This window comes from Dromiciops gliroides, chromosome 4 (assembly GCF_019393635.1).
Source record: "Dromiciops gliroides isolate mDroGli1 chromosome 4, mDroGli1.pri, whole genome shotgun sequence".
In the NCBI taxonomy this organism is placed as follows: domain Eukaryota; kingdom Metazoa; phylum Chordata; class Mammalia; order Microbiotheria; family Microbiotheriidae; genus Dromiciops; species Dromiciops gliroides.
The window spans coordinates 189432722-189504368 of NC_057864.1; the positions used below are offsets into that span (position 1 = coordinate 189432722).

A 71647-nucleotide genomic window follows, 5' to 3' on the forward strand; every position below is an offset into this window, starting at 1 on the left:
GAAGGAAGAAATCTACTTCTCTTGTCTTTCCAGAGCTTTAGGGAGGGATAATCAGTAGTCTGAGCCCCCAGACATTCTGCCCAAGCATTTATTAAGTGCCCATTTGGGGAGGTAAATCTACTCTAAGAGAGGGCAGTGCTCCTCATTGAACAGTAATCCCCACTTCACCCTCACAGACCCCCTAAGCCCTCTCAGATATACTTGAGAATAGGAAAGAAACCCAGTGTTATTGACTCCAAACCCAGCTTCTTTTTTTTTTTTTGCTTGTTTGTTTGTGGGTTTTTTTTGGTGAGGCAACTGGGGTTAAGTGACTTGCCCAGGTTCACACAGCTAGTAAGTGTTAAATGTCGGAGGCTAGATTTGAACTCAGGTCCTCCTGACTCCAGGGCCAGCGCTTTACCCACTGTGCCACCTAGCTGCCCCATAACCGTGGGACATGGGGGCTATTGTTAGCTCCATTTCACAGTTAAGAAAACTGAAGCAGACAGAGGTTAAAAGACCCACAATCACACAGCCAGGAAGCATCTGAAGTCAGATTTGAACTCAGTTCTTCCTAACTCCAGGCCAAGCACTGTATCCACTTGTGCCATCTAGCAGCCCAAGCTAACTTCAATCTGTGTGAGTGGAGAGAAGATGTGAAAGGTGTCAGTCATTTAAAGACTGAAACCCAACCTGGACTAAAGTCCATACTTAGCACCAAGCTGTCACTGCAGCTGACTCCACTACCAGTACACCTGTTCCCTGGAGTTCTCCTGGGCTGGATATGATCTAATCCCTTCCACCAGTAACTCAAAGGAGCTGAAATCTGGCTTTTCAAAAGGGAGCTTACTGGGAGACAAAGGGAAAAATCAAAACCCTGCAAAATACAAAGACAGAACATTGAGGAAATCACCGATGTAGAAATCTTATCCTGGGAGAATCTGAACCCAGCCACAGGCAGCTCTGGGTCCAGTTACCAGCCCTGGTGCACAGCAAGAGAAACATCATACCTCACCTAGGAAATTTCTTAATCCCTCTCCCCAGATGCTTTCCCCGAATGACTGAGGAGACCAGCTCTATAGGAGGCTTGCTGCCCTCACCCTACTCAGCATGCTGGTACCACCTCCATCAGAGGAAGGGAAAGATGCCACCCTTCCCTTAGTACCCATAGGGCAATGCCCACTCTGAGGCCTTACAGAAACATGAAGAAAATCTACAGGGATGCATTTACTAGCTCTCCAATCCCATTTCTGTGCCATTCAGTAGAAAGAATGCTAGATTTAAGGGTCAGAGGAAGTGAGCTAAAATCCTAAATTTGTGCAGCTATTTGATACCCACTAAGTGACATGGTGGGGCCACTAGATGACTCAGTGGACAGAGTTCTGGACCTGGACTCCTCTTCCCAAATTTAAATCCCCACTTCAGACACTGACTAGGTGTGTGACCCTGGGCAAGTCACTTAAACTTGTTTGACTCAGTTTCCTAATCTGTAAAATGAGCTGGAGAAGGGAATGGCAGACTACTCTAGCATCTTTACCAAGAAAACCCCAACTTGAGTCATGAAGAGTCAGACACGGCTGAAACCATTGAACAACAACAACAAAGTGAAGCAGTGGATAAAAGGCTGGGTGTGGAATCTGAAACTCCTAGGAGTTCAAATCCTGCCTCAGACACTAGCAGTATGACTTTGCACAAGCCATTTAACCTTAGTTCCCCTCTCTGTAAAATTATGGTGGGGGGTGGGGAAGGTGTGGGGGGAGATGTTGAACTAAGCCAAAATCTGTGAACCTAAACAATTTCTCAGGGTTTCAATTTCCTTATCTGTAAAATGGGAAGATTGGATTGGACAATGACACCTGAGGTTCCTTTTCTCCCTAAATGTAGGGTTCTATACTCTAACAATGGATCCTCCAGTACAAGTGAGCTAGTGGTGGCCAGGGCCCCCAAAGTTACCTGGCTGGCTAGCCTGCTGTTGTTCAACCTTCATTTTCTTTTTTCTTTCTTTTTTTTTTTTTTTAAGTGAGGCAATTGGGGTTAAGTGACTTGCCCAGGGTCACACAGCTAGTAAGTGTTAAGTGTCTGAGGCCGGATTTGAACTCAGGTACTCCTGACTCCAGGGCCAGTGCTCTATCCACTGTGCCACCTAGCTGCCCCCTAAACCTTCATTTTCAAAGAGGTCCAATGGCTTCACCTGAGTGTGAATTGAATTTCACTGAGGCAGAGTTGCACAAGGTCATCAGCTTCACTCTCTCTTCCAGAGTCATCAGAGTCCAAGTGACAAGACAAAAGTCAAGACAATGGAAGATGGCCCCAAGATACAGTTGGTGACCTTAGCGTCTTCCATGCCTGACCAAGCTCTAAGTGCTCCACACCACCTGCTTCAGTAGCCTTCCTGGTCGTTGGAACAAATTGTTCTCATCTGCCTATTCAGGCCCCAGGGGAATATTACCAAAGATATTGGCTACTGAGCTAAAAAAGGGAAGAGGTAGTGCCAGGAATGGGGGAGGAAGGGAGGTCCAGAAAGCAGAGATTACAGAGAGAAAGGAGTAGCAAATTGAAAAAGAAATAGAAGGAAAAGAACTAAATAAGTTTGGAAATTTTCAGGCTGGGGGTGGGGGTGGAGGTGGAGACAATCAGTGATTCAAGGGGATAGCCAAGTGGATCTAAAAAGATGTTAGGTTAGAATGTTGTTTATGTATCCAGCTCTACATTTTTTGTTTGTTTGTTTTGTTCTCCCTGGGCTATTCTGCTCCTCGGAAAGCCCATGACTTCACTGAAATTTTCTGTCTCCTTTCCATGTTCCAGTGGAAATTCTCTTGACTTGACACATAATGTGTCGGGCCAGCTAGGTGTCACAGTGGATAAAGTACCAGCCCTGGATTCAGGAGGACCTGAGTTCAAATCCAACCTCAGACATTTTGCACTTACTAGCTGTGTGACCCTAGGCAAGTCACTTAACCCCAATCGCCTCACACAGAAAAAAAAAGAAAGAAAGAAAGAAAGATCAGGTGAACCCTGGCAAGAATCTTGCTGACAATGACTAAAAGAGAGACACCCCTATGATTGCCACAGAACAAGGTATTCCCCTTTCCTTTATAGAGATGATCAATGGATGCATCCTTGAATTCCTGAAGGACAATTTCCTCCTACAAAATAATCCAGAAAAAGGGCAGCTAGGTGTCACAGTGGATAAAATACCGGCCCTGGATTCAGGAGGACCTGAGTTCAAAATCCGATCTCAGACACTTGACACTTACTAGCTGTGTGACTTTGGGCAAGTCATTTAACCCTCATTACCTTGCCCCCCTCCCAAAAAAAAGAGAGAGACATAGTGTGTCTTCTGAAATAACGTTTCTTCAGTGATTTTTTTCCCTAATCTTATAAATGTCAGACCTTCCTTATATACCTATATACATATATATATAAAGGTCAGTCATTTTCAGTCATGTCTGACTCTTCATGACCCTCTTTGGGATTTTCTTGGCAAAGATGCTGGAGTGGTTTGCTATTTCCTTCTCTAGCTCATTTTATAGATGAGGAACTGAAGTACACAGGGTAAAGTGACTTGCCCAGGGTCACACAGCTAGTAAATGTCTGAAGTCAGATTTGAAGTCATGAAGATGAATCTTCCTGACTTCAGGTCCTGCACTCTATCTACTGCATCACCACCTAGCTGCCCCCATACATCCCTAAGTGTCAGTCTATAAGCATTTAGTAAGCACCTACCTACTATATGGCAGGCTACACAGATACAAAGAGAGGCAAATAGTACCTGCTCTCAAGGATCTCACAGTCCAATGGGGAGACAACACACAAACAACTAGGTGTTCAAAAAAAAAAAAAAAGATATGGACAAGCTAAATTGAAAATAATCAACTGGGGGTAGCTAGGTGGAGCAGTGGATAGAGCACCGGCCCTGGATTCAGGAGGACCTGAGTTCAAATCCAGCCTCAGACACTTAATACCTACTAGCTGTATGACCCTGGGCAAGTCACTTAACCCCAATTGCCTCACCAAAAAAAGAAAGAAAGAAAAAGAAAATAATCAACTGAGGGAAGCATTACAGGCATCAGGGAAAGGTCTTTTTATAAAAGGTAGGATTTTAACTGGGACTTGAAGGAAGCCAAGGAAACCAGGAGGGCTTGTTGAAAAGGGAAAACATTTCAGTCATGGAGGACAGCCAGTGAAAAGCTCAGTCAGGAGATGGAGCCAAGAGGCCAGTGTCACTGGATCACAGAGCATGTGGGGTAGGGGGGAGAAAGGGATAAGAAGACTGGAAAGCTAGGTTGAGGCAGGCTATGAAAGATTTCAACAGCTCAACAGAGGATCTAATAGTTGATCCTAGAGGAGATAGGGAGTTACTGGAGTTTTTTTCCAGGGGTGTGTGTGTGTATGAGAGAGTGATATGGAAAGACCTCCACCTTAGGAAGATCAGTTGACAGCCTGGTGGAGGATGGAATGGAGTAGGGAGAAATGAGGTAGAAAGAGACAGATCAGTTGGCTATTGCAATATTCCAAGCTTGAAATAGGGCCTGCACCAAGGTAGTGGTAGTGTCAGAGAGGGGGAAAGGGAAGTATACGAGAGATATTGCAAAGGTAGAATTGACGAGAGAGCAGCTAGGTGGCACAGTAGAGTGCCAGGCCTAGAATCAGGAAGACCTGAGTTCAAATCTAACCTCAGATATTTACTAGCTGTGTGACCCTGGGCAAGTCACTTAATTCTGTTTGTCTCAGTTTCCTCCTTTGTAAAATAAGCTGGAGAAGAAAATGGCAAACCACCCCAGCAGCCTTTGCCAAGAAAACCCCTAATAGGGTCACCAAGAGCCAGAAACGATTGAACAACAGAATTGACAGGACTTGTCAACAGATTGGATATGGGAAGATGAGAGAGTTAGGAATCAGAGATGACACCTAGATTATAAGCCTGGTTGTCTGAGAGGATGGTAGTACCCTTGATAGTAATAGGAAATTTGGGAAGAGGGGAGGGAATGAGGGAAAGATCATGAATTCAGCTTTGAACATGTAGAGTTTAAGCTATCTAAAAGATATGCAGATGGAGATGTCCAATAGGCAGGTGGGGCTGGGAGATCAGAGGTCAGAAGAGAGGCTAGGACTTCACTAATACAAGTAGGAATCATCAGCATAGAGACAGCGAGATTCCAAATCATGCTGCAGGTTGTTGTGGAATGTCTGTTCTCTCTTATAGAGAATGTAATTCTTATTATTGCAGTCTTATTCTTTCTAAGTTAGGGCTTTCTCCTCACTTTCATTCATCCATATTTATTCATTACACTGGGATCTCTTTTTTCATTCCTTTTTTTCCATTTTTGAAATTAGTTTTCCTCTAAAAGTTTCTTTCCTACCCCTTTCTCTTTTTTGTTGTTGCTTTGTTTTTCTTTTTTTAGGTACATTTGTCTGTTTTGAGGGGGTTCAGGGAAGCAGGGTTTTCTCACTTGTCTGAACCCATCAAGAGGCACAAAGTTCAACAAAGACACTAGAGCAGCTCTGGTGGAATTTCAAGTCCATGCTGTTCCCAGAGCAGGGATCCTATAGCAAGATTAGATGATATATAAATAAGGTGATCCAAAATACAGAGACAAGAAGCAGAGCTCACTGGGGCCCAGCTTTGGCACTCTTACTGGTTCCTTCTCTGTCTGCATACCTGTATCCTGCCTCCAAGGTCCAAGGTTCCTCAGGATGCCTGAGGAGTAGGGCCTTGGTCTGGATTGGCTTGATGAACTTGGGTAGTAAGCCTAGGTTTGGGACCTTCTTTTGGAGAGTATGGGCATGCCCTGGAGGAGGGGCATGTCACTTATTATGATTGAATTCCTTGGCTCAGATTCCTGTGGAGCTGATTGTGGAAAGAGCTGCCCCTCTGGGTTGGTCTATAAAAAAGAATCTTTAATCATTGATTTCATCTTTTCCCCTGTGGGACTTTTTTTTTTAATCCCTTTTTTGTACAATTGACCACAACCCATCAGAGTGAAGAGACAAGCATGTATGGGCCAAGAGTCACTTGGAACAGGGGCACATGGGAGTTAAATTACATGGGTTCTCACATGGCCAAAGAGGAGAATTCTTAGACCCCAAGTTCTTGACCCTAGAGTTAAAGAGGCAGCGATAACCTCCCAGCCTGAGATGGCAGTGGAGGAGAAGGAGACCATGTGGGCCAAGGGGTCTGGAAGTGTGGAGATTTCCCAAGGCCCAGCTTCAGCAAGAATCTCAAGTGGTTCCCAATCCAGCAACCACAAGTTCAAAGATTTAGAGATCCACCAGTGTCAGGCCCTTGGATTATAGTGAATTATGTACAACAGGAAGAAGGTTACTTCTCTAGCAACCCCAAGTTTCCCTTTCAAGGGGAAGCCAAGCCCTTCACATGGCAGCATAACACGGGAGGTTCCAGGTTGGAAACTAGGATTTACCAGAACTCCCTAAGCAATCCCAAGTTCATTTTCCTCTTATAGAGGGAGGAAAGGAAGGGAACATGCATTTTTTTTTTTAGTGAGGCAATTGGGGTTAAGTGACTTGCCTAGGGTCACACAGCTAGTAAGTGTTAAGTGTCTGAGGCTGGATTTGAACTCAGGTACTCCTGAGTCCAGGGCCGGTGCTCTATCCACTGTGCCACCTAGCTGCCCCCAGAACATGCATTTATTAAGCAATGTATGCCCAGCACTTGGCTAAGTGCTTTACAAATATTATTTCATTTGATTCTGGAGAAACTGAGATTTTGAGAAGTGAGTGACTTTCCTAGAGTCACAGAGATAATAAAAGTGTTTGATATGGGATCTGAACTCAGGCCTCCAAGTACCACACTCTGTCCATGGCACTACCACACTGTCTTGAAAGAGGAATGAGTCTAAACCACAGAGTGGTGATATGAGTCAAAGGTCCTTAGGACCCTGTAGAAAGGCAGACCTCGCTGGAGAAGAGAGAGAATTGCATTTTGGGGGGGCTATTCTGAGTCTTTCATATATAGATATAGTTATAGTTATAGGTATAGGTATAGGTATAGGTATAGGTATAGGTATAGACATAGATATAGATATAGATACAGATATAGGTGTTTTTTGCATTTTTTTGTGTGTTACAATAAAGACTTCCCTATACTGGATATGTACCTTGTTAACCTTGAGTGCTTATACAGGAACAGAAGTTCCTTTTACTCACATCTGTAGAGATCTAGACATGTGCTATATTGGAGCTATAGGCTGAGATTTTCCCATGACAATCTGAATTAGGAGGTAATATGAACCAGAGATAATGATCTAGGGTGTAGCCCCAGAGTTTGAGGTGCTTGAGCATGGGTTATATTTCTTTGTCCTTCTTTCATTCTCTGTACAAGTTGAGATTTTCCCAAATTGCTGCTTTTGCAAGGCCAAACCCTTCCTCTTCTGAACTAAAATTCTTTTCTCTTTATCTCAATGTCCCAGACATGGTTTTTCTTTGATCTTACTGCTCTCAAGCTCTAGGGTCATTTAGTCTCTCCAGGAAGACAGAAAACATCCCAGAATCACTCATCCACAGAGAATTAATGAAGTAATTAACAAAAAAACACAAGCAATAACACCACCACCACCCTTCCTGCACCCCTGCAGAAACGTACAGAGGGAGATCTGGGAGTAGGGAGAAGCCCTTCATCCCAGCAAGAGACACCTTGGGGTGGACAGAGGGTTCTCTCTGTCCCTATTGCTCACAGCTACCTTGGTGTGAGTGGGAGGGGAAGGGAGGAAGGACAGGTAGAGGTGGAATATATCAGTCAAGATAGACCCATTGATCTGCCTACCAGAGTCATTCCCAACCCCACCACATCTCCCGGCCTTCCATAAAGATAAACCCTAGGTTAATCCAGGCCAGGAAGGAAAGCCTAGGAGGCAGACACCTGAATCCTCAGAGCTAAAATTCCTCTTACTCTTCTTGGCAGTGCATAGACTGCTGCTGGAATTAGACATGCTCCGGGCCTTAGTTTCTTCCTAGGAGAGGTATCAGTATCTCTTTCCCATCTCCTATACCAGGTGTTCTTGTTGTTCATCCTTCATTTTCTTTTTTTCTTTCTCCCCCCTCCCCCTTCATTTTCAGACTGGCTTTTTTTTTTAAGTGAGGCAATTGGGGTTAAGTGACTTGCCCAGGGTCACACAGCTAGTAAGTGTTAAGTGTCTGAGGCCGGATTTGAACTCAGGTACTCCTGACTCCGGGGCTGGTGCTCTATCCACTGTGCTGCCTAGCTGCCCCCCCCTTCATTTTCAAAGAGGACCAATGATAACACAGGTGATGTCATGAGCTGGGCATGAATTGCATTTAAGTGAGGCAGAGCTGTGCTAAGTCATCAGCCTCACTCTCTCTTCCAGAGTCATCTAGTCTGGTGGAAGGACAAAAGCCAGGACAACTGGCATTGGCCCAGGATGCATTGGATAACGTTGGTGTCTTTGATGTCTGACCAAGCTCTAAGTGTTCTGCTGTGCCTACTTTGGCTGCCTTCAATGGTCATGGGAACAAATTGTTCTCATCTACCCATTCCACCCAGAATAACGCCAAGGGTATTGGGGAGGGGGACCTCAGTTTCCCACCTTTTTCTGGCTCCTTAGGACATGCACAGTACTCACAGAGCCAGAAATGATCCCTCTCCAATCCTCCCACACTCCCCTAACCCCACTGCCCCCTTACTAGGGCTGCAGACTTGCTGCTGGTGCCAAGGACAGACCTAAGAAATGTCCATCCAGGGAACATTCCTGTAATTTGTCTCAGGACCTGACACAGGCCCATTTCAATAGATCCACCCACATCTGCACACACACCTACATGGAAGAAGAACCCCTAAACCACTCTGCTTTCAAGAATAATAACAGGGGAAGGGAGAAATGGAGGTGATTCAGGACCCAGAGGGTTCTAGGGTTAGGCTGGTGATGGGGAGTCTGGAAAGAGAAGTTAACATATCCAATCAGGACTATCTTACCCTCTCCCAATCCCAGGCTGGAAGACCCTACCACCTCCCCAACACCTCTCATGTTCTACCTGCTTGAAACAGCCCTTGTCCCTCTCCCCTTCCCAATAACTGCTTGGTCATAGAATCACAGATGCTAGTTAGCATTTATATAGCTTTAAAGCGAAGGTTTCAAAGTGCTTTACATAGAGTACCATGTGAGGTAGGTACCATCATTGTCACCATTTAACAAATGAGGGAATTGAAGCTGAGAGGTAAGTGACTTGCCCAGGGTCACACAACTAAGTGTATCATCCATTTAGAGCCAGAAGGGACCCTAAGGGTCATCTTGTCCAACCCCCTCATTTTATAAACTCTTCCCTAGGTTCCATCCGAGTAGTAAGAGACAAAGCTAGGATTCAGTTCAAACCCAAGTCTCCTGATCCCCAATCCAGCATTCTTGATACCACACCCTGTCCCCTAAGTGACGATCCTAGGACAGTCTCAGCCAATTCGTAACTGCCCTGTGTGGTTACCAGCTCCCACTCCAGTGATAGGGGTGGGTAGTATGGACCAACAAGGGCACCCCCACAAACTGTCTAGACTCAGAGGGGTAAGTGCCCAGAAAGAATGTGCTCTGAGGGAAGCTAGCACCTGGCCCTCTCCCCTATCCCTGCCCCCAAGCACACACAGGGTGAAGAAGTTAAAGCCAGGGTCAGTATGGGAATCACAGTGGCACACACCGATTTTAAAACACTCACCTTCAGGAAAGTTGTAGGATCCAGTGAGGATTGGACTGGGGAACCTCTGGAGTCTCTTCCAGCTCTCAGATCCTATGACTGTAATTCTATAAGTTAGAAGGGGCTGCTAACATTAAGATGAATAAGGGAGCAGCTAGGTGGCGCAGTGGATAGAGCACTGGCCCTGGATTCAGAAGGAGCTGAGTTCAAATCCAGCCTCACACACTTGACACTTACTAGCTGTGTGACCCTGGGCAAGTCATTTAACCCCAATTGCCTCACCAAAAAAAAAAAAAAAAAAAGATGAATAAGATACCACCCCCTTCTATAGCGAGCATTCAGGCTTTGCCTAAAGCCTGGGGTGGAGAAGGGGAGGATAAGGAATAGGTAGCCTGGCACCTGAGGCAGCTTTGGGACATGATTAGGTAGCTATGGTTAGCTCTGCTGGCCGGGGAGCCCATCATCCTTAGAGCAAGCTGAAATTCGCATCTTCTGCAATATCCACCAACAGTCCCAAGTAAGGATGAGGATGACCTTGAGTTTAGGGGACAGAAGAAGGGGAGAGGGGATGCCAGAGGATCCCACAAGCTGCTGGGTGGGAGGGAGTCTGGTTGAGGGGCAGGGACTAGAACTCTGAGGATATCTGAGATATTAACATAATGTCAGTAGGGTGATAGAAGGACATCTCCTTCCTATACCTACCCTGTACCCAAGAACACTAGCTCTGCTTGAAGCACTCTCTCAAGCCCATATGAGCCACTCTGGACAGATATTCTCCAGGCCCAGACCCCATGGCTGACACTAGTATTCTCCTAGGGCCCCCTCCCCCACATCCCTAATTAATCTTGACCTCCCTGGAGTCCCCTCCCCCATACCCCGCCCCAACCCACACCTTGATTCAGGAATTGTCATAGAGCATCAGAGCCAGCAGGTGCCCCAGAGGTTGTATTAAGATACAATCTCCTCAGTGTCAGCAAGGGAACCAGAATCCAAGAATTCTAATTCCCAAACCAGTGCTCCTTCCCTTACATTGAACTCTGTAAAGGGTCAGAGGGTAAAGATCAACCTCTCAGCTTCCTTCCCCAGGCTCCCCTAGTCCCTGTGACTCTCTCCCCCTAGGGAAACAGGTTCCTTCCCCTCCAACCAGCACCTGAGGCCAGCAGCCCACTGAGAAACCCAACAACTCTACCAGAGATTCCATTTTATTGTCTCAGGTGCCGGACAAAGAATCTGGCCGTTCCCATCCTCTCTGGCCAGAGGGAAGTTGTGCCGGCATGGGGAGAGCGGCAGACGGCCGTGTCTAGTGCCATTCATGAAACTCAGACGGCCACTTGCCTCTGTGATTGAACTTCTTATCAGAGGAAAGAATGGACGTCAGGGGTTTGCTGGGGTGAGGTCTTTCTGGAATCCATAAATTGGGGAAGAGAGATGAGGCCAGCTCCTTGGAGTGCTCCATCACTGATCTGTTTGGCCTGTTCTTTCTGTACTTTTAAGATGGGTAGAGAGAGGAAGAGGAAGGGGAGGCACGAGTTAGGGACTGGTGGTTCCAAAGAAACCCAGAAACAAACAGGGATATATACAGAGACACCCAGACACGCAAACTCACCCTAGTTTCTTTTGGTAATCCAAATAGCGCCTCATTTCCTTCCAGTACTCCTTGAGAGCCGCACTGGGGGCTTTATTGCCTGGCCACTTGGGTCTGACAGGTCTGTCTTCATTAAAGCCAGCTGACCCCAGCTGGACCTGAAGGCAGGCCAGGAGGAGAAAGAAAGTCCAGCAGAGCCAGGGATCAGGGGTAGTCATCTGGAAAGAGTAGATTTGGAGTAGAGAACCAACCTCATCTCCTCTGTCTGTCTGTCTGTCTGTCTGTCTGTCTGTCTTTCTCACTCCCTCTATCTTTCTCTCTGTCTCTCTCTGTCTCCCTCCCTTTCTCTCTGTCTTTTTCTCTCCCTCCCTCTCTGTCTCTGTCTCTCTCTGTGCCTCTGTCTCTGTCTCTCTCTGTCTCTCTCTCTCTCTCTCTCTCACACACACACACACACACACACACACACAGAATCATCCACCACGAAGCTCACCATTCATCCTGAAATCCCCTCTTACCCCAAACAAGAAACAAGAAGGGATGCTCTAAGCAGACTGGTTGACTTGTATTGCCTTTCCTTCAACCCAAGCCACGTAAAGACTTACCTTCTCCTCCCCTTCTGACTTGACCAATGAGAACCCTGTCCTACTTGAGAGCCCTTCTAATATTTAAAGGTAACTAGTATCTAGCCCAGAGGTTTCTTAGCCTTTTTTGTATCATGGACCCCTCTGGAAATCTGGTGAAACTTATAGACCCCTTCTCGGAAGAATTTTTTTCAATGCATGAAATAAAATACATAGGAATACAAGGGAAACCTATTATATTGAAACATAGCTATCAAAAATATTACAATACAAACAACTTCATGGACCCCAGAGTTATGCTCCTGGACTAGCCTATAAGATCATAGAATATCAGAGCCAGCTAGCACTAGACCTCCTGTCAGAAAGTTCAAATCTGGCCTCGGATTCTTGTCAATGGTGTGACCCTGAACAAATCACTTAAGTTTTTCCAGCTTCAGTTTCCACATTATTATGATAATAGCATCTATCTTCCAAGATTGTTGTGAGAATAAAATGAAATATTTGTCAAGCACTTTGCAAATTGTAAGAGCAGCTAGGGATAGAGAGCCAGGTCTGGAGTCAGGGAGATTCTTCTTAAGTTCAAATCTGGCTTCAGATATTTATTAGCTGTGTGATCCCGGGCAAGTCACTTCACCCTGTTTGCCTCAGTTTCCTTATCTGTAAAATGAGCTGCAGAAGAAAATGGCAAACAACTCTGGTATCTTTGCTAAGAATGCAGTCATAAAGAGTTGGATACTAGGGGCAACTAGGTGGGGCAGTGGATAAAGCACCAGCCCTAGATTCAGGAGGACCTGAGTTCAAATTCAGCCTCAGACACTTGATACTTACTAGCTATGTGATCCTGAGCAAGTCACTTAACCCTCATTGCCCCACAAAAAAAAAAAAAAAAAAAAGAGTTGGATGCTGACTGAATAACAACTTGCAAACTGTGGAAGAGTAATAACAGCTAAGATTTCAAAAGCACTTGGGGGGCAGCTAGGTGGCACCAGCCCTAGATTCAGGAGGACCTGAGTTCAAATTCAGCCTCAGACACTTGACACTTACTAGCGGTATGACCCTGGGCAAGTCACTTAACCCCAATTGCCTCACCAAAAAAAAAAAAAAAAGTAAGAGAAAGGTGATAAGGGCAGTCAGTCCCTGTGGCACAGTAGAAAGAGGGCTGGATTTTGTGATTCAAACTGACTCTGCTGGGGCAGCTAGGTGGTGCAGTGGATAAAGCACCGGCCCTGGATTCAGGAGTACCTGAGTTCAAATCCGGCCTCAGACACTTGACACTTACTAGCTGTGTGACCCTGGGCAAGTCACTTAACCCCCATTGCCCCTCAAAAACAAAAACAAAAACAAACTGACTCTGCTTTGTACTACTTGTATAGCCATGGGTCATTCACAACCTTCTGAGCCTCAGCTTCCTCATTTGTAAAAAGAAGGACTTGGACTAATTTTAATTCTATGTTCCTGTTGAATTTGAGGAGTCCATCAATCTGATAAGATTACTGGACATGGACTTTTGTTTGGTGATATCTGAAGGACATTTCTTTTTCACTTTTTTTTTGGCAGGGCAATGAGAGTTAAGTGACTTGCCCAGGGTCACATAGCTAGTGAGTGTCAAGTGTCTGAGGTCAGACTTGAACTCAGGTTCTCCTGAATCCAGGGCAGGTGCTTTATCCACTGTGCTACCTAACTGCCCCTGAAAGACATCTTTTACTCTTCCCCCTCCCCCTGTCACTCTCTCCTCCTTCCTCTTTCTCTCCTGCCTTCTTCCTGCCTTCTCTCTCATTCATTCTTCCTCTCCCTCCCTCCCTCCCTCTCTCTTATTCTCTCTCTCCCCCCCTTTCTCCCCCTCTCTCATTCTCTTTTTCTCTCCCTCCTTCTTTCTTTCAGAAGAAAAACCAGGGCGGAGCCAAGATGGCGGAGAGGAAGCAGCAAGCTGCCTGAGCTCTCCTTCTGTTCCCTCAAAACGAACATTAAATCAAGCCTCTGGACGGATTCTGAAACTACAGAACCTGCAAAGAGACAGAGAGACACAGTCCTCCAACCAGAGATAATTTAGAAGACTTCAGGAAAAGGTCGGTCTGACTCGGGCAAAAGGGAGGCCCAGCGCAGGGCAGCAACCCAGCGCCGAGGGGGTCGGGGCAAGTCAGCAGGAGCTGCGGGCCACAGCCGGACAACTGAGGCTACCGGAACCTGGTTCAAAAATCTGGTGGCCAAGGACAGTGGAAAAACCTACCTGCACCGGCCGGGAGGGAGACAAACGGGTCAGGCGAGATCAGACGCCCAGGTCTGGTGCCTGGCTGGCCTGAGCGCAATCAGACAGGAAGTACAGGGCGGGGGATCTCCACACACCATAAAGGCCTCAGAGTAAAAGCCCGGTCACACAGCACCTATACCCCTGCACAAGAAGCCCAAAACAGGGACCCTGGTGCCCCCAGAGCAGACCTCAACTTAAAGAATAAATAAATAAGCTGCAATAATGAGTAAGAAGCAAAAAAGAGCCCTCTCCATTGAGAGCTTCTGTATCAATAGGGAAGAAGCCAACACAAACTCAGATGAGGACAATAGCCTCAAATTGTCTACATCTGAAGCCTCACAAGGGAAGGTGAATTGGTCACAAGAACAAAAAGCCTTCCTGGAAGAGCTCAAAAAGGATTTTAAAAATCAATTGCAAGAGGTAGAAGAAAAAATGGGGAGAGAAATGAAAGCAAAACTATGAAAAAAGAATCAGCAGCTTGGAAAAGGAAGCTGAAGAAAACAAAGCCTTAAAAAATTCATTTGGCCAAATGGAAAAAAAACTGCATAATCTCACTGAAGAAAACAATACCTTAAAAAATTCACTTAGCCAAATGGAAAAAAAGGTGCATAATCTCACTGAAGAAAATAATGCCTTAAAAATTAAAGTGGGACAGTTGGAAGATAAGGAATCCATGAGACACCAAGAATCAGTCAAGCAGAATAAAAAAAAATGAAAAAATAGAAGAAAATGTGAAATACCTCATTGGAAAGACAACTGATCTGGAAAACAGATCGAGGAGAGACAATTTGAGAATCATTGGACTGCCTGAAAGCCATGACCAGAAAAAGAATCTAGACACCATATTCCAGGAAATTATTAAGGAGAACTGCCCTGATATCATAGAATCAGAGGATAAAATCATCATTGAAAGAATCCACTGATCACCCCCTGAAAGAGACCCCAAAAGGAAAACTCCAAGGAATATTGTAGCCAAATTCCAGAATTATCAGGTGAAGGAGAAAATACTCCAAGCAGCCAGAAAGAAGCAATTTAAATATCATGGAGCCACAGTCAAGATTGCTCAGGACCTGGCAGCTTCAACATTAAAGGACCGCAAGGCTTGGAATATGATATTCCGGAAGGCAAAGGAGCTTGGATTGCAGCCGAGAATCTATTACCCAGCAAAAATGTGCATTTTCTTTCAGGGGAAAAGATGGACATTTAATGACATTGGGGACTTTCAATCTTTCCTGGTGAAAAGACCAGAACTGAATAGAAAATTTGATCTCAACATACAAGACTCAAGAGAAGTTTAAAAAGGTAAACAGAGGGGAAAAAAAAAAGTTACCCTATTAGGTTAAACTGTTTATATCCCTACACAGGAAGATAATACTCATAACTCTTAAGAATTGTAAATGTATTTGGGCAGAGAGAAGGACTTTATATAGAGGGTATAAATATAAATTGTCTTTGATGTGATGATACAAAAGAATTAAGGGGTTAAAAAGGGAGTCTCTGGGGAGGAGAGGAAAGGGGAGGTGGAATGGGATGAATTATATCATATGAAGAGGTGGAAAAAAACCTATTACAATAGAGGGAAAGAAAGGAGAGGGGAACATTGTTTCAACCCTATTCTCAGTAGATTTGACTCAAAGAGGGAATAACATACATTCATTGGGATAAAGAAACTTAACTCATTCTTTAGGGAAACAAAAGGGGAAGGGAAAGGGGGGGACTGATAGAAGGGAGGACAAAAGCAAGGGAGAAAAGGGTAAAGAAAAGAGAGGGGGGTGATAAAAAGGGAGGGCAGATCGGGGGAGGCAGGGGTAAGAAGTAAAATGGTGAGGAGGAATAGGGTGAAAGAAGGGGGGAAAAGTACAAAGGGGGTAAATAGAATGGAGGGGAATAGACAGTCAGTAATAATAACTGTGAATGTGAATGGGATGAACTCTGCTATAAAACGGAAGCGAATTGCAGAGTGGATTAAAAACCAGAACCCTACAATATGCCGTTTACAAGAAACACATTTGAAGCAGAGAGATACACACAGAGTAAAGGTAAAAGGCTGGAGCAGAATATATTATGCCTCAGCTAAAGTAAAAAAGGCAGGGGTAGCAATCCTTATCTCAGACAAAGTGCAGGCAAAAATAGATCTCATTAAAAGAGATAAGGAAGGAAATTACATCTTACTTAAAGGTACTATAGATAATGAAGTAATATCAATATTAAATATGTATGCGCCAAGTGGTATAGCATCCAAGTTCTTAGAGGAGAAGTTAAATGAGTTACAAGAGGAATTAGACAGTAATACTATACTAGTGGGGGATCTGAATCTCCCCCTCTCAGAATTAGATAAATCTAGCCAAAAAATAAATAAGAAAGAAGTGAAAGAGGTGAATAGATTACTACTAGAAAAGTTAGACATGATAGATGTCTGGAGAAAATTGAATGGGGATAGAAAGGAATATACCTTTTTCTCAGAAGTACATGGCACATTTTCAAAAATTGACCATGTATTAGGGCACAAAAACATCATAGTCAAATGTAGAAAGGCAGAAATAATAAATGCATCCTTTTCAGATCATGATGCAATAAAAATTACATGTAAGAAAGAGCCAGGGAAAAGTATAATGAAAATCAATTGGAAACTAAATAATTTCATTCTAAAGAATGAATGGGCCAAACAAGAAATCATAGAAGCAATCAATAACTTTATCCAAGAGAATGACAATAATGAGACAACATACCAAAATCTATGGGATGCAGCCAAAGCAGTGCTTAGGGGAAAATTTATAGCTCTAAATGCTTACATGAATAAGAAAGAGAAAGAGGAGATTAATGAATTGGGCATGCAACTTAAAAAGCTAGAAAAAGAACAAATTAGAAATCCCCAATTAGACACTAAATTAGAGATCCTGAAAATTAAAGGAGAAATTAATAAGATTGAAAGCAAAAAAACTATAGAATTAATCAATAAAACTAAGAACTGGTTTTATGAAAAAACCAATAAAATAGATAAAATATTGGTTAATTTGATTAAAAAAAAGAAAGAAGAAAACCAAATTACCAGTATCAAAAATGAAAAGGGTGATGTTACCACCAATGAAGTGGAAATTAAAGCAATAATTAGGAAATATTTTGCCCAACTGTATGCCAATAAATTTGACAATCTAAATGAAATGGATGAATATTTACAAAAATACAAACTGCCCAGGTTAACTGAAGAGGAAATAAAATCCTTAAATAAACCCATATTAGAAAAAGAAATTGAACAAGCTATTAATGAACTCCCTAAGAAAAAATCCCCAGGGCCAGATGGGTTTACGGGTGAATTTTACCAAACATTTAAAGAACAATTAATTCCAATATTATACAAATTATTTGGAAAAATAGGTGAAGAAGGAGTTCTACCAAATTCGTTTTATGACACAAATATGGTGGTGATACCAAAACCAGGCAAAGCAAAAACGGAGAAAGAAAATTATAGACCAATTTCCCTAATGAATATTGATGCTAAAATCTTAAATAAGATATTAGCAAGGAGATTACAGCAAGTGATCACCAGGATAATACACTATGACCAGGTGGGATTTATACCAGGAATGCAGGGCTGGTTCAACATTAGGAAAACTATTAACATAATCAACCACATCAATAAGAAAACCAACCAAAATCATATGATTATCTCAATAGATGCAGAGAAAGCTTTTGACAAAATACAGCACCCATTCCTAATAAAAACACTAGAGAGTTTAGGAATAGGGGGAGCTTTCCTTAGAATAATAAACAGTATCTACCTAAAGCCGTCAGCAAGTATTATATGCAATGGAGATAAATTAGAGGCCTTCCCAATAAGATCAGGGGTGAAACAGGGATGTCCATTATCACCCCTATTATTTAATATTGTCCTAGAAATGTTAGCTTTAGCAATCAGAGAAGAGAAAGGAATTAAAGGAATTAGAATAGGCAAGGAGGAAACAAAACTATCACTCTTTGCAGATGATATGATGGTATACTTAAGGAATCCTCGAGAATCAAGTCAAAAATTACTTGAAACAATTAACAACTTTAGCAAAGTAGCAGGATATAAAATAAATCCACATAAATCATCAGCATTTCTATACATGACCAACAAAGTCCAGCAGCAAGAGATAGAGAAATTCCATTTAAAGTAACGGTAGATAATATAAAATACTTGGGAGTCTACTTGCCAAGACAAACCCAGGAACTCTATGAACACAACTACCAAACACTCTTCACACAAATAAAATCAGATCTAAATAATTGGAAAGATATCAATTGCTCATGGATAGGCAGAGCTAATATAGTAAAAATGACAATACTGCCTAAATTAATTTACTTATTCAGTGCCATACCAATCAGATTACCTAAAAATTATTTTATACAGCTAGAAAAAATAATAACAAAATTCATCTGGAAAAACAAAAAATCAAGAATATCCAGGGAAATAATGAAAAAAAATTCACAGGAAGGTGGGTTAGCGGTACCAAACCTGGAGCTTTACTATAAAGCGGCAGTCATCAAAACTATCTGGTACTGGCTAAAAAATAGAGTGGTAGATCAATGGAATAGGCTAGGCTCAGGAAATGCAGTAGTAAATGACACTAGTAATGTAGTGTTTGATAAACCCAAAGACTCCAGCTTCTGGGATAGGAACTCAGTATTTGACAAAAACTGCTGGGAAAACTGGAAGATAGTATGGCAGAAATTAGGCATAGACCAACATCTGACACCTTATACTAAAATAAGGTCAAAATGGATACATGATTTAGACATAAGAGGTGATACCATAGGTAAATTAGGAGAGAAAGGAATAGTGTACCTATCAGATCTTTGGAAAGGAGAACAGTTTTTGACCAAACAGAAGAAAAACCAGTATGTAGCAGAATAAACCTTTATCTGGTGATAGGGAAGAGGAAGAACCTGCTCCATACACAGTTGAATGTATAAATAACACATTTATTAAGTACTTACTGTGTAAATCACTGTGCTAAACTCCAGGGATGCAAAAAGAAAAGTAAGGTAATCCCTGCTTTCAAGAAGTTCACTCTCTGACAGGGGAGACAATACACAGAGAAAGTTTTGCTGTAAGTCAAATGGAAAAGTCCCATGTTCCTTAGGCTTCAGAGGCAAAGCAGATGGCAATGCCTCTTCTTTAATGTCATTGGCACTGATAAAATGGTATCAGTTGGGGCAGTTAGGTGGCATAGTGGATAAAGCACCGGCCCTGGAGTCAGGAGGACCTGAGTTCAAATCCAGCCTCAGACACTTGACACTTACTAGCTGTGTGACCTTGGGTAAGTCACTTAACACCTCATTGTCCCACCAAAAAAAAAGTCTGATAAAATGTTATCAGTTCCTGATGTAGGACCATTTGACAGTGGGAAGGACTTTGGTGGTGAGAATTTTCTTTTAGGGGGAGGGGGTTGCATTTCCAGAGGTTGCCTCCCAGAATGATGGCTGAGAGGACACTGGGCTGGAAGCCATGCTTTTCCCAGAGCTCTAGGATTCTCCATCCTGGATTGTCTCCATTAGGACCTGAGGGGAGATGGTGGTCAGGGTGGCAGAGGTGGTCAGATTTGCCTGGCACATGCTGCCTCCACAGTTTCCTGTGCCAGGAGTAGTTGATGATGAACTATCGCAGAAGTCAACAAGGGTTTGCACCTGGCTTGAGAGGTCACAGTCAACTATTATTGCTGTTACTGTTGTTGTTGTTGTTGTTCGGTTATTTTCCATTATTTCCATCTCTTTGTTACCTCATTTGGGATTTTCTTGGAAAAGATACTGGAGTAATTTGCCATTTCCTTCTCCAGCTCATTTTACAAATAAGGAAACTGAGGCAAACAAGGTGAAGTGACTTGCCTAGGGTCACATGGCTAGGAAATGTCTCAGGACAGATTTGATTTCCAGAAGAGGATTTTTCCTGACTTCAGGCCCATTGTTCTGTCCACTGCGCCACCTAGCTTCCCCAACTATTATTACCTCTGTTAATTTAACTGATGAATTTTTTTTTTTAATTCAACTGATGAAGTTCAAAGAGACATGCCTATAGTACAATGCCCAGCACATAGTAAGTGCTTAACAAATACTTGTTTTCCTGGGACCCTAATCCACTGTTGGTGGAGTTGTGAACTGCTCCAACCAATCTGGAGGGCAATATGGAACTATGCCCAAAGACCTATCAAATTGTGCATACCCTTTGATCCTTTGATCCAGCAACACCACTGCTAGGTTTATATCCCAAAGACATGTATTTTTTTAATAGTTCCATTTATTTATTCATTCATTCATTCATATTATATATATATATGTATGTATATATATATATATATATATATATATTTTTTTTTTTTTAGTGAGGCAATTGGGGTTAAGTGACTTCCCCAAGGTCACACAGCTAGTAAGTGTTAAGTGTCTGAGGCCGGATTTGAATTCGTGTGCTCCTGAATCCAGGGCTGGTACTCTATCCACTGCGCCATCTAGCTGCCCTGATAATTTTTCTTTTTTGGTGAAGCAATTGGGGTTAAGTGACTTGCCCAGGGTCACACAGCTGGTGTCAAGTGTCTGAGGCAGGATTTGAACTCAAGTCCTCCTGAATCCAGGGCCAGTGCTCTATCCACTGTGCCACCTAGCTGCCCCAACGTGTATTTTTTTTATTTGAATTTGACAAAATTCTTTTTTCACCTAGATTTCAGGGACCAGAGGTAGCCCATTCTCTCACTTCCTCCTTGCCGGAAATGGTCCTGAAGGAGGGCAGAACTGCAGAACCCCACCACCCTTTTCCACCGGCCAGACTCTACACCCCTGAGCTCCTTCCCCCTTGCCACTGAGACCTACCTGAGGGGGTGTCCATGCCTGCAGACTTGGCTCCAGACCATGCGTGCTGGAATCCACAGCGTTTAAGGTGTGCTAAATGGGGTCACAAAGAGTCAGACATGACTGAAAATGACAATGATAAAATGACATCCCTTTACTCCTTTAGTAATTATGAAGAAATTCCTTGATTCAATTTGATGGAATTAATTACAAGACAGTCATTGGCTCAGCTGAATTAAGCTCTTCCTTGGTGGCCTTTTTTTTTTTTAAATAAATTTTTATTAATGCACTCTTACATGCTCACAGTTTAACTCTCACTGGCATGTTTTGCTGTTATATTACATTTACAGATTACCCCCACTGTGAGAGGGCTCGTGTAATAAAGTAAAAAAAATTAGGTAAAACTAATAATACAGCGGCCTCATCTGAAAGTGCATGCAACATTCCATATCAGTAGTACCTCCTACCCCTCTATCTTTTAAATTTATTTTTTCTCTTATCCATCACCCCACACACATTCCTTGAGGAGTGGGAAGGAAGTCGAAAAGAAAAACAAATTCCTTCTGACAAATATGCATAGTTAAGCAAAACATTTCCTCTTTGGTTCTATACAAAAATCTATGTTTCATTTTACACCCAAAATCTATCACTTCTCTGTCAAGAGGTGGATTGTAAGTTTCATTGTTGGTCCCCTGGGATCATCTGTGGTCACTGAGTTCTTACTGTTTTCAAAGTTGTTTGTCTTTACAGTAGTGATGTTATTGTACACATTTTCCTCCTGGTTCTGCTCATTTTCTTCTTCATCAGTTTATACAATTCTTCAGAATGGTTCATTTTGTGATATTGATGTTGTAGTATAAATTGTTCTGGTCCTACTCATTGCACTCTGCATCCATTCATATGATTCTTTCCATGTCTCTTCAAAATGATTCATTTCCTCATTTCTTACAGCATAATAGTATACCACCACATTCATCTACCACAACTTTTTCATCTATTCCTTGATTGATGGGCATCTTTTTAGTTTCTGTTTTTTAGAAGGTTTTGCCATCACCCTCCCCCTCACAAAAAAAAAATGCTGCTCTAAATATTTTTGTACAAATAGGACCTTTCCCTACTGCTTTGATCTCTTTTGGTCATAGGCCTACCTAAAGTTGTTGTTTGTCCTTCCTTCTTGAAGAGGACCATAACATCAGGATGATGTCATGACTTGCACTAAATTTGATTTAAGTGAGGGAGGGCTGTGCAAGGTCACCAACCTCACTTTCTCCTCCAGAGCCATCCAGGTCCAGTGGCAAGAAATACATCAGAATGACTGGAGATGGCTTCAGATATTTAAGGTGATTGGGGTTAAGTGACTAGCCCAAGGTCCCACAGCTGGTGTCTGAGGTGAGATTTTTTTTGTGTGTGTGTGAGGCAATTGGGGTTAAGTGCCCAGGGTCACACAGCTAATAAGTGTCTAGTGTCTGAGGTCGAATTTGAACTCGGGTCCTCCTGACTCCAGGGCCAGTGTTCTATCCACTGTGTTACCTAGCTTTCCCCCTGCCTAAGGCATAACTGAGTCAAAGAGCATGCACTGTTTAGTAACTTTTTGTATATAATTCCAAATTGCTTTCCAGAATTGTTGGAGTTATTCATAGGTTTACCAATAGTAAGCATATAAATGTTCCTGTTTCCCCACAGTCCCTCCAGCATTTCTCATCTTCCTTTTTTTTTTCCAGTTAACTTAACCAACATAGTGAATATAAGGGGGAATCCCAGAATGACCTGCATTCCTCTAATTAAGATTGCTTAGTGCTCTAATTGGAGCATTTTTTCATATGGCTCTAGATAGACTTGGTTCCTTCCCCTGAGAACTACCTATTCATATCTTTCTATCACTCACCACTTATCACTGTGCAACCTTCCCAGGCTCTAATACCTATGGGTTTGAGCCCTGTGTAATCCCTCTAAGCTAGAAAACTACCTAGGTATCAAAGGTTGAATTGTACTGTAACAATTGGAATGACGCCACCTGCTGGAGATTTACTGTAGAAGAGCTCCGCCCATGAGGTGAAGGTCTTTGAGGGCAAGACCGTGCATCTTTTCTTTGGCATCAGGAAGTGACGTTTGCTTGTGGGAGGAAGAAGGGGGAACCTGGCGCTCTGACTCAAGCTCTTTCCTGTGGACTCTGGCAGAGAGTGGAGCTAGAAATGTGCTCTCCCTTTAATAGATAGATGTATGTAGGCCAAATTCTTGTTCTCCTTAATAAATGTTTAAAAGTCTAACTCTTGCTAACGCTTATAATTTATTGGCAACCACTCATTAGATATTTTAGACAGACTAGCTAGAATTTTAGCCCTTAACAGTACATAAGGAAAATATGACGATTTCACAGGGCTTTGTCAGGAACATGAAAGAACGCATTGTGGGAATTAAAGGAGGAGACGATGCTCACACAAAAGGGATTAGGATTTCTTTTTTTTTTTTTTTTGCGGGGCAATGGGGGTTAATTGACTTGCCCAGGGTCACACAGCTAGTAAGTGTCAAGTGTCTGAGGCCAGATTTGAACTCAGGTACTCCTGAATCCAGGGCCGGTGCTTTATCCACTGCACCACCTAGCCACCCTCAGGGATTAGGATTTCATTGAACCTATTAAATTTGGGGGGTGGGGTGGGGCAATGAGGGTTAAGTGACTTGCCCAGGGTCACACGGCTAGTAAGTGTCAAGTGTCTGAGGTCAGATTTGAACTCAGGTCCTCCTGAATCCAAGGCCAGTGCTCTATCCACTGCGCCACCTAGCCGCTCCCTGAACTTATTATATTATAAATAAATAGGAAAGAGTTCATGTGAGGCTCTTATTTTTGTTGTTGTTTAGTCATTTTCAGTCATGTCTGACTCTTCATGATCAATTTTGGAGGTTTTCTTGGAAGAGATACTGGAGTGTTTTGTCATTTCCTTCTCCAGCTCATTTGACAGATGAGGAAGCTGAGGCAAACAGGGGGAAATAACTTGCCCAGGGTCACACAGCTAGTAAGTGTCTGGGGTCAAATTTGAACTCAGGTCTTCCTGACTGCAGAGTTGGTGTTCTATCCACTACACCACCTAGCTGCCTATGTGGCTACTTGGGTCAAATATTTTTGAGGAATTAATGGACCTACCAAGAGATTATATGATTATACAGGGTTTGATATAACTATCATAATGCCATCCATAAAAAGAAGAATCAAGAGACAGTGACACAGTTGGAAGTTTCTAGCACATCATAGTCACTTATTCCTTTTTGATTGATTTGGAGCTAAGGACCTTGGTCAGAATTTCAGCTCTGCTTATTCATGATTCTATCTCTATTTTTTTTTTTTTTAGTGAGGCAATTGGGGTTAAGTGACATGGCCAGGGTCACACAGCTAGTAAGTGTTAAGTGTCTGAGGCCGGATTTGAACTCAGGTACTCCTGACTCCAGGGCCAGTGCTCTGTCCACTGCGCCACCTAGCTGCCCCTCTATCTCTATTTTTTAACCAGTACAAAATTGTTCTGAGAATTACTGCTTTGTTATATAGCTAGAGATCTGGCACTGACAGAACCCCTTTTCCCCTACTTATTTTCATTACTTTTTTCTTAAGAATCTTGACTTTTTTTTGCCTCCATATGAATTTTGTTATTTTTTTTTCTTGTTCTATAAAGTAGTCCTTTGATGGTTTGATTACTTTGGCACTGAATTAGTAAATTAATTTAGAAAATGTTATTTTTATTATATTGACTTGCTCAACCCATAACCAATTAATATTTTCCAATAACTTATGTCTGTCTTTCTTTCCTTCCTTCTTTCTTTCTTTCTTTCTTTTTTGCAGGGCAATGAGGGTTAAGTGACTTGCCCAAAGTCACACAGCTAGTACGTATCAAGTGTCTGAGACCGTATTTTAACTCAGGTCCTCCTGAATCCAGGGCCAGCACTTTATCCACTGTGCCACCTAGCTGCCCCCTATCTTTCTTTCTGCAAACAATGTTTTGTAGTTGTATTTATGTAGTTTTTGTGTGTGTCTTGGAATATAGATTCCCAAGTATTTTATACATTTTGTAGTCATTTTAAATGGAATTTCTTTTTCTATCTCTTTTTGTTGAGGTTTATTGGTATTACACAGAAACTTGGAGAATTTTTATGGATTTATTTTATATCCTACACATTTGCTGGTTTTAATTGTTTCAATAATTTGTAGTTGACTCTTTAGGATTCTGTACGTACATCATGATATCATCTGCAAAAAGTGATAATTATGCTTCTTTTTTATGTATAGTTATTCCCCCAATTTCTTTTTCTTGACTTATTGACAACATTAATAGCACTATGCCAAATAGAAGTGATAACAATGGACATCTTTGTTTCACTCCTGATTTAATTAGAAAAGATTCTAGTTTATCTCCATCATATATAATGGTATCTCTTGGTTTTAGATACATATTATTTATTATTTTAAGGAAAGGTCCGTTTATTCCTATATTTTCTAGTGTTTTTAGCAGAAACATTTTGTCAAAAGTTTTTTCTGCATCTATTGACATAATCATGTGTTTTTGTTATTAATATGGTTAATTAAGTTTATAGTTTACCTAAACATAAGCATACTGTTTATTACTGGTATAATTCCAACTTGGTCATATTATATAACATTTTTGATATGTTATTTTAGTCTGTTTTAATATTTTATTTAAAATATTTGCATCTATGTTCATTAGGGATATGAGTCTATAGTGGTTTTTTCCATTTTGATTTTACCTATTTTATGCATCAAGATTATATTTGTGTCATAGAAGGAATTTGGTAGGGTCCTGTCTTTTACTAGTTTTGTAAACAGTTTATGTAATATTGGAATTAATTATTTTTTAAATGTTTGATAGAATTCACTTGTTGATCCATATGCCCTGTATTCCCTCCCCCTGCGCACCTTGGAAGTTTATCTATAGCTTGTTCAATTCCTTCCTCTGACATTGGGTTATTTCAATTCTTATTTCTTGTTCTGTTATTTTAGATATTTTCTATTTCCATGCATATTTATTTCATTTAAATTGCTGGTTTTGTTGGCATATAATTGTACAAAATAGTTTCTAATGTTATCCTTTATTTCTTTCATTTGTTGTGAATGTTCCTATTTCATTTTTGATACTGGTAATTTGGTTTTCCTCTTTCTTTTTAATCAAATTATCTAATGGTTTATTGGTTTGGTGGTTTTTTAAGTTCCTTTTAAAGTATTGTTTATAGTATTTTTATTTTCAGTTTTGTTCATCTCACCTTTGATTTTCAAGTAGACTTAAGAAGGAAGATCAACCTCTGAGAAGATCATTCCTTGTCAATCAAGAAGAAAGGCAGCTATGGAGGAAGAATGAAACAACATGACAGGAACATAGGAAAGGGGGAAAGAGAGAGACAGACAGAAACACAGACAGAGAAACAGAGACAGAGAGAAAGAGAGACAAAGATCCAAAGAATAAGCAGAATAATGGGAATAGCACAATCTAGGAGTCAGGAGACTTGGGTTCCAGTCCCAATTCTGCCACCAACTAGCTGTGTGACCTTGGGTAAGTCATTTCTGCTCTTCAAAGCTTCCATTTCTCCCATTGTAAAATAATAATAGCAGCTAATATTTATATAGCACTTTACATTTTGAAAAGCTCTTTACAAATATTATCTCATTTCATCCTCACAATAACCCTGGGAGGTAGAGGCTATTATCCCCACTTTACAGTTGAGGAAACTGAGGCCGAGATAGGCTGAGTGATTTACCTAGGATTATAGAGCTAGTAAGTGTCTGAGGTGGGATTTAAACCCATGTTTTCCTGCCTCCAAATCCAAAGCCACCTTAGCTGCAAAACATGAGAGTTGGACTAAATTAACTCAAAGGTCCCTTCCACCTCTGACATCCTATGGTTTTATGACCTTGGAGAGAGAGAGAGAGAGAGAGAGAGAGTGTGTGTGTGTCCATGTCTGTGTCTGTGTGTGGTATGGGAGGGAGGGGAATGACTTTCCTACTTAATTCCTTCTCATTATTTATATTGTTTATATCCCTACATTTTGGCCGGTGGATTGGTGACCCTTGGTAATAGATATGATTATACTGAATGAGGTCATGGGCCATGGTTTGCCCCATTGATTACCCAGGCACACTGAACCTGAGAAAGGTAGCAAGGGGTTCTATAGGCAGTTTTCAGAATATTCAGGAGAGCAGTTGTTACCATAGCACACCCCCAACATGGGCCTCATCCGCTTTACTGAAGTCCTAAAGCTTCATCCCTCCTTCTCCTACATATACCCCTTGAGTCCCTCCATTATACTATGGCCACCCTTCATGGACCCCACAGAAACCCAGATTCTCATCCTGACGCTTTCTTTCTTTCTTTTTTTTTTTTCATCCTGACAGTTTCATTGATAAACCTTGGGCAAGAGTCTTATCATGGATAAGCCTCAATATATTGATCTGTAAAATGGGAAATTCTCTGTGCCCTTGTCTACCTCATCATCAAATTATATATCTGTAGATCACTATGTAAATTGTAAGGAATCGATTTATAAAGAAAAACCCACAGAGAGACAAAGGGACTGTGATTTTGACTCAGCTTTATTAAGTTTGGTTTAGGGGTGGGGATAGAATTCTGTGGCTCAGGTCTACCTGGGCCATCGGAGCTAGGGCGGGGACCGCCTACAGGGCTCTGGAAATGGGTAGAAGGGAATGGGCCAGAAACACTGAAGTTTCAGCTGACCAGATGTCCTGTAAGAGAAAAGAAGGGATATCAAGGTGGCTCCTCAGTATCCAAGGCTCTCCCACTTAGTATGGCATCTTGTCCCCATCCCCAGAGACTCTGCCCCTGTTCTTCCCCAGGGGATCCTAATCCTGCCCCCCTGAGGGCCCTTCCCCCTCCTTCTTCCATTCCTTCTACTCCCTTAGATCTGGAGAGTGCGCACGTGCACGTGCACGCGCGCGCGCGCACACACACACACACACACACACACACACACACACACACACACACGCCATACCCTCCTCCCCCCAATCCAGAAAAGTTCAGGGACTTTGGGGAACTTGGTACCTGAGAATGCCGCAGCAGAACCATCTACTCCAAGAAATCCACGCCGTCGTGGTACATTCTCTGGCCCACTGCTCTCTTCCCATACCTGCCAAGTAATGTGGGAAATCCATCTGGGGCCAGAGCTGCCCATACCGCCACCACCTGGACAAGGCCATGCTTTCTCTCTCTCTCTCTCTCTCTCTCTCTCTCTCTCTCTCTCTCTCTCTCTCTCTCTCTCTCTCTCTCTCTCTCTCTCGCGCGCGCGCGCGCACACACACACACACACACACACAGAGTCTCACAAACTCAGACATACAGTCATTAGACACACACATTGACCTGAGAATGACATTCCTAATCCCTACCTAGGACAGAGAGTAGGATTTGAATTGTGCATATAGGTTAGGGTTAGGTTAGGGGTGTGGTTTGTGCCCAGGATCAGAGTTGGTGGGAATTTGTGGGGGGTTTTCATACTATATCTAGATAGATCTGGTCACATTAACATCAAGGTCTCACTGCCAAGAAAAGTGGTCCAAACTCATACTTGTGCATTTCCTTTACATTTGCCCACACACCCAGAACTGCAAAGTTGGAAAGGACCTCGGAGGTTAACAAAACAACACATTGCTTTGCAATGTTCCCAGCCCAAAACCCTCTGCTTTCAAACCTCCCACTACGAGGAGCTCACTATCTTGCCATTTTTCAGACCTGCAGACCCCAGCGACTGTCACTCACCTGGGCCGGGTCAGCCTATTGATGTATCTTCTAAGCTCTGCAGCATACAGGGCCATCTGCTCGGGGGTGGCATCATCACCAGGGTACACTGGCTCCTGTGGGGCCCCCTGAGCACAGGGTGGCAGCAAGAGAGCTACGCAGCAGGAGAGGACCAGAAGAGAGAGCCAATACTGAGGGGCAGCCATCTGAGGAACAAAGGATGAAAGAGAAGAATTAAAAGAGAAGGCAGGGGAGAAAGCAGTGGAGAAATGGAGACAAAGAAGGAAAAGAAGTGAGAAATGAAGGAGGGGGAAAAGAGAAGTCAGAATAAGGGAGATGTGAACAGAGCAAGTGAGAAAAGAATGGAAAAGAATGAAAGGAGAAAAAGAGGGAGAATTCAGGAAGAGGGAGGGAATGAAAAAAGAGGGAGAGAGAGGGAGAGAGAAAGAAAGAGAGAGCCCTAGGGGGCAGCTAAGTGGCGCAGTGGATAGAGCACCAGCCCTGGATTCAGGAGGACCTGAGTTCAAATTCAGCCTCAGACATTTGATGCTTACTAGCTGTGTGACCCTGGGCAAGTCACTTAACCCCCATAGACCCACAAAAAAAAGAAAAGAAAGAGTCCATTAAAAGAATGTTCCAGATGCCTGTCCAACAGGATATTCGATGGTCCTTCCAAGGAAAGCAGAACTCCCAATTCCCCAACTCTTCTAATATCTCACTCATTTTCTCCCCCCAACTCCCACCCAGCCTCCCTCTCCAAAGCACTGAATGCATGACCAGGGGCTGCATTATACAGGACAAGGGACCTATGCACAGACACTCCCTGACTCAAGTACAGAGCCTTAACTAGGGTGGGACAATCAGGGCTTAATCTAGGTGGCTGAAATCCAGAGAGAACCAACAGCACTTAGAGTCGGTCCCTCAGCAAGCAGTGTGGAAACAACTAAGCTTAGGACCCAGTTAGCAAGAATTTGTTCAAATAGAAAACTTCAGGTAGATGCTTGGTCTTCCTGGTGGATGACATGCCCCAGCGACCCTGTTCACCATCCCCTCAGATCCCTAGCAAAATTCCATGAGGAATACCAGTGATTCTGCCTACAGGGACTGGTGTCCTGGGGTATATGTCCTTCCCTAACAGAACAGTGCTCTGAAGTCTACCCCAAATGAATTTGTCTTGAAGTTGATTCGAGGATTGCAGTACGGAGTTTGTCCTCAATTCCAAATTTCCTAGTTTTAGCTCTGCCTCAGACTGATCAGCCCCAATGCTTGGTCAAAGTAAGGACTGACCAACACATGGACAATCTGACATTAAGAGTTGCTGCAAGGGAAAGTGGATTCACATGACAACCAGAAGGTGGAGAATAAGGAATGGGAAGAGGAGAACAAATGCCCACAGTGACTCATTCCAGGGAGGGCTTCCTGAAGAAGGAGAAATGGGAGGAAACCTTGAAGAGGAAAGAATGCTTGGCAATGCCTGATCTAGGTGTTGGGAGAGCATCCCTTGTGATACACAGGCACACTGTCTCAGACATATATGCACACAATCACACATACTCAAGGATATGTGACCATACCTGGACATATTTCCTTCAAAAGACGCTCACCTTGGGGCAGCTAGGTGGCGTAGTGGATAGAGCACCAGCCCTGGATTCAGGAGGACCTGAGTTCAAATCCGGCCTCAGACACTTAACACTTACTAGCTGTATGACCCTGGGCAAGTCACTTAACCCCAATTGCCTCACTAAATAAAATAAAATAAATAAAAAATATAAGAAAAGACGCTCACCTTGGGGCAGCTAGGTAGCGCAGTGGATAGAGCACCAGCCCTGGATTCAGGAGGACCTGAGTTCAAATCCAGCCTCAGACCCTTGACACTTACTAGCTGAGTTCAAATGCTGACTGAGTAACTAGCTATATGACCCTGAGCAAATTCATTCTCAATTTCCTCATCTGTAAAATGAGCATAATAATAGCACCTACTGCTCAGGGTTGTTGTGAGGGAGAATTAAGTTTTGTTTTTTTTGGCGAGGCAATGAGGGTTAAGTGAATTGCCTCACAAAAAAAAAAAAAAAAAGACACTCACCCACCCCAGAGTCCCTAGGATATGTCTCATTACTGGTACACAAGGCAGCTGATGCAAGAACCAGGATTCCTGGAGGTCCCAAGGGGGAAACTCCAATGCCAGAGTCTCAGGCCTTCACCCAGTAGAGGGGACTCTAACCCAGTTTGCACATCTAAACTTCCCTGGCTTCTCCTTTCACACCATCCCTCAAGTTCCAAGTTTCTTTCATCTGTGTCAGCTTCCGATGACCAACTTGAGATCTCCCCAAACCTCTCTTCCCAAATGGTCTATTAAACCCAAGGGCTAGAGCTATCACCCCTCAGTTTCTTCATCCTTGTGCCCACTTACCTTGAATCCAAGGGGGTGAGCTAGCCTGTTGTTGCAGGTGGTACAAGGTGGTACAAGGTAGCCTGATTCAGCTCAGATAGGGTCTTCCCCACAACCCTTTCTGCCTCTTTTATATTCCTCCCAGCCTGCCTCCCCAAAGTCTCCACCTCCTCACCTTCATCATCCCTCTCCTTTCACCAACCCCCCCCCCCATCTCCCTCTGCAATACCCACCCAGAGGAGGAACAGAGCTGTAAAAAGGAAGACCAATGGACCCTTGGGTTGTGTGACAATAACTAAACCTGAGACCACCCTCTCCCTGGCCCCAGGCCATTTCCCAAACATAGCCAGTCTCCTGAAGAAACAGTCTTCTCCTGGAAATATATTTCTACCCAGCAGCCCTGGTCACCGTCACGCCCAGCCTCCTCTCCTAGTCAATGTCACTGGATTCAGATGTCGAGGTTGGGGGGCTGGGAGAGAAGGAGAGGGAGAGGTCAACTCGTTTGCTCTGTACCCATAGACTTCAGTTCTCTCTCTATTCTCAGGAACCGCACAGGTTACCAAAACTTGGAGGATCCCACTACTGATTCACCAGAAAAATATAAGCTGTTCTGTGGCTGCCAGCAGGAGCCACTGGCCTGTTTGTTTCCCTTCACCCTTAAGGGAGAAGACATTATATCTGGGGGAGGAAAAGAGGCAAAATAATGGTTAAGGGAAAGAAGAAGGGGAAAAGGAGGAGAAGGAACAAGAAGAGAAGATGGAAGAGAAAGAAAAGGAAGAAACTCCTGGAGAGGTTACCTTGAGGGCTTCCCCAGTGCCTAACACTGTGCATGCTTGTGGGACTGGATTGAATGAAAACTTCTGAACGCCAGGCCTTACTTGTGTCCAGTAAATTCAAAGTCCTGCAATGTCCAAAGGATACCACCAGGTGGAGCCCTAACCCAAAGCTAACTGCCCAAGCGAAACCAGCCTGCACCCTGGATACAAGAGTCAGGGAAGAGGACTTTGAGCTGAATAAGATTAAGCAATGAGGGGCCCCAATTAAGGGGTGTGAACCCTAACATTAAAGGATAAGTGACTCAACTGAGGTTTTGAGTCAATCCTTAGAAAATGTCTGGGATTCAGTACAAAAAGGGGGACATTATCCAATGGGAAGGACCTGGTTTGAAGTAGTTTGAAGTTTTTTTGGTTTTGGTGAGGCAATGAGGGTTAAGTGACTTGCCCAGGGTCACACAGCTAGTAAGTGTCAGGTGTCTGAGGCCGAATTTGAACTTAGGTCCTCCTGAATCCAGGGCAGGTGCTCTATCCACTGCACCACCTAGCTGCCCCACCCTGAAGCCATTTTTAAAGAAAATGACCCCATCCTCCAGACCTAGTTGGATGGTAAAGTAGGGAAAGAGAAGGGAGTGAGCATTTATTAAGACCCTACTGTGGGGGCAGCTAGGCGGCACAGTGGATAGAGCACCAGCCCTGGATTCAGGAGGACCTGAGTTCAAATCCTGCCTCAGACACTTGACACTTACTAGCTGTGTGACCCTGGGCAAGTCACTTAACCCTTATTGCCCCACCCAAAAAAAAGAAAGAAAGAAAAAGAGCCTACTGTGTGCGAGGATCTGTGCTAAGCTCTTTACATATATTATAAATCCACACAACAAACCTGGGAAGTAGGTACTATTATTATCATCCCCATTTTATAGTTGAAGAAACTGAGGCAGGCAAAGGTTAAGTGACTTGCCCAGGGTCACACAGCTAGTAAGTTTCTGGGACTATATTTGAACTTATTCTTTCTTACTCTAAGCCCAGAGCCCTCCCTATGCACTGTGTCACCTATCTTGCTAAAGTGGATAGATAGGGTACTGGACCTGAAATCAAGAAGACCTGAGTTCAAATGCTGACTGAGTAACTAGTTATATGACCCTAAGCAAATCCCTTCTCAATTTCCTCATCTGTAAAATGAGCATAATAATAGCACCTACTACTCAGGGTTGTTGTGAGGAAGAATCAAGATTTTTTTTTTTTTGGCGAGGCAATGAGGGTTAAGTGACTTGCCCAGGGTCACACAGCTAGTTAAGTGTCAAATGTCTAAGGCTGGATTTGAACTCAGGTCCTGCTGAATCCAGGGCAGGTGTTTTATCTACTGTGCTACCTAGCTGCCCCTAAGATAATTTTTATAAGCCCTTTGCAAACTCTAAGGCACTATATAAATACTAGCTATTGTTATTAACATTATTATTCTCCTCTGGAGTCCTCAAACTTCTTATTGGAAGGGTGCCCTCCCCAACCCAGCAAGAATGACAAATTGCTCAAACATGGCAGCTGGTGCAGATGCTGGCCTACACAAGCTTGAAATTGTATCTCAAAACCCAATTTGCTGTTTCTGCCTTGGATTTTGTCCCTGAATATATGTGACTAAATGATGATCCTGAGGTGGACATTTCAGGCCTTGGGAACTCCTTTGTGAGTTCAAGAGGTTGGGTCCCAAGAAGGCATATTAGAGGCAGTCACCCAGATGAACTCTTTCAACATTTCCCTCCAAACAACTATAAAATAACTCCCCGTATCAAATTTTGGAATGGCAGGGCCAACAAAAGATCAGGGTGGATGTTTTTCTGGCCTAAGAAAACATGGGAAATCTTCTCCAGAAAGATGTCTGTGACCCCAGAGTGAAGACCTGTCCAGAGCCCACATCTAGCAGCAGCAATAATAGCCATAGCAGCAATAGAAGCTTCAGGAGTTCTCAGCCAGAGAACTGAGATGGTAAGGGGGTTGGATGATTGGTCAGAAAGATATTGGCACTGGGGATAGCTCGGTGGTGCAGTAGATAAAGCACTAGCCCAGGATTCAGGAGGACCTGAGTTCAAATTCAGACTCAGACACTTGACACTTACTAGCTGTGTGACCCTGGGCAAGTCACCTAACCCTCATTGCCCTGAAAAGAGAGGGAGATAAAGAGAGACAGAGACAGAGACAGAGAGATTAGCACTGGGTATCACTGGCACTGATTGGCAACTCTTTTGCCCATACACAATTCTGGCTTGTAGTTGCAGGGAAGAGAGGAGCACTTGAGGTTGTTTATAAGGAAACAGGGGCCCTCATCACAGTTCCAAGGCCAAGAGGAGTGCTACTACTTATAGCTACAAGGGAGAAGAGACCCTTCCTGGGTAAAGACCAGAATGCAGACCAGAGGAGTAATGACCACATGCCTCCCTGGATTACAACACCTCCTTGGAAGCACCAAAAATTTACAGACTTCCAGAACTGGCTCTGAAACAGCAGCATAAAAAAGCCTAAAGCTTGGGAGAGTGGCTCCCCACTCCACAGTAAACAGAGTCCAAATTTAACATAAAGTTCAAAGTAAAGAAATAGACCAGAAAAATTAACACCCCCCCTCAAAAAAAAAAAGAAGACTTGACCATAAAAGGCTACTACAGTAGGGGCAGCTAGGTGGCACAGTGGATAGAGCACCGGCCCTGGAGTCAGGAGTACCTGAGTTCAAATCCAGCCTCAGACACTTAACACTTACTAGCTGTCTGACCCTGGGCAAGTCACTTAACCCCAATTGCCTCACTAAAAAAAGAAAAAAAGGGGAAAAAAAGTTACTACAGTAGCAAGGAAGACCAGAACACAAACTCAGAAGATGACACCAACATGAAAACAGCTACAACCAAAGCCTCAAAGACAAATGTTTACTGAACACAAGCCCAATAAGAATTCCTGGAAGTGTTTCCCCCAAAAAAGATAAGAGTGGTAGAGGAGGGGCATCTAGGTGGCACAGTGGATAAATCACCAGCCCTGGATTCAGGTGGACCTGAGTTCAAATCCAGTCTCAGACACTTGACGCTTACTAGCTGTGTGACCTTGGGCAAGTCACTTAACCCTCATTGCCCAGCCCCCCCCCCAAAAAAAGAGTGATAGAGGAAAAATTAGGAAAAGAAATGAGTGATGTGAGAAAATTATAAAAAGAGAATTAGTAGTAGACTTCCACCAGTCGCGGACAACCATTGATCAGCACCTTGAAGAGCCACAGGCCACAGTGTGGCTGTGCAGTCTGATACAGGAGCCGCAGCTCCTGCCACAACAAGGACATTGGAAAACTGCACTCTCTGTTGCCTGTCAGTTCCTGCATCTCATTCGTTTTTCTTTCTCCAGAGCTTGGAGGCCCATCTCAGCTGCTTGCAAGCTGCTCTTGAGTACTCCATCAGGCGTGGTCCTTGGCCATTTCCTCCCAGCTGCCGGTGTCTATTCCCAGAGCCCACCTGCCCAAAAAAAAGAGAATTAACACCTTGGTAAAAGAGGCACAAAAATATTGAAGAAAATAACACTTAAAAAAATTGGACTAATGGTAAAAGAGGTATAAAAATTCAATGAAGAAAATAACTCCTTAAAAATCATAATTGGCCAGATGGAAAAAGAAGTACAAAAATTAACTGAAGAAAATAATTCCTTTAAAAATTAGAATTGGGGGCAGTTAGGTGGTGCAGTGGATAAAACATCAGCCCTGAATTCAGGAGAACCTGATTTCAAATCCAGCCTCAGACACTTGACACTTACTAGCTGTGTGACCCTGGGCAAGTGACTTAAAACCCTCATTGCCCCACCAAACTATTTTAAATTTTTTTTAAATTAGAATTGGGAAAAAAAGCTAATAACTATGAGTCATCAAAAAACAAATAAACAAAGTCAAAGAATGAAAAAAAAATAGAAGAAAATGTGAAATATCTCATTAGAAAAACACCTGACCTGGAAAATAGAATGAGGAAAGATAATTTCAAGAATTATTGAACTGTTAGAAAGTCATGATTAAAAAAAAGAGCCTAGACATTATATTTCAAGAAACTATCTGGGCAGCTAGGTGGCGCAGTGGATAGAGCACTGGCCCTGGAGCCAGGAGTACCTGGGTTCAAATCCGACCTCAGACACTTAACACTTACTAGCTGTGTGACCCTGGGCAAGTCACTTAACCCCAATTGCCTCACTAAAAAAAAATAAAGAAACTATCAAGGAAAACTGTCCTGATATCTTAGATTCAGAGGGTAAAATAGAAATTGAAAGAATCTACCAATAACTTCCTGAAAGAGATCACAAAATGAAACTTCCCAGGAATGTTATAACTAAATTCCAGAGCTCCTAGGCTCCCAGGTTAAAATATATATATTACAAGCCAGAAAGACATACTTCAAATATAATGGAACTACAATTAAGATCACACAAGATTTAACAACTTCCACATTAAAAGAGCAATGGGTTTAGAGGATGACATTCTAAAAGGCAAAGGAGCTAGGATTACAATCAAGAATAATATATCCAGCAAAACTGAATATAATCCTGGGGTTGGGGAAGGGGTGGATATTTCAGGAAATAGAGGACTTTCAAGCATTCCTGATGAAAAGACCAGAGCTGAGTAAAAAATTTAGCATTCAAACATAAAACTCAAGAGAAGCATAAGAAGGTAAATATGAAAGAGAAATCATAAGGGATTCAATAAGGTTAAACTGTTTATATTTCTAGGTGGAAAGACAATTCATGTAACTCCTAAGAACTTTATCATTATTAGAGCAGTTAAAAGGAATCTACACATTGGTATGAGTCAATTATATTGGAATGATCTCTTAAAAAATGGAGTAAGAGGCAGCACCTAGGTGGTGCAGTGGATGAAGCAACAGTCCTGGATTCGGGAGGACCTGAGTTCAAATCCAGACTCAAACACTTGACATTTACTAGCTGTGTGACTGGGTGTGTCACTTAACCCTCATTGCCCCACAAAAAAAAGAAAGAAAGAAAGAAAAGAAATCAAGTGAGAAAGGGATGCACTGGGAGAAGGTGACAGGTAGAAGTTCAGTGGGGAAATTTTTCTTACATAAAGGAGGCATGCAAAGAAGAGCTTTTACAGCAGAGAGGAAAATGGGAGGGGCTAATGGGTAATGCTTGAACCTCACTCTCATCAGAAGTGGTTCAATGAAGGAAGGATACCTATACACACTCAGTTATTTATAAAAATTTATCTTACACAATAGGGAAATAGGAGGCAAAGGGGATAAGAGAAAGGAAGGGGATGATAAAAGGGAGGGTGGATTAACAGAGGTAGTGGTTAGAAGCAAAATAGACTTTTGAGGAGGAACAGGATGAAAAGAAAGAGAAAAATAAACAGAAGAAAATGGGATAGAGGGAAATACACAGTTAGTAATTATAACTGAATGTGAATGGGATGAGTTCATCCATAAAACAGAAGCAGATAGCAGAATGGATTAGAAACCAGAATCCAACAATATATTATTTACAAGAGACAGCCTTGAAACAGAAAGACACATACAAAGTTAAAATAAAAGGCTAGAGCAGAAACCATTATGCTTCAGCTGAAGTTAAAAAGGCAGGAATAGCAATCATGATCTCGAGAAGACAAAGCAAAAAAGAAAATAGACCTAATTAAAAGAGATAATCAAGGAAACTACATTTTTTTTTTGGTGAGGCAATTGGGGTTAAGTGACTTGCCCAAGGTCACACAGCTAGTAAGTGTTAAGTGTCTGAGGCTGGCTTTGAACTCAGGTCCTCCTGACTCCAGGGCCAGTGCTCTATCCACTGCGCCACCTAGCCACCCTGGAAACTACATTTTACTAAAAGGTACTATAGACAATGAAGTAATATAAAAAGATTTTAAAGCAATTTTCTCTGATAATAGCTTTATTTCTCAAATATTCTAAGGACTGAATCAAATTTATAAAAAATAAGAGCCATTTCCCAATTGATAAATGGACAAAGGATATGAACAGGCAGTTTTCAGAAGAGAAAATCAGAGCTCTCTTATTGCCATATGAAAAAATGTTCTAAATCACTATTGATTGGAGAAATCCAAATTAAAACAATTCTGAGGTACCACCTCACACCTATCAGATCAACTCACATAATAGAAAAGGAAAATGACAAATGCTGGAAGGGATGAAGAAAAATAGTTACTCTGTACTGTTGGTGGAGTTGTGAACTACTCCAACCATTCTGGAGAACAATTTGAAACTATGCTTAAAGGGTTATCAAACTGTGCATACCCTTTGACCCAGTAATATAGCACTACTAGGTCTGTATCCCAAAAAGATTTTTTAAAGGCAGGGAAAGACGATATATAAAAAAAATTTATATCAGCTCTTTTTGTGGTAGCAAAGAATTGGAAATCAAGAAGATACTCATCAGTTAAGGAATGGCTGGACAAGTTGTGGCATATGATTGTGATGGAATGTTCCTGTGCTCTAAGAAATTAGGCGGGGTCAGAAAAACATGGTAAGACCTATAAGAACTGATACAACGTGAAGTAAGAAGAATTGGGAGGTCATTGTGCATAGTAACAACAATGTTGTAATGAAGCAACTGTGAAAGACTTTGGCTACTCTGATCATACAATGATCCAAGATAATTCCAAAGGACTCATGATGGAAAAATGCTGTCCAGCTCCAGAAAGAGAACTGAATGATTAGGTCCTCTGACTTCTAATCCAGTGTTCTTTTGACCTTATGGGGATTGGGGGGGGGCAGGGAATAATGTGGTAGGGGAGAAAGAATATTAACATGAAAGTCAGAAGACATGGGGTTAGTTTGATGCTAATTTGCTGAGTGACTTGCTTAGACAAGTCACTTTCCTTCCATGGGATTCCTTTTCCTCTGTAAAATAAAGGCACTGGATTTTTTAGATCTGCAAAGTGCTTTATATAACACAAGAACTCATTTTACGCTCTCGACAAGCCTGTGAGATGAGTGCTACAGACATCATTATCCTTATTTTCCAGATGAGAAAAACAGAGACTGAGAGAGATTAAGTGACTTGCCCAAGGTCATGTGGCTGACACTTATATAGAACTTTAAGGTTGACAAAGTGCTTCACATAGATAGTATTATCTCATTGTATTGTCACAACAACCCTGTGAGGTAGGTGCTTTTAATATCCCCAGTTCTATAGATGAGGAAACTGAGGCTAAGAGAGATGGAGTAACTGGCACAGGATCACACATTAAGTGTCTTATACAGGATTCAAACCCAAGTCTTTGGAACTCCAAGTCTAGAACTTTCTCCACTATACTCCACTACTATCTTAGACAGGTAATGGGGCTCTTTCAGTATCTATGAGTCTCTGAAAAGCTCTGTTACTTCTAGAAAGCACATACAAGAGAATATTTATTCAGGTCACAGGTTCTCAGAATTTAGAACTCAAAATTTTTAAAAATGAATATTAATTTTTTACATGAGATTGGGAACTATCTAATGAAATAAATAAAAACTTTTTAAAAATGAAAGCCTATGTTGGGGGGCAGCTAGGTATTACAGTGGATAAAGCACCAGCCCTGAATTCAAGAGAACCTGAGTTCCAATCTGACCTCAGACATTTGACACTTACTACCTGTGTGACCCTGAGCAAGTCACTTAACCCTCATTGCCCTACAAAAAAAAGAAAGAAAGCCTATGTTATAGCAGAACTCAAAAGAAGAGATGGGAAGACATTCTTACTCCTCCCCTCCACCCTCACCTTTGCAGAGGTAGAAGGCCAACAGAAGTTGTACATTACATATAGATGGGGGCTTTTTTTGATTTATTGATCCGTCGTGCTGATTTTTTCCACTTCTCTTTTTCTTATTTTTGCCTTTAAAAAGTATTACTTAATAAATGGGATGACTCTCTTGGAGAGGAAGAGGGAAGAGTAATGAAGAAAACTGTGGAAATGTAAAAAAAAGATATCAATGAAAAAAAATTTTTAAGTCTTTGTTTTATGTTCTAACGTTCCTTCCTGCTCCAACATTCTAAAAGTTCTAGGATTCCAAGTCTCACTCATAAATATTTAGTTGAAATATTCCTGAACCAGGAATCAGGAAAACCTGATCTGGGGGCTCTGACTTCCCTCTGGAAGAGAAGAAATGATGCCAACACAACTAATATAGACTCCTTTTTCTGGCTTTTCAAGGCTTTCTCCACACTCCAGCCCCTACCTATCTAGCTTAAGCTATCTCCTCTGCTTCCCCATCACATATCCTTTTTGGTACTTTAGGCTTCTTCTTCACTGTATATATCAGGTATGTCACACTCATTCCCACTTCCATACCTTTGCCTTTTTCTCCCCAACAGTGTTCTCAATCCTTCAAGTTCAGCTGAAGTCCCATCTCTTCCATGAAGTTTTTCCTGAACCCCCCAATACTAGTTTCTCCCAGACTACCCTAAGTTTAACAATTTTATTTATTTATTTCTATTATTTTCTTTATATTTGTTCATGGGGGGGGGGGCAATGAGGGTTAAGTGACTTGTCCAGGGTCACACAGCTAGTAAGTGTCAAGTGTCTGAGCCACATTTGAACTCAGGTCCTCCTGAATCCCCATCTGGTGCTTTATCCACTGTACCACTTACCTGCCCCTACATTTGTTTGGTAAATATAAGTTTACACCCACTGCCTCCCCCTTTAGAATATTATCTCCTTCCTTGACAAGAAAGGATTGCTCAATTCATTGAATAATGCTTCTCATTGCATGGTATAGTGCCTGGTACATAGTAAGTGTTTAGGAAAAACTTGATGATTGCTTAATGATTGAAAGGAACCTTAAAACATAGAAAGTATTAACTGGAAGAGACCTTTGAACCTAAAATGTTAGGACTGAAAGAAACATTAAAATAGAATAAATAGAATACCAAGGACTCTTAGAGACTAATTCCTCCATGTGTATTTTTAGAATAATTTTTATTCATTTTGAACTTACATACAAAAAGATCCAAAAAAGAATATGTACACAGTACAACACAAAAAGATATTTTATATCTTTATCATAGCTATTATATCTTTATTATTATATATTATAACTTTATAATTTATATCTTTTTTATATAAAACCATGATTTCTATTTCACGCTGTTTCCTTTTTTTGAAAACTATGTATTTAATACTACCTATCATTTTCAAAGCTACCCTACTTTTCTGTGTTTCCAAGTTTTCTTTTGTCAGCTGCGCACTTTTTTTTCTCTCCTCCTCCCCACCCTGCCCTAAATAAGGCTACCATTAGACACACAAATGTGTATTTATGTAAAACCATACTATACATATTTCTATTTATCATTTCTTTCTGTGAATATGGATAGCATCTTCCTTCATAGGTCCTTTGTAGTTAATTTGAGTATTTCTTTCACTCAAAATAACTTAGTCATTCAAAATTGTTCTTAGAACAGTATTACTGTTGCTGTGTACAGTGTTCTGTACTGTACTATGTACAGAACCAAGAGGTTCTGTTCTGTGACATTTAAAAAGTTCAAGAGCCCCACAATACAATGATCCAAGACAATTCCAAAAGACTCGTGATAGAAAGGTTCTCCACACCCAGAAAAAGAACTAAGGAGTCTAGATGCAGATCAAAGCAAAAGGAAGAAAGGAAGGAAGGAAGGAAGGAAGGAAGGAAGGAAGGAAGGAAGGAAGGAAGGAAGGAAGGAAGGAAGGAAGGAAGGAAGGAAGGAAGGAAGGAAGGAAGGAAGGAAGGAAGGAAGGAAGGAAAGAAAGAAAGAAAGAAAGAAAGAAAGAAAGAAAGAAAGAAAGAAAGAAAGAAAGAGAGAAAGAAAGAAAGAAAGAAAAGCAACAAGATAGGAGATGTAATGTCATGTAAAGCAAGAGCAAATAGGCCACTTTGGCTGGATTGTAGATTGTGTAGAGGAAAGTATGGTGTAATAAGCTTAGAAATGTAGATCAGAGACGTGCTGGACAAAAATGTTTTCATTTGATCCTGGAGGCAATAGGGAGCCAATGAAGCTTTTTGAGCAGGGGAGCAACATCTAACCTGTATTTTAGTAATATCACTTTGGTAGCTGTGAGTAGAGTAGATTAGAAAAGGAAAAGACTAGAGGCATGGAGAGCAAATAGGCTCTTGCAACAGTCCAGGTGAGTGGTGGCAATGACCTGAACTACAGTGGAAGATGCATTAGTGGAGAGAAGTTAGATGACCCCTAGACTCAGATTCTTCTCCTACCGTTAACCTCAAATAGACTCATAACCCTGGACACACCCTTTGCAGCCCCCTATTTGATCTTTTTTTTTTTTTTGGCGGGGCAATGGGGGTTAAGTGACTTGCCCAGGGTCACACAGCTAGTAAGTATCAAAGTGTCTGAGGCTGGATTTGAACTCAGTTTCTCCTGAATCCAGGGCCTGTGCTTTATCCACTGCACCACCTGGTTGCCCCCCACCTCCATTTGATCTCAATCTCATTTCTGCCCACACCCCCAGATCCCAGGAATCTGCTGCCACTCCCTCTCCTCCTCCAAGTTTCACAGCCTCTTATTTCATAGTTCCTCCCATTCTGTTTCTCTAACTAGGTGTTCCCCATCCCCCATCCCTCTAAGCTTTCATAAAGGTCTTTCCCTATAGGCTTATGACACTCTCAATTCTTCCATTCCATCCTCTTCTCCTCTAGGAAGGCTCTCTGACTCCACTTACCTCCCTTTGCTTCCCCTCAATCACCTCCCCATTCCCCCAGTCCTGGTTTCCAGAATTTTATTTTCCTGGGCAATTTGTCTTTGGCTCTCATTCCCTAAGATCTGGGTATATGTCTTCTCTGTCATACCATGAGTTCATTGAGGACAGGGTTTGTGTGTGTACCATCGGGCTGAGAGCTCTCAGAAGGAGAGCTAGTTTGTGCCCATTAGAGTGGGAGCTGGGGGGGGGGGAGGGAAGAAGGGAGAGCTTATCATAGGAGAAAGTTCCATCTCCTCTTAGATTCCCCTCCCCCCTTCCCTTTTGAGAGCCAGCTCTGACCACAGTAGGTGCTGAATGTCACTGATCAGCTGAGTGACTGAGGGCAACCTCAACTTTCTCTCTTTGAAAGTGTGTCCCCGGGGCAACTAGATGGCGCAGTGGATAGAGCACCGGCCCTGGAGTCAGGAGTACCTGAGTTCAAATCCGGCCTCAGACATTTGACACTTACTAGCTGTGTGACTCTGGGCAAGTCACTTAACCCCAATTGCCCTGAAAAAAGAAAAACAAAAAAAGAAAGTGTGTCCCCACTACCTCAGTCTGTTTCAGCCTGGTGGGCTCAGGCTTCTCTGACATCTGTCTCCTCCATCATAGGGAGCTTAGAACTAAGCAAGAAGGACCAGTGGAAGGCAAAAAAAGGAGACGGACACATTATTTCCATGAAACTTGCTTTTTATTAAGGAGCCAGGAAGCAGTCACCTGTAGCCCTTCTGCAGGTGCAGAGTGTAGGACTTAGAGCTCACCAAACTGAAAGCCCCCAGGTGCTGCCCCCAAGAGAGGGAGGATCAGAGGTTCAGCAGAGCAGGGAGTCCTGGTCACATCGGAAGTTCTCTGGTATGCAAATGAGACCAATCAGAAGTTGGAACTATCACCAAACATAAGGCTCTTCTGACCTGGAGGGGAGGAGGGAGAGGGAGTATGCTTCCCAGTCATGATTTAGGGGGATGGATGGATGTATGACCTGGGGAGGAGGGAGAGACTCCTTTATTGAGAGATGATCTGATCAGAGATGAACAGTTTTGATTACCATCTGAGACTGGCCAAAGGAGGAGACTGGGGAATAGGGAGGGGCAAGAGCCAACCTGGCAGAAATACCAAATCCTGGGCTTGGGGAGGGGAGAAATGGAGAAAGAAGGTGATACTTATAAAGTGGAAGGAGGGGATTGACCCTATCTAATTACTGGAAGGGAGGGACCATGTCTTACCTGGCTTATATCTCCTCTCTATTCCTTAGCCCAGGACATCCCACAGTGTAGTTACTTAATGATTGTTAGTTGAACGAATGAATGAATGGTCTAGAAAACCGCAGGAGTCCTTCAGAGGCGAATGGGGAAAAGGAGGCACCAGTCTTTTTCAACAATCCTACATAAAGCCTGTTTTGTGCAAGGTCCTGTGCTAAGCTCCAAAGAGAACTTGACCAGTCCCTGCCCTCAAGAAAGTTACAATCTGATAGATGGTAGTTAGGGGAGAGGGAAGTAGAGAGGGGGTGGGAGGAGGGGTGAATTCACCCAGACTTGTTGTTCTGGTTTCCGATGCTATCCAGAAAGAGACTCTCAGCAAGCCGGCCTTGGGCTTCGGTACTGTCCCTCTTCCCATATCTGGAGCCAGGGCAAGAAGAGCCAAGGGAGGGGAAGGGGTCAGCGCCGGTCCCCGCCCCACCCCCTTGCTCCCGACTTCACAGTGAGAGGGTTGGTGGTGCTACCCTGGCTGAAGGAGATTCATGGGGGGACGGTCGTTGCCCCAGAGCCCGAGAGTGACGGGTGAGAGTGGAGGGTAATGAAGAAATAACTGCAGGTGGCCTCAAAGTATGAACCGCCCTGTCCCATCAGTCAATATTCCCTCATCCTGGGCGGGAAGGAGAGAAGCCAAGCAAAGGCGTGGAGTGCACCCGTAGGCGTGCAACTCTCTCCCTCTCCCTCGCCCTCGCCCTCGCCCTCGCCCTCGCCCTCTCCCTCTTCTCTCCCCGGTACAAAGCCTCTGCCCCCTCACCGCTGCCTGGTGACCAAATTGAGATAATGCCGAAGGGAGGCATAGTAGCGATTGAGCTCCTCCGGGGAGGCGTCCCCACCCGGGGCCTTGGGCTTAGAGGGATAGCCTTCCACCAGAGCCCCTAGGCAGGCTAGTAGGGCCAGTAGCGCTGCAGCCGAGATTGTCCATGGCCTCCGAATGGTCATCATCTGCAGAGAGAGAGGGAGGGGCAGCCCCAGCGTTCCCACCACACATCTCTCCCCCGCCTTCCCAACTCCCCTGGTCTAAAAGCCCCCACGAACGACCAAAGGATTTTAGGATTCAGAGCTGGGAGGGACCATTTTACAGATGAAGCAACTGAGGCTCAGAGAGAACTAATTTGCCCAGGGTCGCGCAAGTAAGTAACAAACACTTATGCAGACTTAGGCAAAGACATCCGAACCCGCTCACAAACACTCCCACCGTGTCCGCCTGAGTGGTGTGGAAACTGACTTACTGACTTCCCCATCACTCCCCTGGCCCTTCCTTACCCTCCCTCTACAGAATCCTTGTTATCAGAAGGAAGGAGGGGACCCTGTGAGAAAGTAGCCAGCCAGAGGCTTGGCCAAGGTATTCTTTGGTCATTCCTACCACACCCTTGCCAGCCCTGATTACATCCTCTTTATTCCCTCCTCAAACCAGACATGACAAGACCCTCAGATTCAGGGGCTCTAAAAGGACCGTTTGGGTCCTCTGTCCCCAAAACACCATGTCTTCTATTAAAGACTCGCCTCCTCTTGCCTCTGTCTGGCTAATGGGGAGTCTCAAACCTCGATCTCCTCCTCGTGCCAGTTCCTCTCATCACTCTCTTCACCTCCTAACCCTAAGTCCCCTGCCATCCCACTCTGCTTTCCTTGGAGATGGTGGTCTCCTTCAGACACCCCTTTACCCTGCCCCCAGACCCTCCCTTGCTTGTACCTTATTTAAGTACTCACTGTATTAATATGGAAGGTTGGGAGCAATAGGAAGATCAAGCAAGAATGGAGTATTGGGGTTTTAGCTGTTTGCTGGGTCCAGCTGACTCCCTCCCGGCTTCTTTCCTCCTGGAGTTTATATTACTCTCTAGGAAGGAGGGGAGGGGAAAGAAGAGGTCGATTAAGAGAGGGGGAGGGGAAGAGGGGGTAATAAAAAAGAGGGGGAGGTCCCTCCCTCCCCATCTAACAGGATCACCTGGCTTCTTCACCAACATTGAGAAAGATGCTTTTGTTACCTCCTCAGGAACTGGGTTGGGGTAGATTGATAGAGACAAGGACAAGGAACCCCCTTCTCATCCTATCTGCTCCACTCAGCTGAACAAAGAAAAGACCAGGTGTGCTTAGGGTTTAGAATCTATAGGTGAGTGCACTGCTTTGAATCCATGCCAAATCTGCCTCTCCCACCACAGTTGTCCATCAAGACATTTGTTTCCTCTAACCAGTAATAACCCCCTTTCCAGAAAGATCTCAAACTATCAGAGCAGGAGAAGGGACCAGGCTAGATGGCTTCTAAGGTCTCATTCCAATGTTTATTGAGCACTCTTGGGTGGGGAAAGGAGAGAGAACAGAGACTGGGGGGTGGGGGAGGGTGGCAGTTAGAGGTCTCAGCTGAAGGGTGGGAAAAGGAAGGTCTCTTTTATATTGAGGTTGGAGATTGGACTGAATAACTTTTTGGACCCATGACTTCAGTGTGGAAAGGAGGAAGTATTAAGTGACAGGCCTAAAGGATGCTCCTTGCAAATGTCCACTCTCCAAAAGGAAACAAGCCCTTACCAGGCACTGTGCACTAAATGTTTCACAAATATCTCATTTGATCCTCATGAGGGAAGTGTTATTATTATCCCCATTTTACAATTAAGGAAACTGAGGCAGGAAGCACTTAAGTGACTTGCCAGGCTCACATAGTAAACATCTGAGGCTAGATTTGAACCTAGGTCTCCCTGACTCCAGGTCTAGTGCTCTATCCACCATACCAACTAGCTTCCTCTACCTTTACATATACTGTGATATATATGATGAACAATAATCAACATTACAAGTCCTCTCCCCCAATAGTTGCATCTCAGCTGACACTGGTACCATCCAGGTACAATCCAGACAAAGCAAACCAAAGAGGCTATCAGTGATTGGAGACCCTGTCTGACCAGCCATTCAATAGCACCTTCCTAAGGAATGGTGACTCAAACAAAAAATATTGCCCTTTTCAAGAGAAGAGTGCTCTCTACCTAAGATTGGAATACAGCAGTAGAGAGAGCTAAGCACTCAGATACTTGGAATACCCCCAAGTCCTACAGAGAATAAGAAATTACTCTCTCCAGCCCCTCACTCCACTTTCACAATCCATCCCAACTTATATCAGGATCTGAAAACAAGGAATGTTTAGGAGATCATGACACCATTAGACCAATGGCATCACACTTACAAAAGCCTGGTAAGTAAGACCATCCCACCTGTGTGGAGAAGAAGCCAGATGGCAAATTCAGCACCTTCAACAGCTACTTTGGACCCCTGGAAGATTTGGAGCAGGTGGCTGATACAGGGGGAACCATAGGTGTGTATCTGCTTGACACCAAAGCATCCAGGGGATTCCTAGAAGGTTTATCATAATTACATTAAAATAATTAAGTTTTCCATTTTCCATTCTGCTGGGATATCCTGTGTACAGAACCAGAATACTAGCTAATAGAAAGGGACAGAGCCAGAGATAACAGACAGAGAGAGATCAAGATAAAGACAGAAAATGAAAGAGAAAAAGACAGTGAGACAGATAAAATGAACAGAACCAATATACAGAGAAAAGGAGAACAGAAAGCAAGTGTCAATCACAAGAGAAAAGAAGAATGATATGGGGATTTAAATAGAATTAACAAACAGAATTAAAAGAAATCAAGAGATAGTCAAACAGATCAGAAGGAAAGAGACTGAAGACAGTTATTAAACACACATAGGAGAAACACACTGACCGAGATATAGAATCATATCCGCAACAAAGACCTAAAGAGAGATTTTAATGGTTATGGTATGGGAAGAGGATTCACAAGAGTGAAAGGGAAGGACATTCAGCTTCATGAGGGTTGATGGGCAGAGCATCTGGAGACAGGCAAGGATACTCTTACTCCTAACCCTTTGGTTGAGCAACAGAGTTGGTCCATCCCTATTTACTCAGGATACACTCTTACTTTGGCTGAGAAAATAGTTATTCCTTCCACACAGCGACTTCCCCATAGCAGTTTTGATATATCAAGAGTTGGCATAAAAAATTAAATGGGAATTTGGGGGGAGGTTGCTAAAGGCACAAACAACATGTGAAGATCAGCAAATAACACAGAGCCTATGATCAAATACTTAATCCAAATTTTCAATAAGGTACTGTACACACCCCATTAAAAAAAATTCAGACTTCTTCTCTGGTACGAAAGGAGAGCTAAAAAAATTATGCAGATTTTCCACATTGTGAGCAATGCACCCCTGACTCCCATGATATGCAAGGGACAACTGTAGAACTGTTGACATCTCATCTCCCATCCTGGGGAAGGAAGGAAATTTTAGGGAGTCCCCTTAAACCTCTTCCTCAGTTCCTCTAAGGAAGGAATTCTTAACCTTTTTGATTAACCTCTGGAGCCTTTTGGCATTCTGGTGAAGCTTATATTATGGGCCCTTTTCAGAATAATGTTTTTAAATATATCAAATAGGGGCAGCTAGGTGGCACAGTGGATAAAGCACTGGCCCTGGATTCAGGAGGACCTGAGTTCAAATCTGGCCTCAGACACTTGACATTTACTAGCTGTATGACCCTGGGCAAGTCACTTAACCCTCATTGCCCCGCAAAAAATAATAATAATAATAAATTAAATATATCAAATAAGATACACGAGTCTGTAAAAGAAACCAATTACATTGGTGACTCAAACAAAAAATATTGCCCTTTTCAAGAGAAGAGTGCTCTATACCTAAGATTGGAATACAGCAGTAGAGAGAGCTAAGCACTCAGATACTTGGAATACCCCCAAGTCCTACAAAGAATAAGAAATGACTCTCTCCAGCCCCTCACTCCACTTTCACAATAGTTATTAAAAATATTTAAACCAAGTTCACGAAACAATCAGCCCCTAGGGAGAAATGTTGGGAGCAATTAGGATTATGTTGTCCAGCCCTCAATCTCTAGGCAGGTCTGTGATTACAACATTCAAGACAGATGGCCGTTGGCTCTATTTTTAAAGCTTTCCAGAGATGGTAGCTCTACAGCTCCTTTTAATTACCTGCTCCTGAGTCAAATCACTCTGATTCTTTGGAAATGATTCCTTATGGGTTAGTTGTGTCATGCACATTGAACCCATCTCCCTTGGACATCCCAGTATTAGGTTCTGGACTCTGATAAAGGATCTTGCTATAGAAGTAACCTGATCCCCACCTTCAGGGAGCTCCCAGTCTGATGAAGGAGATCCAGTCCTTGTCTTCAGGGAGCTCCCTGAAGGGAGAGGCACTCTACTGGCAGTGTCGGGGACAGATGCTGGTCACTGAAATAAGAGCAAATGATTAAATATGGACTGTGTATGAAAGTGTTGGGGATGATGAGGAAGGAGTGGAGAGAACACCGGGCAACATTAATCAACATTAATCACTCCAACGTTAACCTGAAATATAGCAGGACAGAGTAAAGCAAGGATAGAAAGGAGAGGAGGGAACATGGCTTGGCTGAAATCCACCAAGATGCCATGGAAAATGTCCCCTCCCAATGAAATGATAATGTAGCTAGAGGCAACCTCTTTTCATGTCCTGACTTCCTTGCTAGAAGACTCTGAATCAATGTTCAAAGCCTCCATGATTTCCTCAGTCTGGGAATCCCTCCTACCAATGTAGATGTTTGTCTATAACTTTAAAAAAGAAGCACAAATCAATAAATATCTGAACAAGCAGGCAAGCAAACAAATAAATAAATGGTAGCTAGTATTTCTAGAATACCTACTATGTTTCAGGCGCTTTACAAATGGTATCTCATTTTATCCTCACAATAACCCTGGGAGGTAGGTGATGTCATCATCCCCATTTTCCAGATGAGGACACAGAGGTTGTGTTTGCCCAAGGTTTTACAATCAGTAAGCATCAGATTCGAACTCAGGTCTTCCTGACTCCAGGCCCAGTGCTCTGTCTACTGTGCCATCAATCTGCCTTATCAAAATGGATCAATGAACACAAGATAAAAATTGTAAAATAACAGTAGAAAAAGAAGTTTCTATCTACTCTGTACTTATACTTTTTATATATTGTAGACCCCAATTCCATTAAATGTTAAGTTACTTAAGGGCAGGATTTTTTTTTTCCTTCTTTCTTGGCACTTCCCACATAGCCTGGCATATAGTACAAACTTAATAAATGCTTGTTTGTTTTTTTAATCATTCAATCGATTGTTTAATTATATAATTGGCAGGCCCCACCCCGACCCGGCCTGGCAGGTTGTTACTGTTCCCTGAAAACCAGCCAGCAAGGAATTTATAAAAACTATACAACCCCCCCAAAAAATTATATAATTGATTTATATAGCTTGGTTGCTTTTATTTTTACTTAATTAATTTATTTTTATTTTTCTCAATTACATGTAAAGATATTTTTTGAGTTCCAAATTTTTCTCCCACCCTCCCTTCCCTCCCTGCTCCCGAAGCCAATAAGCAATTTGATATAGGTTATACATTAGAATCATGTTAAACATATTTCTACATTAATCAGAACAAAAGGAAAGAAAAAACACAAGAAAATAAAAACAGGAACAATAACAAAAAAGTAACAACAAAAGTGAAAATAGTATGTTTCTGTCTGCATTCAGACTCCATAGTTCTTTTTCTGAATGTGGAGAGCTTTTTCCACCATAAGTCTTTTGGCATTGTCTTGGATCATTGCATTGCTGGGAAGAGCTAAGTCCATCACAGTTGATCGTCACAAAATTAAATGTTTGTTTATTGATTGACAAAAATAACTTAGTAGATAAGTCTCAGGGAAGCTCAGTGATTCACTTGTGATCACATAGATAGCAAGTGTCAGAAGGGGGATTTCCCAATTCCAAGTCTAGCATTCTATTCACTAAATCATGTTGGGCTAAGGGTTTCAACTCTTTTTAAAGTTATAGTTGGCCTTGGTGGGATTCACCCTTAAAATACAGCTATGTAGTGTGAGGCCCTGAATAGGGTAGCTGAGAGGAAGGTAGAAGGAGGACCTGGACCAGATGAATAAGCAGTAACTACAGGGCAGAGCCATGAAAACAGCTATTTGGTTTCTAGTTTTTGTAAAAAATAAAGCGGGGAGGGCAGCCAGGTGGCACAGTGGATAAAGCACCATCCCTGGATTCAGGAGGACCTGAGTTCAAATCCAGCCTCAGACACTTGACACTTACTAGCTGTGTGACCCTAGGCAAGTCACTTAACCCCAATTGCCTGGCCCCCCAAAAAATATAAAAATAAAGGAAGGCAGGTGGTGAGAGGGCACTGTGTAGGAAATGGAGAAGAGAACATTCCGTATACTTGAGTCTGAAGAAAGGAAAGGACCATCTCTGAAGGCTTCACTAATTACCTGGAGAAGGGAGGTGGAGATTTAATAAGAAAAGAAACTGGCTCCTCCAGAGGCCAGAAAGCAGAAATGGGGTTGGGAGGTTATAAAACATGGCAGCAGAGAGTAGAAGATGCATTAGCTGGTCAGGACCACGGTAAAAAGAAAAAATGAGAATGGTACATAGATGTGAATTCTTCAGCCTCTTCCCATGCAGACTGGTAACTCAGCTCAGAGAGTCACCTGAGGCACTGGAGAGTTAAGTGACTTGTCCAGGATGACTCACCTAGTCTGTGCCAGAAGCTCCAAAATGGTGTTGCCTCTAACATTTAGATAGCTCTTCACAGTATATAAGGGACTTTATATACACTTCCTTCTTTGATCCTCGTAATAGCTCAATGGAGTGGGTACTACAGGTGGCACCAAAGAACAACTGGTACTGCACCACCCAGGTCTTCCTTGAATCCAGATCTGTTGCCCTATCCAGTGTTCTGGAGCAACCAGGTGGCATGGTGGCTAGATGGCCAGACCTGGAGTCAGAAAGACCTTAGTTCAAATCTGGCCTCAGACAGACACTGTGTGTTCCTGGGCAAGCCACTTAACCCCATTTGCCTGTCTCCACATCTGTAAAATGAGCTGGAGAAAAAAAAAATGGCAAACCACTATCTTTGTCAGGAAAACCCCAAATGGGGTCATGAAGAGTCATGAAGAGTCATGACACAACTAAACAACAACAAAGATTAAGAATCCGAATGGGTTCAAAGAAAGTACAGTAGGAACAATATCCTAATCCCTTCCCTATGCAAGATGAGCTAGTTTTTTTTTTGTTGGGTTATTGTTTCTGTTCTAAAAGGCAACAAAATGGAGGAAAGACTCAAGCTACTCCTCCCTTGATGCATCCTCTGGGCATATTGTCTTAGTTCCCAATACTGAAAGGGCATAAAAAGGCCCACCCATGTGGAACTCAGGCCCTTCGGACTTGGAAGATGTCCCAAGATGCCAAAAGTTGTCACTCGGGGCAGCTAGGTGGCGCAGTGGATAAGAGCACCAGCCCTGGAGTCAGGAATACCTGAGTTCAAATCCGGCCTCAGACACTTAACACTTACTAGCTGTGTGACCCTGGCCATGTCACTTAACCCCAATTGCCTCATTAAAAAAAAAAAAATTTTTTAAATTAAAAGTTGTCACTCCCTGCCCCAATGACCAGATGTGTTTCCATCTAGAAGAGGAGGGAGAACACAATCCATCCAAGCTAAGTGCTGCAGTACTCATTGAATAGCCTTCTTTCTATGTTGTTGCCAAGGGAAGCACCTTTTGTTAACTTTCAAATGATCTAGGAATGCTGCCTGAATCAGGTCCATCCCTAACAGATAAAGACATAGATTTAGAGCTAGGAGGGACCTTAGAGCCTTTCAAATTTGATCCCTTCGTGTTTTGTTTCTTGTTTTTTGTTTTTTCGAGGGGCAATGAGGGTTAAGTGACTTGCCCAAGGTCACACAGCTAGTAAGTGTCAAGTGTCTGAGACTGGATTTGATCTCAGGTCCTCCTGAATCCAGGGCCAGTGCTTTCTTTATCCACTGAGCCACCTAGCTGCTCCAATCCCTTCATTTTGTCTGTTTGCTTCAGTCATTTCAGTCTTGCCCAACTGTTCGTGTCCCCATTTGGGGTTTTCTTGGCAAAAATACTAGAGTGGTTTGCTATTTTCCTTCTCCAGTTCATTTTACAGATGAGGAAACTGAGGCAAACTGGGTGAAGTGACTTACCCAGGGTCACACAGCTAGTAAGTGTCTGAGGCCAGATTTGAACTAAGGTCTTCCTGATTCTAGAACCAGCACTATACCACGAGGTAGTTCATTTTAAATGTGTTGCATTATATAAATCTTTCAATTTGTAAAAAAAAAAAAAATGCAGTTTGCAAGGTGGTATTTTGCCAGTCTTTACTACAATGTGAATTATAATAATGTGATATGTTTTATATTTAATTTTGATTTGGATTTGTTTTTCATAAATTTTTATTGCATGTGCTCTTTAAGGCTAAATGTTTTATTTACCTATTTCTTTCTCTCTTTTTGGGGGGAGGGGCAGGGCAATGAGGGTTAAGTGACTTGCCCAGGGTCACACAACTAGTAAGTGTCAATTGTCTGAGGCTGAATTTGAACTTAGGTCCTCCTGGATCTAGGGCCGGTGCTTTATCCACTGAGCCACCTAGCTGTCCCCTATTTACCTATTTCTTTTTGGGGGGTTTTGGTTTTGGTTTTGGTTTTTTGGCCAGGCAATTGGGGTTAAGTGACTTGCCCAGGGTCACACAGCTAGTAAGTGTTAAATGTCTGAGGCCAGATTTGAACTCAGGTCCTCCTGAATTCAGGGCCAGTGCTCCATCCACTGTGCCACCTAGCTGCCCCCTATTTACCTATTTCAAAGGCAGCTAGATGGCACAATGGATAGAGCACTGGCCCTAAAGTTGGGAAGACTTGAGTTCAAATCTGACCTCAGATACTGACTAGCTGTGTGACCCTGAGAAAGTCACTTAACTCCAATTGCCTTAAACATCTAGGGCCATCTCCAGTCATCCTGATATATACCTTGTCCCTGGACCCACATGGCTCTGGAAGAGAGTGAGGCTGGTGACTTTGCACAACCCTTCCTCACTGAAATCCAATTCACTGCAAGCCATGACATCACATTCCTCATTCAAAGGATGAACAACAGGGGGCAGTTAGGTGGTGCAGTAGATAAAGCACGGGCCCTGGATTCAGAAGGACCTGAGTTCAAATCTGACCTCAGACACTTGACTGTGACCCTGGGAAAGTCACCTAACCTCTGTTTGTCTCAATTTCCTCAACTATAAAATCGGTTATGCACCTACCCTTCGGGGTTGTCACATGGATCAAATGGGATAATATTTGTAAAGTGCTTAGCACAGAGCCTGACACACGGTAGGGTCTTAATAAATGTTTATTCATTTCCCCTTCCCCACTTCTAGATTCATTTTCTTTCAAATTAAAAAAAAAAAGCTGTTTTATACAGCATAAACTCAGTACCAGCCACTGGATGATGTCCTCTCTGCTGTATTGAATCCCAGGTATTGTCTAAGGATGGACTGCAGATACTCTTACTATTCCACCACTGGCCTAGATGCTGCCGGCTCTGGTGGTGAAAGGCTATCCCACTGTCTCTCTAAGGCTGGAGCCAAGCACTTGAGGTCCAGGAGGTCTCTTCTCAGGCTTCATGGACCAGAGAACAGGCAGTTCCCATGGTGCCCCAAGGCAGATGCCATTCTTTGTTGTTTTTTGTTCAGTTGTTTCAGTCACCTCTTCTTGGCCCTATTTGGGGTTTTCTTGGCAGAGATACTGGAGCAGTGCACCATCAGCAGCTCTCAGTGCCCAGGCTGCTTATAATTCTACTGTTTTCTGGTCTGTCCTCCAAAAAGGTAATGCGTTTAAATGGATTAAAAAAAAAAAAAAGACTTGGGCTGCTGGGAAGACTTCCTCTTATAAGCCTAGCACAAAGGCATAGCAAGTCAACAAGCATTTACTGTCAGTTACTTCACTAAGGGCTAAGGATGCAAAGAAAGGCAAAAAACAACACCCTCTCCCAAGGAACTCAGATCTATTGGGAGAGGCATGTTATTGTTGTTGTTTGTCCTTCATTCTCCATTCTCCAAGAGGATCATTCTATCAGGAGGTTATGTCATGACTTGCAATGAATTGGATTTCAGTGAAGCAGGGCTGTGCAGTCACCAGTCTCACTCTTTCCTCCAGAGCCATCTGGGTCCAGGAGCAAGATATACATCAGGAAGCCTGGAGATGACCCTGGATGTTTAAGGCAATTGGGGTTAAGTGACTTGCCTAGGATCACACAGCTAGTAAGTATCAAGTATCTGAGGCTGGATTTGAACTCAGGTCCTCCTGACCCAAGGGCCAATGCTCTATCTACTACATCGCCTAGCTGCCCTGGGAGAGGCAATAGGTAAACCAGATATACAGTGTATGTTAGAGATAACCCCAGACGGATGGCACTGAGATTAAGAAGAACTGGGAAAGGTTTATTGTAGAAGGTAGAACTTTAATTGGGACTTGAAGGAAAGCAGAGAAGCAAGGAGGTAAAGATGAGAAGGAGAAAGTTCCAATCATGGGGAACAGTCCAAGAAAATGCCTGGAGTCTGGAGATAGAGTGTTTTGTCCAGGAAATCAAGGAGAGGGTAAATAGGTGGTGAATTGGATAAAGCACTGGCCTTGGAGTCAGGAAAAAGCATCTTCTTGAGTTCAAATCTGGCCTCAGACACCTACTAGCTGTGTGACCCTGGGCAAGTCACTTAAGCCTGTTTACCAAGGTTTCCTCATCTACAAATGAGCTAGAGAAGGAAATAGCAAACCTCTCCAGTATCCTTACCAAGAAAACCCCAGGGGCAGCTAGGTGGCACAGTGGATAGAGCACCGGCCCTGGAGTCAGGAGTACCTGAGTTCAAATCTGGCCTCAGACACTTAACACTTACTAGCTGTGTGACCCTGGGCAAGTCACTTAACCCCAATTGCCTCACTAAAAAAAAAAATGGGGTCACGAAGAGTTGGACATGAATGAAATGACTGAACAACAATAATACAGGACAAAAGATGGATGTTCAATAAATATTTTTTAAAGTTTGGGGAAAAGGGAAACAGCAAAGAGGCCTGTGTCACTGGATCACAGAATATATAGAGGGGAATTGTTCATCCTTCATTTTTCAGAGAGGACCAATGACATCATGTCCTGACTTACTCATGAATCAGATTTAAGTGAGGCAGAGCTGTGCAAAGTCAGCACTCACTCTCTCTTCCTGAGTCATCAAAGTCTAGTGGTAAAACAAAAGTCAAGACAACTGGCAATGGCCCAAGATTCACTGGATGACCTTGGCATCTGTGATGCTTGGCCAAACTCTAAGCACTCTACAGCACCCACTTCAGCCACCTTCATGGCCTTTGGAAAAAATTGTTTTCATCTACCCATTCTGCCTAGGGAAATCTTCACATGCTTGGAATAGACACCCCCCCTCCCCCAACTCACTGACAGGTCTGAGGCTTGTCAATTACCATCAACCTGGTTTAGCCCATCTGCTGAGACAGTTTACAGGAGTGTGGCCAGGGAGCATGCTACAGCTTCTTGGAGCCACAGGTGAGAGTTGGAAGAAGGTGGATACCAAAGGCTAATGAGCAGCAAGCTCTTACACCAGAGGTGCCAGTCCTCCTGAATACTTCATACACCTCAGAGTAAAGTATAAAAAGGTTGGAAAGGTAGGAAGGAGTTAGGTTATAAAGAGCTTTGCAAGCAAACAGGAATTTCTATCTGATCCTGGAGACAACAAGGAAACCCTGGAGTTTATTGAATGAAGGAAAGGGAGAACGTGTGTTGTGATATAGTCAGACTTTGGTTCCATACCTCAACAGCCAATGGAACATCCCAGATATCCAGGAAATGTTAATCCCCTCCTCAAGGTTATCTTCGGGCATGTGTCACACCCTCAATAGAGAGGTACAATCAATTCCCCAGACAAAGGCTTGTACTCTAAAGGTCATTACACTGATCAGCCTTCTTTTGATTACACCCCCCCCCCCAATTTCTTTTTTTTAGTGAAAATCCACAAATGCCAGCCCACTTAGGATGAATCCACAATCTCTTGTTATCCAGGTATGGGGTATATGAAAAGTCTTTTCAATCACTATCCTTATAAACTTAACATTGATGAGGGGATGTTCAATCTGATGAGACTATGGTTCAATTGGTTTCAGTTGTGTCTGACTCTTTGTGACCCCATTTGGAATTTTTCTGTCAAAGATACTGGAGTAGTTTTGCCAATCCCTTCTCATTTTTTACAGATGTGAAACTGAGGCATATGGAGTTAAGTGACTTGCCCAGGGTCACACAACTAGTAAAAGTGTAAGGCTATATTTGAATTCAGGTCCTCCAGACTCCAGGGTCAGCACTCTATCCACTGAGTCACCTAGCTGTCCCTCAATGGGGAGATGCATGGCAGAGTATTGATATTATGGAGGTGGAAAGTTTGGGGCGGTTACCCCAGAAGTTGGTATATTTTCAGATCAAAAATAGCTGAGCCCTTGTGGAAGTGAAGCCTGATATTCCTGACATTGAAGACCATACAGAAGCCTGCAGAAGGCCTCTGTTCATAACCCATAGTGTGAAAGACTGGTCAGGCTAAAACAGATGGGTTGGTTTCAGTCCAAATAACCTTGTCCTTGCCTATGAAGCCATATGATAGAGGAGCTTAGGTTAGAATTCTGTATCTTACATTCTGTAAATTATTATTTCCAAAACTCTCAGTAACGGTGTCCTGAAAGAATATTCAGCTGCCTTCAAGTAGTTCAAGCCAATTGGGTCCAAAAGAACTACAACCCAGGCAAATGCTGAGTCATTGTTGATGATCTATGAAAATTTATGGAAAATGGGCACTACAGAGGAACCATGGGGCAGAAGAAAAATATTCTGATTTTCAAATAAAAAGGGAAGAGGGTAGTTTGAGTTGGCAAAATTCTAGGACATACTATTAAAAGGGTGATTCATGAGTATATAGAAAAAGAATTTGTTATTTCATCATTTTTCAGTCACATCAGACTCTTTATAACTCCATTTGGGGTTGTCTTGGCAAAGATCCTGGAGCAGTTTGCCATTTCCTTCTCCAGCTCATTTTACAGATGAGGAAACCAAGGCAATCAGGGTTAAATGACTTGCCCAGAGTCACACAGCTAGTAAGTATCTGAGGCCAGATTTTAACTCAGGAAGATGTCTTCCTGACTCCAGGTTGGCATTCTATCCACTGTACTACCACCCAATGACCCAATGACCACTAAAGTTCAACATGGCTTCATCAAGAATGGGTTATACCGGGCAGCTAGGTGGCGCAGTGGATAGAGCACCGGACCTGGAGTCAGGAGTTCCTGAGTTCAAATCCGGCCTCAGACACTTAACACTTACTAGCTGTGTGACCCTGGGCAAGTCACTTAACCCCAACTGCCTCACTAAAAAAAAAAAAAAAAAAAAGAATGGGTTATACCAGATTAACTACATTTCCTATCTTTTATTTTTGTAGATCAAGAAAATGCCATAGACATAATATACTTCTGTAAGAATAGCTAGAGTTGGATGTCTTTAGCTTAGCAAGAGAACTATCTCCACCCTCTCTCTGGGAGAGAAAGAACTATCTACTCTCCCATTCTTGTTGGGGATGAGGGGAGAACTCTCCCAACTCCTCCCTTTTGGGTACAACTCTCTTCTTCTTCTTCTTCTTCTTCTTCTTCTTCTTCTTCTTCTTCTTCTTCTTCTTCTTCTTCTTCCTTCTTCTTCCTTCTTCTTCTCTCTCTCTCTCTTGCATACCCTGGACTCCATGGTAAAGGAGAGAGGGTTTCTCTAAACTATTAAGGGAAATGAGACAATAAGGCAGAGATAGACACACAAAAGAACAGAAGCAACTTCAAAAGGAAGAACAGGGGGCAGGTAGGTGGCGCAATGGATAAGGCACTAGCCTTGGATTCAGGAGGACCTGAGTTCAAACCCAGCCTCAGACGCTTACTAGCTGTGTGACCCTGGGCAAGTCACTTAAAACCCATTGCCCTGCAAAAAAAAAAAAAAAAGGAAGAACAGACCAGCCGAATTTTTATATACTTTTATATTAGAAAAAACACAAGCCATATGAAAGAGAGACACAGTTTCATATAGAATCCTCTTCTTATCATCTGCTGTATGTAAGACAATTCTCCTTTTTTGGTGTTTAAGTTTGGTTAATTTGTTAGATGGGAGGCACAATGGTAGAAGCTTGGGATCTAAAACTGTGAGTAATAGAAGTGTATACCCTCCAGATCCAAGACAATCCCAAAAGACTAATGCTGAAGCATATTATCCACCTCCAGAGAAAGAACTGATATTGACTGAACACAGACTGAAGCATGCTATTTTGTTTTCTCTTTTTTTTTTACTTGAGTCTTTTTATGCAAAATGACTAATATGGCAATGTTTTACACAATTGCATATGTATAACCTACACTGATTGCTTGCAACCTTGGGGTGGGAGAAGGGGAAGGAGGGAGGGAATGAGAGAGGGATAGAATTTGGAACTAAAAACTTTAAAAAAAGAAGTGGTATGCCCTCCACTAGAGCTATCCCTAAGACACTGAAGGTGATCTGCACCGTGGCAACCCCTCTGGGAATCCCTGACCTACCAACATGAGTGCAGCTTAAATGAGTGAGTCAGCCCAGAAAGAGAAGAGAGGAGATATTTAGCTCCATGACTCTTCCCATCCTTGTCCTCTGGCTTCTGGACCCTCTCACCATACCGTAGGGGAGGGAGTCACCCTTCTATGCATATTGAGGTAAGTGATAGATGGGACAACTAACTGCATCTTTTCCAGGTGTTAACAGTTAATGGGGGGCAGCTAGGTGGCACAGTGGATAGAGCACCGGCCCTGGAGTCGGGAGGACCTGAGTTCAAATCCGGCTTCAGACACTTAACACTTACTAGCTGTGTGACCCTGGGCAAGTCACTTAACCCCAATTGCCTCACTTAAAAAAAAAAAAAACAGTTAATGGGAGGGGCTGCTAGGTGGCACAGTGGATAGAGCACCGACCCTGAAGTCAGGAGGACCTGAGTTCAAATCAAACACTTGACACTGTGTGACCCTGGGCAAGTCACTTATCCCCAATTGCCTCAACAAAAAAACAAAAACAGTTAATGGAGAAACAAGGAACTAGAGTAATTAGCCTGCAGGGCACCAGATGAGGGGAATCTAGATGTCTAAAGGGAAACAGATAATTTAGATAAGGAAAAGGGTGCATTAATAGAGAGGGATCCCCTATCTGAAGACTGAGTTACTCATGCAAGCTGGGGGGCCCTGAGGAATAAGTCCTGGGCCATCTGTTTCTGCTGGGACAAGACCCAAGGACAAGAAGGACCCCATTTCCTCAGTGGCCAGGGAAGCTCAAGCTCTGCTGAAACTGGACTACAAAAGCATAGGGACAGCAAGAAAAGACTCCAGACCTCCTGTTTGCAAATCACATGTTGAATGTGATTTCCCCGAGGGCACAGACCATGTTTTTGCCTTTCCTTGTATTCCCAGTGCTTAGCCCAATACTGGGCTCTTCATTAATGCCTGCTGGTGGACTAAACAATTTTTCAAATCAGGGAGAGAACATGTCCAGGCAGGAAGCAGGCTGGGCCGGGTGACTGAACTGCTGTTCAGTAGCCAGGGCTTTCGGAGATCCCTAATGCGTATCAATTTCAGCTGGATGAAGCTAGACTGTATTTCTGTACAGTGATTGCTATCCTGCTTTTGGTCTATGCCCTCAAGCACCTGCCCACTGGTAGTTAAGTAGGTTTTATTGCCCGAAAGGAACCTGGCCCAAGAGCTCTGCCTTATTGATCTGTTGCTGCTGAGCTGAAGAGATAAGAGAATGAATCAGGCCTGAAACCACTCAGAAGAGGTAGTGGCCTTGAATCACAGCAGCAACATGGAAGGGGAGGCAGAAAGAGAGACACTTCCTCACAGTCTCTCTCCTGATCTCCCTCCTCATCCTTCTCCTCTCCCTTCCTATCTCTGGCTCTCTTCTCTCTCTCCCTATCTCCCCTTCTCGATGTTTCCATTTTTCTTCCTCTATGCCCCTGTCTCTTTTCACCTTCTCCCTCATTTCCTTCCATTTCTCCCCATCTTTCTCATCTCTCTCCTCCATTAATCTCTCTCCCTCTTCTTATCTCTCTTCTCCATCTCTCTCCCTCATCTCTTTTCTCTCTTCTCCATCTTTCTTCCCCATCTCTTCTCATCTCTCTCCTCCATTTATCTCTCTCCCTATCTCTTATCTCTCTCCTCACCCCCATCTCTCTCCTCTATTTCTCTCTCTCCCCCATCTCTACTCATTTCTCTTCTCATGGGAAGAAATGTACAAGTGGTACAGTGTAAAGAGTTCCAGATTGGCAGAGGACTTGGGTTGTCACTCCACCTCTACCACTTATAACCTAGATGAAATTGGGGGATTAATTTAATCTTTTCTTTCTTCTTCTTCTTCTTCTTCTTCTTCTTCTTCTTCTTCTTCTTCTTCTTCTTCTTCTTCTTCTTCTTCTTCTTCTTCTTCATCTTCTTCTCCTCCTCCTCCTCCTCCTCGTTCTCCTTCTCCTTCTCCTACTTCTTCTCACTCAGGTACTCCTGAATCCAGGGACGGTGTTCTATCCACTGTGCCACCTAGCTGCCCCCTCATTTAACCTTTTCTAGAACCTCAGTTGCCTCATCTGTTAAATGGGGGATTGGATCAGATCAGTCATCCCTTCCAGCTCTAAATCCCTGACCCTAAGATGTCTCCTAATCACCCTCTCCCAGTTTTGCTTCTCATCTCTCTCCCTCTCCTTCTTTCCCTCTACCATCTGGGACCCGTGAGGCTGTTCCCCCATCCATCTCACTCCCAGTCCTCCACCCTTTTTACTACCCCCTTCTCCATAGAGAAAGGCTCTGGATAAACGATCCAGGGACAGGATGTGAATAGGTGTTGGGGGAATCGGGGAGGGTATTGAAACCACTTCATGTCATTTACTCTTTTCCTTTCTAGCATCTCCATTAGTTCTGAGTTGCACGGAAAAGTCATTAGTCCTGATTATATCAGATCAGAGCCATCCATCAGTGATTGGAGAGCAGGAAAGGGGGTGGAAATAAGAGAACGATTGCCTCCCGTCTGCATTACGGCTGGCTGCCCAGGATGAATGTGGCAGTGACATCTGGGAAGGGAACAGAGGGGCCTCTGGGTTTGCCAGGTTGTAAATCATGACACCTGGACCCCACCCTAACTCTCCTCTTCAACCCCATTATCCTCAACTGCTTCCTGGCAAGGGAATAGGGAAAAGACCAGTGTGGGAGCAGAAAGGTCAGATCATATTCCCAGGGGGCAGCTGACTCTCAGCAGCTCTGAGGCTTCAGCCCCCAGGTCACTCAGAGTCCTGGGGGAGAGACAGCGGTCCCTGGCCCTTCTCTCTCGGGCTTTCTAGACTTCTCTTTCCCCTGGGGCAGAAGCCAGGCAACTCCCCACCTACAGAAGCCTAGTCCCAAATCCCATCTCCCTGGAGCTTGAGGAAGGACACTCTGGTGGGCACAGCAGAGAGGGAAATTGATGCCTCATAGGTCCAAGAAGTTCCTTGCTGGATGTGCCCTAGGAGGACAGAAGATCAGACCCCAGTAAGCCAAACAATAATTGGAGCATTCAGCCTTCAGGCACATACGATCTTTCTATGCACCATTTCCTGAGGTTTTATTTGATTAAGTAAACCCATAGTAACACATGGGCACAAGCACACTCCTACTCCCCCATATACATATAAGCATCTAAACCTATACACACTTTGTCTGTCTGTCTCTCCCCCCTCTCTCTGTGTCTGTCTCTCTCTGTCTCCCTTCTCTCTCTGTCTTTGTATCTCTGTCTGACTCTCTCTCTGTTTCGCCCCCCTCTCTCTGTCTCTATCAGTCTCTCTCATACTTACACACACACACACACACACACACACACACACACACACACACACACACATATTGAGGAAAAAGAGCCCAGCCTAAACCTTAACTATAGTCTCCAGAGCGACTATAATTCTCCATCCCCAAAGCCCTTACTCCCATGTTTCAGGGAGTATACACTGACCTCTGGAGCTTCTTCCAAGCTTATTTACCATTCATTCATTCATTCATTCGTTTGCCATTTATTTATTTACCATTTATTTATTGGGAACCCCTGAATCAAGGATACCCATCACTGGCCAGAATGGACAATGGAGGGTGGGAGAGAGGAAATAGGCATCTCCTGTGCCAATCCCCTGGGGCCCCTGAGCTTCTTGAAGTGAGAGGAGTATGTTTGCCAAGGTAAGTGGCATCTGTGTACAGAGCCGAGCCAGAGATGGATCCATCCTGGCCTTATCTCCCTCAAACACCCGCTTACCTTCCGTCTTGCTGCGTCCCACACCTGGAATGGCTTCATGGCTGGCTCTCAATGTGCTCATTAACCCCTCATTCCGGAAAATCCTTATCTTATCTACCCCATCAGAGATAGCAGGCTAGCTGGCCAGGGTGGGTGGGATGGAGGAGCTGGGACCAATACCACCACCACCACCACCCCAGTACTCCCTGCCCATGGGGAATCTGGGAGGGAGAGGGGAAATGGGCCTGTAAGAGAAAATGAGACTCCAAGGAAAATGTCATCCAACAGAAGGAGAAATTGAGACCCAGAGAAATAGTCACTTGACCAGTATCATCCAGCTGCTTAGCAGTGGAATTGAGACTAAAGCCCAAATCTTCTCGATTGACAGTTCCTTCCATCTCACTCCTGTCTGTCCACTCCATGATGAAAGACCTGAGAAGAGCCAGAAAGGCAACCCCCTCACCCCCTCACCCCCTCATGCTTCAACCCTCCTTATTTCAGTCAAATCCTCGATGCCTCAGTTTCTTCTTCTTTTTTTTTTTGCAGGGCAATGGGGGTAAAGTGACTTGCCCAGGGTCACACAGCTAGTAAGTGTCAAGTGTCTGAGGCTGGATTTGAACTCAGGTACTCCTGAATCCAGGGCCGGTGCTTCATCCACTTCACCACCTAGCCACCCCTCCTCAGTTTCTTAATGGAAACCGGAACATGGGAAATTTGGACCAGCTGATCTCTGAGTTCTAGGATTCTCGAGAGTTGTACCCCCCACCCCTGACACACACACACACACACACACACACACATGTATTATACCCCACCAGCTCACCACCCCCTTCTCCAGCTCACCAATATGGAATGGAGTTCATAGAACAGGGACAGGCATTAGGCAAGATTTAAGACAGTCTAATTGTAACACCAGTTACTGAAGCAAGTAGGTGATGGATACAGTGGATAGAGTTTTGGATCTGGAAATCAGGAAGACTTCCATTCAAATCTGGCTTCAGACACCAACTAGCTGTGTGACTCTGGGCAAGTCACTTAACTTTTGTTTTGCCCCTGTTTTCCTATCTATAAAATGAGGATGATGATCACACCTCTCTCCCTGGGTTGTTGTGAGGATCAAATAAGATAATAATTGTAAAGAACTTAGCACAGTGCCTGGCACATAGTAGGTGCTATATTAATGTTGGTTGTTATTGTTGTTGTCATTTTTATTATTATGATTATTATTAAACAGGGACAGATTTTAGACAAGACTTAAAACAGACATGTACTTAATTATAACACCAATACCGAGGGAGTTAGGTGATGCTGAACTTGGAGTCAGGAAGACCTGAGTTCAATACTATCTAAGAAGATATTTACTAGCTGTGTGACCCTGGGCAAGTCACTTAACCACTGTATGTTTCAGTTTCTTCATCTGTAAAATAAAAATAAAGATCACACCTATCTCAAAGGTTGTTGTGAGATTAAAATTAAATGATACTTGCAAAGCACTTTTCAAACCTTAAAGTACTACATAAATGCTAGATATTATTACTGTTACTACAAAACAGAGCTGTAGCCAAGACTATTTTCATCTGGTGCAAAAGCAGGAGAGTAGGCATCTGGCCCTATTCTCATGTGGAGTTAAAGGCCTTCAAAGAACCTCAGGATAAAGGGTGAGAAGGGAATACACCACCCCTCAGGGAGATAAGATTAGGTATGTTAGGTGTGGCTGCTGCCTTTGTGTTGGGAGGGGGAGAGAAATGGCTTGAGAGATCCAGAGCCACCCCTCACTCATCTTCCCCCAGCCACCACCAGTGGGGGATGGTCCTCTTCCATAAGGGAACCTGATTGGTTAACAATTAATGAGAGAATGAATATTACAGTGAAGGGGCAGCTAGGTGGCACAGTGGATAAAGCACTGGCCCTGGATTCGGGAGGACCTGAGTTCAAATCTGGCCTCAGACACTTGACCCTGGACAAGTAACTTAACCCTCATTGCCCCACAAAAAAAATTAAATAAAATTTTTTTTAATATATTACAGTGAAAGGTGGACTATATTACAAGGAGAGTCTTGAGGACATATCTTGGTCAAAGAGACTTATCAATATGCATATAAAAGAGGGAATCCACTTCTCCCCCAGACCTATCTGAGTAAACACAAAAATCAGGAATCCTCCCATTAGCCTAAACTTAAAATATCTTTTACTGTATGATTAGATCTTAGCCTGGTTAAGTCTTTGCCCAAGATTTCCCACACTGGTTGATTTCTGGATGAGGAAGTAGAAAAGGAGGAAAATCTTGGTCCTGATCCAATAATTAGTTATTAATTGTTAAATATTAAAATATAGTTTTTGTATCTACCTGTCTCCTACAAACACATCAGAGAAATAATCTTTATTCTCTCCTAAAAATTAATAAACAGATCAGAGAAATTATAATATCTTATTGATATGGGGAGAAAGCACATGGGTCCTTAGGATTCCTTTGTAAAGAATTACACTCTCACACAAGTCCTAGTTAAGAATAAAATAACAGGGGGCAGCTAGGTGGCACAGTGGATAGAGCATCGGCCCTGGATTCAGGAGGACCTGAGTTCAAATCTGGCCTCAGACACTTAACACTCACTAGCTGTGTGACCTTGGGCAAGTCACTTAACCCCAATTGCCTCACAAAAAAAAAAAAAAAGAATAAAATAACAGGTTTATAGGGGTACAAGAGAAACTGGCCGGGAGGAAGGTTTTGGAGAAACAAAACGCTTTCCTCCCTGACTAGCTTGGGGAGCACCTTTTTATAGAGTTCAGATGGCATAGGTAAGAATGTCCCTTATTGGGTGATGGGCTGGGGGTCCTATGGTGGTGGGCTGCGGTAGGTGATGATCAGTTGTGAGCAATCTGGTGATGGGCGTTAACTCCATCCTGGTGGGTCCAAGCAGTCTGCTGGTGGGTGGTTCTGGGTGATCTTCTCCCCGTGTAGTCACTCCCAACAGGATTACCTCATCCAGGTGCTCAGGAGGTCTGGAATGCAGGGTGGTAGTCCTGGAGCATGCTCAGTTCGATCTGGTGCTGCTTATGTCTTTTGGGTGTGTATGTCTTTGATTGAGCTCAAGGAGAGGTCTACTTTATTTCAAGGGAAAACTCCTGAGGTTTCAAGGAAAAAGTTCCTTGACTCCCCAGACAACTTTTGGGGTAACGGGGGCCCATAATCCTCCCATAACATTATAATATCTCCTACAAAACCAGATCAGAGATTTAATCTATTTACCAGATCAGAGAACATGATATCCATACCTGTCCTACTACAAAACAGATCAGAGACAGACAGAAAAAACATAATACTAATTTAATTTTGTTCCAAGAAGAAATATATAACACATGATCATGTGGAGACTCCCCTCCTAAGAAAAAAGCTCAGAGACCCTCTCTGTCTAAGGGTTTTTAAGGTTTCTTTGCTCATGGGTTACAGGGAGTTGTCAGTTTCAACAGTATGATACAGAAGCAAAGGCAGTTTAATAATTTCAGTTATAACAAGTATGGAGGAAATACCAAAGCATCATGATAAGATTACAGGATTCCAAAAAAGGGTTTGGCAAGGATGAGGATGCCCAGATGTCACCATAAGATAGGGAATTACTATCCTGAGGGAAAAGAAATCACTAGGTAGGGTCTTTTATCTGCTAGCCAGCTGGGTTCAGTTTGGAGTTCAGTTGAAGGACATTTTGGTTCCTATTAATCCAGGGTTTCATAAAAAATACTTTTAGATAAGAAGGCACCGCCATCAAATCCCAGCGATCCATATATTCATATTAGCATAATACAAGAGAAAAAGAATCATTTCTCTCAGCAGTTTCTGGTGTTAAACCATTTTACAGTAGCAAGCACTTTGTTTTCTAGCTTTCCCATCACTGTGTCTACAGCTTCCAAAGAAACAGTTGCCAGGCTGCAATCTCCAAAGGCATTGCTTCCTGGGATAATCACCTTGGGCACTGGGCTAGAAGAAATGGTGGGAAGAAGCGGAAGAGTTACCACTCCCAAGGCTTTAGGGCTCAGGGTTCCAGGTCTGAGGGAGGGTAGTCAAGGTGGTAATGGTTTGAATCTCCTGGCACATTTGGCTTCCCATCTTTTCCCCTAGGGTACTTCAGCCAGGCTGGCTTTTGGCAGGCATATGGTGAGCAACTGATGGGAATGGTTGATCCCTCTAGAAGCAGAGCTGATTGTCTAGGTCAGGGTTTTAGAAAGATAGACAGACAGAGACAGACAGAGACAGACAGACAGATAGATAGATAGATAGATAATAGGCATATATAACCTTTTATTGTTACCAAATTTTTGTGACCCCCACATTCATTTATAGCATTGTTATGGAATTGGGGCATATTAAGGAATTTGGGACTATTAAAGTTTAAACTGGGGGGCAGCTAGGTGGCACAGTGAATAAAGCACTGGCCCTGGAGTCAGGAGTACCTGAGTTTAAATTCGGCCTCAGACACTTGACACTTACTAGCTGTGTGACCCCGGGCAAGTCACTTAACCCCAATTGCCTCACGCACCCCCCCAAAAAAAGTTTAAACTGGCCTACTAGCTAGAGGATGAACACACCTTGAGAAGTAAGAGAGATAAGCCCAATAGGCATGACTGAAGTCCGACCACCACCTCTCATTCAAGCCTTCCTCCACCCCCAAAAGGAACTTTCAATTGTCAGGTGGTGATCACCCCATATACCATCTATAAAAGCTTTTGCCTTTCTCCTATTCGAGGAGATAGGTATCTCAGAGAATCACGTCTCTCTGAACCATCTGCTCTTGTATTCAGGATGCTGGACTATCCTCATCCTGGTTTGAATGGAAGGGATAGTGGAGGTGGTTGCAGTGGTGATTTGACTCACCTGGCAGACAAGACCTCCGGTCTCTCCTTTAGGGTGCTAACTACTGCTCATTTGCCCCTTAGTCATGGCTCAGCTATTACCACCCATGCTTAATGCTTTCCTCAGCACAGAAAAAGGAAAACCATATATACAGAGTCATATTTTCCAAACCAAAATTTGGGACATGTGGCCAAGCAGCTAGGTGGTACAGTGGATAGAACTCCAAGCCTGGAGTCAGGAAGACTTGAGTATAGCTATGTGACCCTGGGCAAGTCACTTAAATCATCTGAGCCTCAATTTCTTCAAGTGTAAAATGGATATAATAATAGTACATACATCATATTAGGGCAGCTAGGTGACTCATTGGATGGAGCACTGGGCCTGCAGACAGGAAGACTTATGTTCCTGAGTTCAAATACAGCCTCAGACACTTACTAGCTGTGTGACCCTAGACAAGTCACTTCCCCCGTTTGCCTCGATTTCCTCATCCTGTGGCTCCCAATTCAGAAAAGCTGAAAAGTATCCAAAGGAGGGCAACCAGGCTGAACATTAAGTCTATGTCATGTGAGTGTCAATTGAAGGAACTCAGTATGTTTAACCACAAAAAGTGAAGACTGAGGGGAGGAGGAGTGAGACATGACAGCTGTCTTCAAGTAGCTGAAGTCTGTCACGAGAAGGAATTAGACTTGTCTTGTTTGTCCCTGAAGTCAGAACCAGGCTCAGTGAGTGGAAGGTGCAAAGAGGTAGATTTAGATTTTGTCACAGAAATAGGTGGTGGGGGTCCTTAGGTAAGGAATTACAACTCTCCCATACAATTCAATTAGAATAAAATGGTCTTTTATTTGGGCTATAGAAAGTGATCAAGGGGGCGGCTAGTTAGTGCAGTGGATAAAGCACCTGCCCTGGATTCAGGAGGACCTGAGTTCAAATCTGGCCTCAGACACTTGACCCTTACTAGCTGTGTGACCCTGGGCAAGTCACTTAACCCTCACTGCCCCCAAAAAAAGAAAAAAAGAAAGTGACCCAGAGGGAAGTCGAAGATAGCCTCAAGGGGAGGAGATGGCTTGGAAACATTCTCCTCCCCAATGGAAGGGAGGTCAAAGCTTTTATAGAGGATAGATGGGGTGATCACCTGACAATGAAAAGTTTCCTTTTGGGGTGGGGTGGGGAAAGATTCCTGAGAGTCAGGGGGATTCTTTTTTTGAATGATAATCCTGACCTCTGGACTTCTGTCTCCTAGGTCAAGCAGTAAGCCATGCCCAACTGATTTTCCTGCTGTAGAATTGTCTCCCCCTACTTCTTAGGCGTGTCCATCTTCCTATCTAGTTGGCCAAGTTAAACTTTAATGGTCCCTTCCTCAATGTGTCCTAACCCCCATGTCAATTCGATATCCAAAAAGTGGGGAAGGGAATGAGCATTTATTATATACTAAGATTTTTTATAAATGTTATCACAGTTGATCCTCACAACAACCCTGGGAAGTAGGTACTGTTATTATGCCTACTTTACAATTAAGGAAATTGAGGCAGCAAGAGGTTAAGTGACTTACCTAAGGTCATACAGCTAGTCAGTGTCTTAAACTGCTTTTGGACTTGGGCCTTCCTGAAACCCATTGTGATGCTCTTGTTGCTTAACCATTTTCAGTCCTGTCCAACTCTTTGTGACTTCATTTTGGGGTTTCCTTGGCAAAGACACTAGAGAGTGGTTTTAGTCATTTCCTTCTCCAGTTCATTTTACAGATGAGGAAACTGAGGCAGAGTTAAGTGACTTGCCTATGGTCTCACAGCTAGTAAGTGTCAGAGGCCAGATTTAAACTCAGAAAGCCAAGTCTTCTGTACTCCAAGTTCAGCACTCAGTGTACTATGGTACCACCTAACTGCTCAATCAAAGCTCTACCCACTGCAACACTATGGTGCCACCTAGCTGCCTGTGCCATTTGTTAATTTAATGCAGCTCTACTGCGGTAGCTTCAGTGGCTTGATTTTATTAGGTTCTCTTTACCAAAAAAAAAAAAAAAAGGCATATGGGGGTATTCTCTTTGGGGGACAGTGGAACAGAATACATGACATAGTGGGAAGAGCACTAGATTTGGAGCCAGGTTCAAATCCTAACTCTGCCACTTCCTACCTGTGAGACTTTGAACAAGTTACCTGATCTTTCTGTGCCTCATTTTCCTCATCTGTAAAATGAAGGATTTGAACTTGCTGACCTATCGGGTCCCTTATAGTTCGAGATCTATGATTCAATGATCCAAATATTTGGAATCAAGTTCACTCAGAAAATCTAGAATCAGATGTAGCCGTGAGGCCACCATGGGGAAGTAGGAAGGATGATAGAATTGGCAACAAGAGCATCTGTTATTATATCTGAATATCTTATCTAAAGGTATCTGGCTCCCTGGGTTGTTGTTCAGTCATTACAATTTCATCTGACTCTTCATGACCCTCCTTGGGGTTTTATTGATAAAGATGGAGTCATTTCTTGTCACTTGTCACTTCTTTCTCCAGCTCATTTTACAGATAAGGAAACTGAGGCAAACAGGGAAGTGACTTGCCCAGGGTCACACAGCTAGTTAATGTCAGGTGTCTGAGGCTATATTTGAACTCAAGTCCTCCTGACTCCAGGACCAGTGCTCTATCCACTGAGCCATCTAGCTCCCCTGGGAATACCCCTGTATTCCAGAGTCCACATCTATATGGTTATGTAGCCAATTCCATGGAAGCCCAGCATTTGTCCATTTCTACCTTCTGGTGTCATTGTGACTCTCCTCACCTTGTGTTTTGTATGCCTGTGTGGGCATGTACCCATGGATAATGCCCTCAGTGTGAAGTCAGGAGACCTAAGTTTCGATACCACCTCTGCCACTTTTAAGTTGTATGATTTGAGGTGGTTGCTTTCTCCTCTCTAGGACTTTGTTTTCTCATTAGTAAACTAAGACAGGGTAGCTAGGTAGCACATTGGATAGAGTGGTAACTCTAGATTCAAGAGGACCTGAGCTCATATACAACCTCAGACACCTCCTAGCTGTGTGACCCTGGGCAAGTCACCTAACCCTGTTTCCTCATCTATAAAATGAGCTGGAGAAGGAAATGGCAAACTACTCCACTAGCTTTGCCAAGAAAATCTTAAACAGGCTCATGAAGAGTTGGACACAATTGAAATGACTAAGCAACAACAAAAATAAGAGGGTTCAACTAGACAATGCCTTAAGGATCCTTTGGGCTCCTAGTCAGGTATTCCTGTATTCCCCTCCAGATGTCTGTCTATCTGGGGCAGCTAGATGGCACAGTGGATAGAGCACTGGCCCTGGATTCAGGAGGACCTGAGTTCAAATCCGGCCTCAGACACTTGGCACTTACTAGCTGTGTGACCCTGGGCAAGTCACTTAACCCCAATTGCCTCACTAAAAACAAAAACAAAAAAAACTAAGGACCTAGATTATGCTGACCAGAAACCCAGTCAGATCCAAAGACTGATGCAAGGAGTTTTCTCACAATTATACATCTCAAGAAACCCATGTCTTATCTGAAAACTGGCCCCATACTGGTCAATTAGTTACTGTTTCCTTGTTCCTTTGATTGGATACAGACACTTGGGGGACAGTAGGAAACCTCTTTTTCTGATTTCAGCAAATTGCTCTCCCCTTTCCCAACAATCTAAACTCACTCATACCCCTCCCAACTCGGAAAGCCCCAAATCTTTCCTCCAATTAGAAATCGGATTACCTAATCTCATATCCAGGTTTACATTTTGTTAGTTGGTTTCTTTTTAATGCATTAAAAAACCCTGTATTTGGAGTCCAGTGCCAAACTGAAGAGGCCTGGTTCCCATTTGTTATGCAATTAGTATGCATTGCTTAATAAATCAATATGCTTAG

At 43.2% G+C, this 71647-nt stretch overlaps 2 protein-coding genes and 1 long non-coding RNA gene across 4 annotated transcripts; all 3 read right to left on the reverse strand.

Moving 5' to 3' along the window:
- Nucleotides 1-10898: 10898 nt before the first annotated feature.
- On the reverse strand, nt 10899-14091 carry LOC122753244. Its single transcript, XR_006356262.1, has 3 exons — nt 14030-14091; nt 11243-11439; nt 10899-11117 (listed from the first exon to the last, which is right to left on the reverse strand). It is a non-coding gene; the product is annotated as an uncharacterized LOC122753244 (long non-coding RNA).
- Nucleotides 14092-27454: 13363 nt separating this feature from the next.
- Nucleotides 27455-31836, reverse strand: PPY (pancreatic polypeptide). Of its 2 annotated transcripts, none has more exons than XM_043964746.1 (4): nt 31804-31836; nt 28639-28823; nt 27925-28009; nt 27455-27605 (listed from the first exon to the last, which is right to left on the reverse strand). In XM_043964746.1, exons 2-3 carry the CDS (start codon nt 28821-28823, stop codon nt 27949-27951), a joined length of 246 nt encoding a protein of 81 aa, XP_043820681.1. In that variant the 5' UTR covers nt 31804-31836; the 3' UTR covers nt 27455-27605; nt 27925-27948. The 2 variants fall into 2 exon arrangements, with proteins under 2 accessions (XP_043820681.1, XP_043820680.1); XM_043964745.1 differs by lacking the exon at nt 31804-31836 and adding an exon at nt 31028-31094.
- An 11509-nt stretch (nt 31837-43345) lies between these two features.
- On the reverse strand, nt 43346-44654 carry PYY (peptide YY). The gene is made up of 3 exons (XM_043999326.1): nt 44467-44654; nt 43986-44075; nt 43346-43370 (listed from the first exon to the last, which is right to left on the reverse strand). The coding sequence occupies exons 1-3, from the start codon at nt 44652-44654 to the stop codon at nt 43346-43348; spliced, it is 303 nt and encodes a 100-aa protein (XP_043855261.1).
- Between the last annotated feature and the right edge of the window lie 26993 nt (nt 44655-71647).

Excerpts from the sequence above, each read along its gene's own strand:
- PPY (XM_043964746.1), bottom strand. The coding sequence starts at position 28,823 with ATGGCTGCCCCTCAGTATTGGCTCTCTCTTCTGGTCCTCTCCTGCTGC. Across the intron at positions 28,010-28,638 it reads AATAGGCTGACCCGGCCCAG|GTATGGGAAGAGAGCAGTGG; the intron begins GTGAGTGACAGT and ends ATTACTTGGCAG.
- PYY (XM_043999326.1), bottom strand. The coding sequence starts at position 44,654 with ATGATGACCATTCGGAGGCCATGGACAATCTCGGCTGCAGCGCTACTG. Across the intron at positions 44,076-44,466 it reads AATTTGGTCACCAGGCAGCG|ATATGGGAAGAGGGACAGTA; the intron begins GTGAGGGGGCAG and ends CCCTGGCTCCAG. Across the intron at positions 43,371-43,985 it reads AACCAGAACAACAAGTCTGG|GTCAGAAGAGCCTTATGTTT; the intron begins GTGAATTCACCC and ends CCTCCCCTCCAG.